Raw genomic sequence first — 72,089 nt, forward strand, 5'->3', positions numbered from 1 at the left:
TCAAGGTGCTCAAGATCACATAATGTATTCCTCCATAAGATGTTTATTTCCAAAATGTTCCGTTCTCCAGATATTGCAAATATTGATTCCACTTTGCCTTAAACAGGAGAGGAGGTCAGCGCTTGCATACTTCTTGCATCTTAATGTGATGACCTTGATCTCAGGGCATACATACATGCTTTCGGCCCAGACACCCGCTACCATTGTGTTCTTTTTCTTTCCATGGAAGAGGCTGTCCATTTTCCTAGCAATGAGCAGAAAACAACTAGAGGAATCAATTTCTGCAATATTTGGAGAATAGAGCATTTAGGAAATTAACATCTTATGGGTAAATGTATGTTTTTGCAATTTCAAACATAATGAAATAAGATTTCAGAGATGGGAATATCCTTTTAAAGGCTACTGTTAGACAGGACAAGCACTTAAAGGGGTTCTTTGAGATAAAGAAATCCCTGTCAACCCCCGTTGAAATAACAAATCAGCAGTTACTCACCTCTCTCCGCTGCCAGCTCCGGTCGGTTATCTTTATTTACAGGTTGCTGAGACGTCCTGTAAACCTGCTGTAGCAACCAATGGCAGCGCTCAGCCATAATGGCTGAGCGCTGTCATTAACTGCTGCAGCTTGTTTGCAGATAGGCTCAGCCTGTAAACGGCTGTCAGAAGGAGACCCGAGCCGTCTGCGGGGAACAAGCCGGGGAGCAGGGAGAGGTAGGTAATTGTTGACTTGGCTTTTTAACACATGGGGGATCCAGTGATAGGGGTTTCCTTAACTTGAACACCACCTTCCAGCATCCAACATTCATCCCAACGAGATGAGGGCTCTCTCACACGTTTTGAACACTGCGGTAATCACGGTATAATGCTCCTACTGATTTCAACGGGGCCTCGCAGACATGCGCTTGAACACTGCGCTTTCTAGTGGCGTAATTTTCAAGCACAGTCTGCTCTAATTTGCTGCATTTAGCGCACCTCATCACCCATCACAGTGATGGGGTGCGCCAAAACCTGCTGTCAGAGGCAGTAATCTGCGTCCAAAAACTAAAGTAAAATTGAGGCAAAACACCATGATTGAAATCGCGATGTTTTGCCAAAAGCATGCGTGAGAGCAGCCTTATGGTTTCCCACCAGTTTGAATCATATGGCAGATTATGATAATGTAAAGTAATACACAAAACTAAGATCCATAATAGAAGATGATACCAATACCACCAGCATAATTAATTGCCTTCATGTTCGGAGTCAATAAATATTGCTGACATCCACAGAAACACAAAGGAAGACTCTGATGGCTTTTTGGCTTTGCATGGGTGACAAGAACAGCCCATGAATAGTGAACATACAATTCATCAGACAACTAGTATTAATCTTCTCCAGTTCAGTACCTACATTTGGATAATGGAGACAATTGGTTTCAAATGAGATGGAAGAAAAAGTACCATATGGCCAGATATGGAAATGGGGAAGTTAAATACAGTTCAATTTCTCAGGCTGTGTTTCCACTTATGACGAAAACTCCCTCTTTGACCTGGGGCGTTGCTGATAGTCAACTCTTCCTACTTGGAAACTCACCTTTAGTCAGACAAAGAACAATAATTGTGTGATTAGATTTAAAGGGTTATATGAGATTAAAAAAAAAGAACTTCCTTACCTAAACTGCACAACTCTTGTCCATGGGTTGTGTCTGCTAGTGGAACTCTGCAATGCCAGACATAACTTCTGTGCAAGAGTAACACCGTTTCAGGAAAAGGTCAGACATTGTGTTCAGTGAACCGAAACCATAGAATCCGGTTTTGGGTCAAACTTGGCTGAACACACTAAAATAAGAAATGTTTGGAATATCAAACATATCAACTTCAGAATGAATGCATAAAATTCCATCACTTCCTAAAGCTTTAATTGTGTGTTGTGATTACTAGTAGCATGAAGAATAGTCTTATCTGTAATTTCCTTATGATAAGGTGCAGTCCTCACTTTCCCCAGTGTCACATCTCCAATCAGAGTGTCATCTAGGAAACTAATCATGGTTTTGTCGAAATTACCAGTAAATTTCAAATTACCATAAAAGTATTATGATTAAGACATGCAACAAAGTCTGGTATGACTGCAGTATCTCCATCCCACACAATTTATATGTCGTCTATGGAACAGCCATACCAGAATTTGTTGTATCTCTTAATGATAAGATGTGCATTGTTAGGATGCCATGACTAATGCTAGAAACACGTCGAGTCCACCGTGAAAACTGTATTAATGGATTGAGAAATAAAAGCTATATTTTTAAGGAAGTGCATGCATTCTGGAGTAACACAATAACCAGCAGTCCACCGGGTTTTGCTTGCACTCCTGTGAACTGAACCGGCTGAAATGAATTAAGAAGAATGGGTGAGCGGACTTCTTTCTATTTGATATATTGACTAACTTATACAACTTACAATGGAAAATAGTTGCTACATTCTTGATAAAGGCAGTTTATTTACAGACTGATATGTTGCAGCAGCAATTATTTTATGAGCTAAATCACTTCCAACCATAAGACAGTAGATGGTATTTGTGTAACCATTTTTAGTTCGTATAACCAAACATAGAAAAGGATATTTCCAATATCACAAGTGAAAATTTGCTGCTTTAAAACGTATATGCTTTTAATGAGACTTTGAATCGATCAAAACTACCCCTTTTCCCTGAAAATAAGACCTACCCTGAAAATAGGGCCTAGCATTATTTTTAAATGGTGTCCAGGCAGCTATACATGTAAAAAAAAAGAATTACTTTGGAACAAAAATTAATATAAGACCCCGTCTTATTTTCAGGGAAACAGGGTATTGACTGTTTCACAAAGAGAATACAAACATCACTGGTGCCGATCACATGACCTGAGTAGAGGCATGGTTGGCTATCCACCCACTCCGATAAATTAATTGTGCGCACTTGTATTGACACTGTACAAACTATATATTTTATATAAATGTTCATTTTGTATTAATATTTATTAACCCCTTAAAGACCAGGCTGTTTTGTACCTAAAAAAGGTACAAACACTTTTTAGGGATTTTACCCATGTGAAGGTTTTACTGTCCTATTTTTTTCCTTCAGCTACCAAAATTGATTAGGCTGCGTTTTTTCCCCCGTGACATATAGGGGTATATTTTTACATCTTTCTTCACTGACCTTTTTTCCCATTTTTTAGTTTTATTGGGAGTAAGGGCTCAGCCAAACAGGCAATTCTTTGCTGCACATGTTTTTCACGTTTGCGATTCGCATCTATTGCAACCAATGCTTTTTAATGACAGTGGTCCCATATCTGATTTACATGCGCAAAAAATTCTGTGCCGCAAATTATAGGATACCGTATTTTAAAATTTGGCTATCTGCGTTCGCAAAGATTTTTCTCAAAAACGCAGGACTTGCCATTGCCTGCTATTGTGTTCTTTGGAACACCAGCACTGTACTCTGATCGTGTGAACGAGTGCATAGGCTTCTATGTGAAAGTGAAATCGATTGCAAATGCTTTTTTTTTTACATTTAAAGTTTTCTTCAAATCAGCAAATTTACGCTAAAATAAAGGGGTGACTTAAGACTGCGGTTGACGAAGACAGAACCAGATACCGCAAAATTGGTGTTTGCTCATCAGGCCCAAGGCAGCAATTAATGACACAGATTGATTAGTCTTCTGACCATTAAGGATTCAGGTGTATCTTGCATTTTTTTTTTATACATTGTATGTTTCTATCGAATGATAATTAAAGATGGTATTATTGCTTTCTTTCCCCCCAAAATGTATCTTCTACAATAAAACCCATTTATTATTGCATCCACAATTAACCTGTTTTTACATATTTAGCACCTACATTTTAGCTGATTAAAATAGTTCTTTTGGTAATTTTTAGAGACTTCTTTTCACAATTAATGCTAATCTGTTAAACACTATCAAACTTTCCAAAAAGAGTATTTGGTATTTTAATTTGGACTTTTAACTTTGTAAACACGGTAAACTTTGGCTGGGTTTAAACTAGTAAGGCTTGGGGGGCGCTGGCCACCATCCCAATACCTAAAGGGGGCGCTGGGCTGAAAAGGTTGAGAACCACCGGTTTAGACAATAAGCAATACCTGTAGTCCTCAAGTCAAGGTATTAAACAAATAAACTATGTATTTATAGCAAGAAAACCCCATTATGTTCATTGGGTTCACTCCAAATCAATAAATTTTCATTGATGCTTCAAACAACTTTGAAAGGTCTTCTTCAGAGTGTGGTCGGGGGGACAACTTGGTTACTCTTTCCTAAAATGTAAGAAAAAATGTATTATAGAGTTTTGTCTTATATTACAAATCATGTGATAAAAACAGAAAGAAAACTTGGCACAAAAGAATAGGCATAACGTAAACCTATCATGGTAGTGCTCCCCAATCAGCCGCTTGGGAGTGACATTTGCACCCTTGCAGTGCGGCTCACCACAAGATTTCTGACTGATGGTCAACTGGACTTGCAACTGACATCACCAGTAATTTCCTGATCATAAACTGTGCCAATCTGATCGTTGCATGTGAAAGCAGCACTCCAGACAGCAGAATAATGTAGTCAACAGACCTTTATTTCAGCCATGGCATGCGCCCAGCAGCGACGTTTCGACCACAAGGGTCTTTGTCAAGCGTTTGGAACTTGGGATTTAGTTCCTTGAGGTGTGCACCCACTATATATATTCCCAATATTTCTACCGATTATATCGGGTTTGGTGAGTGCTGCTGACCATACCTTATCGACTGTGCCAATCTGAATGGTACATTGCCATTGTCAAATTTATCTTGAAACATCTATCTGCAAATGCTGCTAAAAGTTTGCCATATTTAACCCCTTCAGTGGCAGGTTTAGGTAGTCTTCAGCGCATATCAACACTGATTTTTAGGAGATTTTCCGGGTGTGCCACTAAAGGGGGTCAATAGGTCTATCCTTCATTTTTGTGTTCACTGTGGCTCTTGATCATCATTCCAAGTAGAATATGGCTCAAAAAGGTACAAAAAGTTGAGGACCTCTGTATTATGGTAAGAACTAGAGATGAGCGAGCATACTCGCTAAAGGGCAATTACTCGAGCGAGCATTGTCCTTAGCGAGTACCTGCCCGCTCGGAAGAAAAGATTCGTGTGGCGGCGGGGGGGTGGGGGTGGGGGGCGGGGAGCAGCGGGGAAATCTCTCTCTCCCTCTCTTCCCCCCCGCTCCCCTCTGCTCACTCCCGCAACTCACCGCTCACCCGCACTGGCACCCGAATCTTTTCTTCCGAGCGGGCAGGTACTCGCTAAGGACAATGCTAGCTCGAGTAATTGCCCTTAGCGAGTATGCTCGCTCATCTCTAGTAAGAACGTAATTGTTAAAGTGAATCTCTACATTTAACTAACTTGGCCTTAGAGCAGGTACATCATCTTTGTGCGATAAATATATATATATATATATATATATATATATATATATACACACACACACACATACATACATACACACACACACACAGCTACCTCATAACTATCAATACGGTTGGTATAGTCTTTTTTTTAATCATTTTGTCTGTCTCACAAGCAATAGTCTGATCAAGGCTGGTTTCACTCATCTGGTTTCGCTGCATTTTTGCATCCTTATTACTGTTGGAACAACAGGTTTCCCCGATTCTGCTGAACCAATTTAGAGATCCCCATATGGTTCCATAGGGCCTTCTGGTTGTTGCAGCACAAATAGAAATTATAAAATTTGGCTGCATTTTGGCAATGTAAAACATATGAATATCAAACAGCTGTAATCAGTGTTCATATATTAATATACGAACCCCATGCTGGCCCTATGCGTGTGCTCTCTCCCGTAGAGATTAATGGGAGAGTGCGCAGGAACAAAGTTTAATGAGAAGAGGCATGCTGTGTGTGTGCAGCAACTTTGTGGGGACACAGCCTGGAAAGGGAGACTCAGTAAGTTCCCTCACGTTTCAGCCCCATGACAGTTTATAGGGCTCAAACAAGATGACAGTTTCCCTTTAAATTTGGACCATGCAGTTACACCTGTCCATGCAGTCTGTAGACTCGCTCTTCTTGTCACATTGTGGTTTCATGAGCGGTTTCCCACTGGGGTTCATTCTTTTTTACAAATAGTAATTTCTGTCCACAAATTGCATATTTTAAATTGTGAAATCAAAAACTTGTTCTCATTTAGCAGCAATGTTTTCAAGGAGGAACACCGCCGTAATACGATATGCAATATACACAGGTGCTTTATGTTAAAAGTTGAATAAAAGTTGTTGCTAAACTTATTTTGTAAAGTGTAATGAAAAGTAGAGGTGTACTTCAGATATCATGCCGTATGCTGGTATGTTATGTAACCCACGATGCCTACAATATGATCCACTCTCCAGGTTACTGACTGGTAATGCTAACAATAAAGGTGTAATATGGCTGCAGTGAAAGAAGTATAATATTTATTGTACTTGTACCATGTTAAAAGGTATTACCATCAGTTCCTTGGTAAATAGTGACAGATGTGGAGTATTTTCAAACTTCTCAGAACAAATGCAAATGATCATATATGTACGGCAAACTATAGCCAAGCGCATTGACAGCTGTTTCCTTCCTTTAAAAAAAAGCACCAGTCAAGCACAGAGCCCATGGGAAGCTATGTGTCATGAATAATAAAATTATATTACCAGTAATACAACACACAAACCACACAAATTGGAAGATAAAAGACCACTGCATTTATTTAAAGGGTCAAACACCTTTAATTAGTAATTCTATCTCTATCTCTATGACTCAAGTCTGAATTTAAACTATTGAAACAATGTCCACCCACGTGATGCGGGTGACAACCCACCACTAGCCTTGACATCAGCGAGGACATGAGTCCCCGCCCAACACCGCAGCCTTCTCAATTATAGTTTGAAGATTGACCTTAAATGTATCTAACACAATGTCCAATAAATGGACACAGTTCTGTAAGGCCCCCTGTCCACCGCAGTTTATTCGCCAACGGTTAACCGCCGGTGAATCACGCTGGCCGACGCTTCCCATAGCATTGCTATGGAAAGTGCCGGCACCTGTCCACGAGCGGAGAATCATTGCGATTCTCCGCTCGCGGCGGGCAATTCGCAGCATGCTGCGAATTGCCCCGATTCTCCACGATCAGCCCATCTATTAGATAGGGCTGACCGGCGGAGATTCGCCGACGCGGCTCCTGCTCCCGAGTGGCGGCTCCTGCAGCAGAGCTTCGCCGGGAGATACCGCATCGCCTGTGGACAGCCGGCATAATAATCAGGAAAAAATCCCTCTAACTCAACGTGTCTAGAACTAAAGCCTCCACAAAATGGCAAAAATTTTTCAATCACCTTAATTCTAACCACACTGCTAAGCCCTCCTTCAAAAAAATGAGACAAATGCACACGTGAAGAAGATTTAAGGCCCTTAGTGGCACTAAACAATCTTTGAGAGAAAAAAAGCAACCAATTGGAATCCCCCATTGTGGCAAAGGCCAGTTGCCCTAAGAAAGATCGTAGTTCTTTTAATGTAATCTTATGACGTAGTGCTATACTCAATATATTACTTAGTCGCTGAAAATTGTGTGGTGGTAAAAGAATTTCCATAGTATGACTATGAACAGTAATGCCTAAAAATTCCAAACAAGCACATGGGAAAACTGTTCTCTCGTGTGCCAGAGGGATATGAAAAAAATTAGCAGTTTTATAGAATTTTACTTCGCAATGTTCCTGCTTTTTCCCGCGTCGGCTCTGGTGCTTTCCTGCAGGAAGAGGGGTGGGTGCTGCTTGCTTCTTCAGTGCGGATGATCAGCTGTCTGAGGAGGTCCTCCATCGCAGTGTGAGACATCCAGTCTTCAATCAACATCTGGATACCAGGGTCCGACTTCTCTTCCTATGGGCTCCAGGTCTTCCTGCCAGCCAATTCAGTGCTGTCAACAAGCCGCCAAATTCTTCAGGCAGAGGTAATGGGAAGTGCTCAAGGATTCCTCAGCTAACCCTGAAATGAGCTCTCAGCATAGGATGCATACAAAAGCACCCTCTTAAGGCCTCATGTCCACGGGGAAAATCAGGCCCGCCGCGGATTCTTCATGGAGAATCTGTAGCGGGTCCCTCCTGCCCATCGGGCATGAGGCCTAAAAATAAGAATAAACTCACCTCTCTGGACGCTGCGGATCTTCCTTCCTTCGCGGACGGATCTTCTTTCTTCGGCCCGGCGGATGTGCTCGGCAATGGGAGACCCGCACTAAAATGGAGCATGTTGTGTTTTTTTTTCCCGCACGCGGATCCGCGCCTGACGGGAAAAATGACATCCGCAGGTATTTAACTACCTGCGGGTGTCCAATGTGTCCCTATGGGGCGTGGATCCACGTGCGGGAAAAACGCTGCGGATTTTAAATTAGAATTATGCCGTGGACATGAGGCCTAATAGAGGGAAAAAAACAACCACATTAACCAAATAACGTCTGGATCCCATGTGGCCTCTACTCCAAAAGGTCCTATTAGCCTTACATCCGGTGCACTCCTCCTACCCTTGTATATTGATGGTTACTGAGCCCCCCCACATTCGTTATAGCTCCAGCGTACAATTAATAAAGGTTTTGAGACCACCCAAGTTTACTTTAGCTATACATTCTACTATTCTGTATTTCACTCAAAGGCTGAATTCCGGAGATGCTCAACAGTTTTTCTATTTTTGTAGAACACACTGGATCTTATTTACTAATACTATCTAAAAGTTAGTGCAAACTTAGGCTGTACATTCTTAAAATGCGCAACGTATTACAGCAGCTTTACTAAATGATAAAGCTGACGACTTTTAAGACCGTTTAGTCTACATTTAGACCACTTGTTAGTTGGCTAAGTTTGCTCCAAAAATTGCACCAAAATGCGTTTACGCCAATGTTTTTGCGTTTTGAGCATTGCAGATTTGCGCAAGCAACCGCATTTTTTTACTGTACTTTTTGCGTGTGCAAATCATGCGCATTTGTGAGCGCAAAGAAACACGTAGCCAGAGTTCTGTACATTGAAATGGCTAATTAGCCTAATTAGTTTCATATGTTCTTTTCCTGTGCAAGTGCACAAGAAAATAGGACCTGCTGCATATTTTTTATGCAAAGGAATTGCTCACACAAAATACATGCTTGTGAACAAACCTATTGAAATCCATGGGTTCTACTTACTGCATATTACGTGCGTAAATTTTGCGCAAATATGGTTGTATGGATCTGGCCTAAAAGTGTCAGGAAGAATGCAGCAAAACTATGTGATCTTTCCTAAAAACGCCATGCATGAATGTACGTTAAGGCAATTACAATATGACTCTACTGGTGAAATGACCAATATAAATGAATGTCAGTGCCAAAGCACGTCAGAATATACATGAATATCAATGGTGCAGAGCTAATTCCTGCGGAATACAGGGTGGGCCATGGTAGAAGTAGCTCAGCACCGCACTCTTCTGAAAGCCTTCTAAAAGAAAACCTCTTTGTTGCTCATAGCAACCAATCACAGCACAGCTTTCATTTCTTATCCTGCTAAGATAAAATGAAAGCTGCACTGTTATTGGTTGCTATGGGCAACAAACATTTTCTTACAGAAGCTTTTATAAGAGTGCGGTGCTGGGCTAATTTTCCATGGCCCACCCTGCATATGGACGGGCCGGGACCTCTAGAGGGAAAGATGTCAGTGTCTCTTTGCTCTGGCTAATAGACATGTCCTCAGCAGAGAACCATCAAAATACTAACGACTACTTGTCCGTCCGAGAGTTACATGTCCCCCCCCCCCCCCCGATCAAATGACAGTAGCGTCATCAAAGGTCCTAAAACATAAAACGTGCAGAGCCTGACAGCAGTCGTGTGCTCACAGGACCTGTGATTATGTCACCGTCATATGATCAGTCACTTGGGCTCTGTGTCCGTGAGTTACATGCTTCGCCCCTGATCACATGATGGTGACATCATCACAGGTCCATCATCCCTGTGCAGCTGTGTGTGTGTGACATGCATGTAGCAGAGCTGTGTGGTGCATTGCTCCACCAGAAACACTGATGCTATAATTTACTAATAATTACTAGTATGTCTTAATAGCTCATATGGTGTATATTTATGAGTTTTATTCACGGGACAACCTCTATAATATTATATTGACCATTACTCTTTCATTGACCCAGGACCCCATCATAAGGGCTAGCAGCCCAGGAGGTCTTCAGAGGTCTGTGCCAACAAGGTAGACGTGTTTGATTTTAAAGTACAACATTAGCATATCATACCTGAGGTAAAGTTCCTTTCACTAATGCAGGAATATCTGCTGTACTGTATCCCACAGCTGCCAAACCATCATCTACATTCAGGTCAAAGAGAAGTTTCCGTAGAGTGTCTGCCAAGATAAGCCCGGCGTCTTTGATTTTGGCAGTTCGGACGTCAGCCCCTAAATGAAAACATAAAGCTTTAACTGTAGGCTACGTACCACGCAGAAGGCACTGAATCATATCACAGGCTGAATATACCCGATATTCATTTGCTAATTTGATTAGAACACATCCTAAACGTTAGATGTTACTTATGTATACGACCCACGTCACAGGCCTCTCACTAGCCAAGCCAGAAACCTTCTGCACACTGATGAGGGGCAAAACAGCCACAACAGCTGTCTGTGTATGAGAGATGCCATGACAGCCACAGAATATGCAGTATGTTATGGTGGAGAAAATGTTTGATGACGGGACATTGGGGCAAGATTTACCAAAATCAGCATTAGAAAACTGGATATGAAGACTGTTGCTGGTGGTTATCAAACGGTTGTGCTAACTGCTTGTGACTAAGGTTCCCACCAAGTCATAGAAGTGTAACTACAGGAATCACAGCAGTCGTAATTGTGACCGGGCCCCCTTGGCATGTTAGGCCCTTTCAGAGTCTGCCACAGAAGTCCTACCATTGTATGCCATGGCTCAAACAAGGCCCTAGTTCTGGCTAGGTATTTTTGTACGCACCACAGCACAGGAACTTGTGTGTCAGGTATGCTTTCTTCTGCCATTCCACCATTCAGCCATGGTGAGGCTCGGCCAGGGGATCCTAGCTGGAGCAACAGGGTGCAAGAGACCCTGCAGTGGGGCAGAAAGTTAAAGTCTGATGAGGTTAGAGGCGAGTAGTGCATGCTCTGGGGAGGGAGCACAGGACTGCTTATGAAAAGGGACACAGACAGAGTGTAAGTAGTTATCATGTTCATAGCTTTACATTATATCAGTTGGATGACAGGATAGGAGACCCTGAATATTCACAAAGGGAATCCTAGTTGGTTGGGGGCTGCATCTTCAGGGTGAAGTTATAGGACCCTCAAGAAGTTTGGAAACACTCCATGTTTTAAACAGCAAATCATCAGTCTGAAATATCTCTAGAACGCTTTCCACCAAGAATGGAAATGCATCCTGACTGACAAACTGACAGTCAAATGATTGAGCGGTTTTTGCTATATGTTTTAGTTCAATAAACACGTACATCCCAAAATTTTGAGATTTTAGACTATTTCTTCTCAATGTTACATTTCTTACCGGTGGTTTTCAAACTTCTAGAGAGAACGGTATGTGGCACTGTGACTGGTTCTCTTTAGGGTTATGTTCACATGGGACAGATATGCTGCGTAATGTTTTTCGCGAAAAAGTCTGCGGCAAATCCCACAGCATTTACGCATCCAAAACAGTCAAAATCTGCAGCATCAGTGAGGCTTTTGACTTAAATAAGCTGCGTATCCGCAACAGATTTCAGCAAATACAGTGCTCCGCTCACCCACCAATTCTTCGTGCGATCAGCACAGCCCTTCACCTGGTACTCCGCAAACCCTCGCGAAACCAAGTGGTAGGAAACATCGGTAGAGGGGGAAGGAGGATCCCAGCTGCACACTGACATCATGGTGTGCGCCAGGATCAGCGATGCTAGTAGCGCTGGTTAGTGAATACCGGCAGGGGAGCTGCGGCCCCTGCCAGTATTCACTAACGGGGTGAACATCTGACAGCGGCCGCGTGTCAGCGACTATCGCTACGCATGTCATAGGTTCGCCATCACGGCCCTAGACCATACCCAAATTTTAATCCTCAGGGTCTGTTAACGTGTCAGTTTCATGTTATTTCTTTGCTTGACCTGCGCAAAATAAAAAAAAGCCACAAAACCAGCAAATAAAACTGCAGCATAAACCTGACTGGTGTTTGTGGGTGAAAAAGTGATAACCCTACTTCTGAGGCCGAGGATACTAAGAAAAGAGTAGCAGCAGCGGGTGTCTTAAGTTCAGCTGTGCACCATATCCATCAAAGTCTAATTGCAGAAGTTTGCTTACAGTTGAGTAACTGTATAGACTAGATTGTGTAGAGCTTGAGCCTGCTTCAGAATATTCATCAGTATTCGAGACATTCATCAGAAGCTAAGCAACATTTTATACACATGTCCCATAAACTGCCTGAGTTATTATCTTGTCCCCATGACAGCATTAATAAATCGGTCGCCTTTTCTTATTTACTGATATATTTGACTCTGAATTTCAAGAACAATGTGAATATTCAGCGACACCTAGTGGTGATGTAAGGGAATGACTGCAACCACATTCTAATCTGTCTATAATGTCTTCCACACAGCAGTCTGGTCAGTATTTTGCTGCAGTATGTGTGAGCAGAAAACCAAGAATGGAACCTACAGAGAAAAGTTTAATGAAAAGGCTTACGTGTCTTCTGTATTTTGGATGCACTTCTGGTTTTGGCTTACAAATACTAAGTAAAGTACTGTACAGGAGATCATGGCCCTCTTCTATGCCAAGTAGTGCAAAGCTGGTTGCACTGTCCATAATATAAAGATGTTAAACTTGGCGATAATCGCTTCAACAAAAAAACTCTGTAGTATAGTGAATAACGCAGGCATACACTGTGTGATGTTTAGACCAGTGTTTCTTAACTCCAGTCCTCAGGGACCCCCAACAGGTCATGTTTTCAGGACCTGGGTGTGCTGGATGCCTGGGGAACGCCTTTTTCCCCATGTATGTTGTGCCAACAGATGTGTACGGCAGAGGCTCTGTTATGGTCTGGGGATGTTTTACGTGGCATGGTCTCGGTCTGTTGGTTGTGGTGGCAAGAACCATGAACATGGAGATGTACCTTGACATTCCAGACAATAATGTGCTGCCGACAATGTGGCAATACTCTGGGAATAGTCAGCAATGCTTCCAACAAGACAACCCGACTTGTCACAGATCCAACATTGTTTTATCTTGGTTTGAGAATATGGATGTCCCACGATTGGACTGGCTGCACAGAGTCCCAACCTGAACCCTACTGAAGATCCTTGGATGAACTGTAATGCCGGGTCAGGGAATATGAACAGCATCTAAATTCTCAAAGAACTCGCCAGACATTTGCAGGATGAATGGAGGGAAATACCACTTGAAGTGTATCAGATTAGTAAAAAGTATGCCATGAAGAGTATCTGAAGTCATTAGGGCATTAGCATTGTGGGTTCTGTTTTCCTGCTCAGTTATGGGAGCAAAAGAATAGAATCCATTTGTTGAATAGATTTCTCTTCTGACGGAACCAAATGGCACAAAAAGGACCCCGTTGACTTGGGACTTTAACAGTACCTCTTCGCTGCATGTGAAAGTTGTCTAAAATACCCCATTCACTTGCATAAGCTGCAGAATATCGGTGAATTCCTGGTGTAAACATGGTCTTATATTTCTTCAGTGGAAAAGTGAGAAATTCTTACCAAGTATCTCTGCTGCCTCCAGGTGGCGCTCCGGGCACATGGCTGCAGTAAAGGAAAATACTGCTGGTGACGTGAGCACTACTGAAAGTCCATGAGGCTGTTGATAAACAAACCATTAATTAGAACTAGATTGGCAATACGTCTAGCACATAATTCAATGTTCTTTTAACTCACTAACCCAGAAAAGTCCAGGAGAAATATCACAAATATTATTTTCTCAAAACAATCGTATTTCTTTAAAAGACAAACCACAAGCTCCATAGCCAACACTGCAATACATAGTAAAAGATGCTCCTCCAGATGGGTGCTGCTGCCTGCTTCTTCCAGAGGAAGAGCAAGGACTCCCAATTTAAATGCCAAATGGCTTAAGAGTGGTTTCACATAGGTTTTTTTTGTTGTTGTATTGACACTGTGGCATTCCCCCCCCGCAAAATACGTCACATCTGGATGTTTGTTATAAGAACAATAGTAAATTATGAAGAGCCCAAAAAACATTCTTTGTATTGGCTTTTTTCCCCATTTTTGCTGGTTTTCTTAGGCTCATGACATTTTTTTTTGCAAATCACATGGGATTCTCTATAGGAAAAGAATGACTAAATGGACTAGAAAATCGTGAATGAAAAAGCCAGTAAAAAAATGTAGGCATTAGTTTAAAAAAAAAAAAACTAAACAAAAAACACCTGCTATTTCCGTGAGGTTTGTTTCGTCCAGAAAATGACAGGAAAAAAAAAAAAAAAGACTATGGGCCCGATTTACTAATACCATCTAATAGTTAGAAAGACTATAAATGTGCCAGATTTTGCTTGTATATCACAAGATTGTCTAGTCTTCATGCCACCAAAATTTGGCCCAATTTTTGGCGCAGTATGCCCCATTTGGACCACTTCCCTTTTCACTAAGCCTCGCCACTTTTTTGAACAAGTTGTAAAAACTAAAGAGTAAATGCAAAGAAACCATGAGGAAAGACGTGATGCACAACTAAATAGCAAAAAGTATAACAAAGTATTGAAAATATACAAAAACAGAGGAAAAAAAAAAAAGTATGTCAGAATGGTTAAAGACATTTAAAAACAACAAAAATAGCACAAATATCCCACACAACTATCCCACACAACAAGAAGAGGGGAAGCAGGGAACTCTGAACTAATGATCCATCTGGAAGGTGACAAAGATTATAAGAAGAATGCTAATGAGAGAATATTGGAGACCCATATGATGAACATGGACCACAGCTAAATCCAAAGACAAGAAAAGATGCTTGTAGCTCCATAGAGAGGTTCTCCAGCATAGACGCTGGCCTGTACGGAGGGAATTAAACATTCTTTCAGGTAAGCCCAGTTGTTAAATTTGTCACATTATGTAAGGAAGGAGAATTGTCTTTTTCTACAATATCTGTATCATTTGTATTCACTGTACCATAAAACGGTATTCTGATTGTTGCCTTTTGCTCTCAAATATTACCACACCACCCTCAGCCGTGCCCTGGATGAAGTGGCACCGCCTGTGACGCGAGCCGTCAAATGCAGACCACGGCAACCCTGGCTCACGTCCCAAATGCGCTTCATCCGGCGGTGCTCTTGGTGCGCCAAGCGGCTGTGGAGAAAGTCAAAGCTGCCAGCAGACTTCCTCCACTTCAAATTCATGCTTAAAACGTATAACCTAGCCCTTCACCATGCCAAACAAGTTTATTTCACCTCCCTTGTCTCCTCACTATCCCACAACCCCAAACAACTCTTTGAGACCTTTCACTCCCTCCTCAGCCCCAAGGAACAGGCCCCTGCGACAGACCTGACTGCTGGAGAACTAGCTGCCTATTTCAAAGAGAAAATTGACAACATTCGAAAAGAAATCTCTGAAAGCTGCATGGTTAGCCCCGATAGCAGTTTCATTAGCACTGCACCCAGCACCTACTCACTATCTACGCTAGAACCAACGACAGAGGAAGAAGTCTCCAGGCTTCTTTCTGCTGCCCGCCCCACCACCTGCGCTAGCGACCCTCTCCCCTCTCACCTCCTCCGCTCCCTTTCCCCAGCTCTCATTACTCACCTTACCACAATCTGCAACCTCTCCCTAACCTCTGGCACTTTTCCCTCCTCATTCAAACACTCCATTATATCCCCTCTGCTTAAAAAACCAACCCTGGACCCAACTAATGCTGCCAACTACCGACCCGTCTCAAACCTCCCCTTTATCTCCAAATTACTGGAACGCCTGGTCTACTCCCGCCTTACTCGCTTTCTCTCTGACAACTCGCTCCTTGATCCCCTCCAGTCTGGTTTCCGCTCTCTACACTCGACCGAAACTGCCCTTACAAAAGTAACAAATGACCTGATGACGGCAAAGTCGAGAGGTGATTACTCCCTACTAATCCTCCTTGACCTGTCTGCTGCATTTGACTGTCGACCATAATCTCCTTCTCACTATGCTCCGCTCTATTGGTCTAAAGGACACTGCTCTCTCCTGGTTCTCTTCCTACCTCTCTGACCGCTCTTTCAGTGTCTCCTTTGCTGGTTCTATCTCTGCTCCACTTCCTCTTGCTGTTGGGGTACCCCAGGGCTCGGTCCTTGGTCCCCTTCTTTTCTCTATCTATACTGCCCCAATTGGACAAACCATCCACAGATTTGGCCTCCAATACCATCTCTATGCTGATGACACCCAACTATACACCTCCTCTCGTGAGATCTCTGGACCATTCCTCCAAAATATCACCGACTGTCTGTCCTCTGTCTCTAACACTATGTCCTCCCTTTTTCTCAAACTAAACCTCTCTAAAACTGACCTCCTTGTCTTTCCACCTTCTAACCGACCTCCCCTCAACATCTCCATTCCAGTGGCACCATCATAACCCCCAGACGGCATGCCCGATGCCTTGGGGTCACACTGGACTCTGACCTCTCCTTTGTCCCCCATATCCAATCTCTGGCCCAAACATGCCACATGCACCTCAGAAATATTGCTAAAATACGTCCGTTCCTAACCACGGACACGCTAAAGACGCTCGTGGTTGCTCTCATCCACTCCCGGCTTGACTACTGCAACTCGCTACTCATTGGCCTCCCCCCGCACTAGACTCGCTCTACTCCACTCCATACTAAATGCAGCAGCTAGACTCATTTTTCTATCCAGTCGTTATTCAGACGCCTCTGCATTATGCCAGTCGCTGCATTGGCTGCCCATCCACTGCAGAACTAAATTTAAACTCCTCTACCTCACTCACAAAGCTCTGCATGGCGCTGCGCCACCATACATCGCCTCCCTACTGTCAGAACACCACCCAGCCCGCTCACTCCGATCGGCTAACACCCTCAGACTAAACACCCCTGTAATACGAACCTCTCATGCTCGCCTACAGGACTTCACTAGAGCAGCACCCATCCTCTGGAATGCTCTACCCCAAGGCATCCGGACAATTCCCTATGCACGAAATTTCAGACGTGCCTTAAAAACGCACCTCTTCAGGGAAGCATACCAAATCTCCTGACCTAGTCCCTCGCCCCTCCCTATGGTGCCCCACCCTGTTTGCCTTCATATAAATGATCTGTACATAAAATTTCCTATTGCCTGTGTTCCCCACCCCTGCACCTCCTGTACCACCCCCAACCTATTTGTGTCTAACCCAATGTATCTCGCATTGTAATTGTTGCAATTGTTGTATTGTTTTGCATTTATCCATGCCTGAAAGCGCTGCGGAATAAGTTGGTGCTATACAAATAAAGATTATTATTATTATTATTATTATTATTAACTATTCGAGACCTGTCAGTAAGTTTTAGCAACGTCCCCTTTGTGAGCCTTTTTGGATGTCACATTACTTAATAATGCTTTCTTTAATGCCGATTCTCATTATAAGACATTAAGCTGTTATTCTTGACCATGAGAGTCGGTGATATCATCATCACATTAGTGTTGGTTTTAGAATCTTTGTTACCTTCCAGGTGGATCATTCATTTATTGTGTTTCCCCTCCTTAAATTGTGTGGGGGATTTGGGCTACTTTCGTAGTTTTTAACCTTTTTGACATAGTTTTTTCCTATGTGTTTTTGTATATTCCTAATAAAGTTTTCTATACCTTTTTGCTATTTGGGTGTGCAGCACATCTTTCTTTGCCTTTGCTCTTCATCTTCATGCTTTCTGCCAGAAGATGGTTGCGCGCGCACACACACAAACACACTTGTGGTGTCCTTCCTTTTGCCTGAAAGTCATACAAGTGTCTAAAAACACATGATAAATGTGACACAAACCATGTAAACACAGTTTTCTGGTGCAATTTGAATTTCCGTAGTAAATTTGCCCCTATGTCTGAAGGAAGAATAAAGGACTTTTCTGGCAGTACAATACTAGTGAGCCATCCCATAATATCCTCAGTCCCATTGAAGTGAAGGACATAACACTGAAGACATATTTACCACTATTGGATGATCCACTTTGTAATCCTTTGCTCTGTACTTCTTCACCAGCCCTGCAATTGGGTATGACATCCCATGGCTGGAAACATAAGATATAATCATGTGACTCCAGGTGGGATGACGACTTCATATTCAGTGGGGATGTACATGCAGCAGATGCTTATATAGTTTAATTTATTTATTACATGGACGGAGAATTGGCTCATAGCGATTGCTGTGTATATGCCTTTCTTACATCCAGGTGTCATCTGTTTTTCATGCGTGCAAAAAAAATGTAAGGCGGCCCAAGTGACGTCACTTTTTTTGACCCGAGTAACCAATGCAAATCAAGTGAAATGCAAAGAGAACCGCAGCAAACATGGATGTAATTTGTTGCACAGAGTTTTTTTTTACATTCCCATAGATTTTCATGGGTGTTTTTGGTCTGTGATTATGGACTAAAATAGGACATGGTAGTTTTTTTTTTTTTTTAACAGACCATCATTCTGTGTGACCACCCCAATTTTCTTTAATGAGTTGTATGCTGTCTGTATTTAATCAGTCAGGAACAAGGACACACAGCACATAGACGGGTAAAATGCCTATGTCATTGAGCCCTAAGTCTCAATAGGTGATCCATCAGTGAGGCTGGACTGATCCCTCCTCTCCTGCACGTTTTATCAGCAAATTTATGATCAGAAACAAACTTTTTTGTGGTCATAAATTATCTGAAAAAGAGCAGAAGAAAATGGCCCTTTTACACGAGACGACAGACGGCTAAATGACTACAAGAGCGCCGAGCTCACCACTAAGGTCGTTAGCATACGCACAGAGCGTGTACACAGGCAGAGTTTGCCGCTGGATCGTAGGCTTTTCGCTCAGCGCTTCACCTTCTATGTGACGTACTGAGTGGGGAGCGTTTACATGGAACGAGAAGCCAGCAATAGTTTTTATGCTGACTGAAAGTCAGTGATAACCAACTGCGAACGGACAGTGAGCGATTTTTTTTTGCATTTACACTGAACGATTATCGGTCAAAAGTAATGCCCCATTCACACAGGAGTGAGTATCACTGGCATCGCTGAAAGCACTGCTGGCATGGCGGCAGAGCAAGTTGGGGAGTGCTCTCCTCCCCCCACTTCAAACAGACAGTTGTTCAGAAGTGAGCGACTGCTCTTTACACTGAACGGCACGTCACTCAGTTTCTGTATGAACTCTCATTCAGTTGCTGCATATTTACACGGGATGACTATCATTTAAATTTCTGTGAATTTGAACAATTTTGAAAATGTACAAAATGTTTAATTAAGCCCCATTGCAAAACTGATTATAGGCCCAAAATACAGGCATTTAAGTGAAAAAAAAAATTGTCTCCAAAAGGTTTCCCTCGCCTTCAATCCTCGCTTCTGGTCATTGAGTGCAAGTATAGAAATGCACCTTTCTCTTTCACTTTAGTAAATGGATATCACATTGAACTTTTATTAAGATCGCCCCACAGCCATCCCAATGACTATGGCTTCATGCTTTCACATAGGCGTGAGAGTTGTTCAGTAAATTAAGGAGGAGCGCACTGAAGATCTCTTCCGGCCGCCCACCTCCATTCACTGCAAACAGGCAGCCCTTCATAGCTTGAGCGACTCCTGTTTACAATGAGAGTGTGAAGTCACTCGCTAGTCTGAAACAAAGCAACCAGCGACTACTGAGCGATTTATTGCCCAGTGTCCCGTCAGTGGCTGCATGTACACGGGATGAAAATTGCTGTTTCAAGTGATTACTTGGGCGATAATCACCCCTGTAAAGTTAGCTTTAGTTTGCCAGATTACAGAGCACCCATAGTTTAGTTGTGTTTTTTAAATCTAAATAAAAATATAATTTTGGGCTGATTAATTTAAATTATAGTTTTTAAAATTAATTGTTTGAGCTCTGTTTTCATTATAAAAGCATTCCAAGTAACCCTTCATACAGCCTTAGAGGTAAAGGGGGTTAGACCAGATCATAAAGTGATAGTATATCATATATCCGACAATGGTCTGGGACCCCACCTGTTCTGGAAATAAAGGGGACGCAGCGCTGATTCAGAACTGAGGCCCATACACTGATTTTCTATGCACAGCGGTTGGACCTACTCGGTTGAATATTGAATATATTAGATATTACTGATAACTAGATGATTCATTGGAAGTATAGAAAATGACAGGATATTGTATGTGTGTACTAGAACTCACCAGAGATGTACCCCCGCATTCCCAAAGCCTATTCCAGCAAATGAACTTGCCAAATGCATAGAGAATCGAGCTTCACGGTCATCTGGATTTTTAACAGCTCTGTTAACAGTAAAGTATGTTACTAGAATCTTACTGTATAAAAATAATCTCTTTTAAAAAAAATCAGTTCCTGGCATCTATAATACCGGTAAGGCCGCTTCCACATGGCGATTTTCTTGCACGATTTTGTAGTGATGCGTAAACGCTACAAATCACATGTATGCAGAACCCATGCTTTTCTATTGGGTTCTTCCACACCGGCGAAGTTTTATAGCCGGCTGCATTGCGAGACTACAAAATCGCAGCATGCTCTATACAGCCGCAATTAGAGTTTTTTTGTAGCTCATGTTTCCCTAAGGAGCCTCCTTGTTTATCGCATAGCACAAATTTATGATTTTCATGCAATGTGATTTTTTTTTTAACATTAGAAAGTCCTATTAACTCTCTCGCTACAAAATCACATGCAAAAAAAAAAAAATCGCTGGTAGCAGCGACGCAATGCAACATTTTTTCCAAGGAAGAAGCAACACTGACGCTATAAAATCGTGTGTACATGGCAGCGATTTTGTAGCACCGATATCGCTGGCGACCGCGTGGAAGCGACCTAACATTCAATGATTTCTGCTTTAACTGAAGGTCAAGCAAAGACAGAAGCTTTTGTAAACATTAGGAAAAGTGAACCCACCGTTTCAAGTACTTCGCAACAATCCTCAATGCATGTTTGGCCCACACGTCACTAATGGGGTTACTCCCTTGGTAGGCTGGACGGTTGATTGGATTAGTAGGACGAGGGCTGCGCATATTATATGGTATTGCAGTATAAGATTCCAATGAGTGGCTGTTAAAGATAGTAAATGTTTTACTGTTCATTATATCACACCATTATAATAAAGCTAAGGGTCACACAGGCATATGCGAGTTCTGCCCAAGATTCTTGCATCCAACTTGCATCGGACAGAACACAGACACGTCCATGCACTGCCCAACATCCTCGGGAAGTGGGCATTACACATCCAATTCTCATCCATGATACATGCTGCAATTTTTTTCACACGCCCATGTGAGTAGCCTAATTGGCTACAATAGGTCTGTGTTCTCCTTCGTAAAATACATGGACAGCACAAGAATGGGAAGTAGGCCCTTGTGACTGGGCCTTAATAGAAATATAAAGATGCCCACCATAATACATCGAATCCACTATTGGCAGCTACTCTCTCTGGCATGTATAACGTGTGCTCTGGGTCAATCAGTCCTAGAGTTGGCTTAATGGCTCTTGATGCAATTCCTACAAGAAAAAAAATATCACAAAAACTTTACGTATGTTCCGGTAGAAGGTGAAGGCATACAATTACATTTTTCCAATACTGACGGTCCATGGTGGATCCCATTGGATACTAGATCAGAATCTCTATGCAGGAATGTTCGTGGGTCTCTTGGTGGTCTCTGTTTATAGTGCTGAAGCGATGACATTCTGTATTAATACCTGACCATTGTAGTACTCACTAGCTGCAATGTGTACGACTTGTGAGTGGTGTGGCCAGTTATTGGGTGCAGTAGGGACATGATATTAGGGCACGCAATTGTAAACAGATTAGAGATGAGCGAGCATACTCGCTAAGGTAAACTACTTGAGCGAGTAGTGCCTTATGTGAGTACCTGCCCGCTCGTCTCAAAAGATTTGGGTGCCGGCGGGGGGGCGGGGAGGAACGAGATCTCGCTCTTACTCTCCCCCTCGCTCCCTCCCGCAACTCACCGCTCTCCCCCGCCGGCACCCGAATCTTTTGAGACGAGCAGGCAGGTACTCGCATAAGGCACTACTCGCTCTAAAAGCTCATCTCTAAAACAGATGCTTGCAGGAGACCACGGGACTACTAGTACTGCATGAGCATGGAATTGGGATGAGTAGAAGCTTTCTCCTTATTTTTTACAATTTTCAGCTGCCAGCATTTATTTACCCCCCTCTACAGTTTAGGACGAGCTTTATTCCTTCCGCAGGATAGAGCTTGCTCAATTTCCGACAGCTGTAGCTCCTGTTCTATCAGTACTGGTGTCATTTTGAAACTAAGATTTTTATCTTTAACAGTTACGTCCTGCAGCGTCAGGGTATGTATGAAGAGAAATAGCGGGGTGACCTCTCTTCATACAGCACGGGTACAGGCTGTTTATTACAGCCGACACCCGCCGGCAACAGCTGTGATGAGCCACGCAGCTGATTGGCGCTATTAACCCTTTAAATTTCGCTGTCAGTTCTGACAGCGGCAGTTAAATTCCCTGAACATTGTTCAGGGGTCCCATACGCCCCTCTGCGGTGAGATCACAGCGAGCCGTGCAGGTGTTATGGCAGCCGGGGTCCTTCTGAAAGGCCTCAGGGCTGTGCTAGCATACTGCCTATCAAGTCATCCCCATGGGGTGGCTTGATAGACTGACTGCCCGATCGCTATGGCATTACATCATACTGCAGGAGCAGTAACATTCGTCATGCCCTTCAGTATTTTCCTGGATGAAGTAGCGCAGCACTTTATATTTTGTTGACTGGGATCTTTGGATGCATTGGCACTGGAGGCCTTAGACATAGATTCTGACACAGATGTGAATATAGCCTAAGACATACATCTTCTGGTTATGAAGAGCTTGTAAACCACTTTGCCTCATCTGTTAATCATTGTCATGAGTCCCTAGTCTTCAAATATTTCAGAAATGATTAAAGGGCTTGTCCTATCCATACAGCTCCTTTCCGTATACCATATTGAGACATATGGATGTTGTACACCTGAAGTGATAATGTATTACATCATCACCCACATATTTGGAATGTCACGATGTAAGGCTGTGTTCACATCTGCATTCAGCCATTCCATTTTCCTGCTCTGTCATCAAACGATGGAAACGAACTGTGCTTGGACTCCATTAACACGAGGGGCTGCTGCTAATCTTTGGTTTTGTGTTCTTTTTTTGCTTCTATGGTAACGAATGTTACATCACATGAAAGCCTTATGTGTCTAATATATGTTTTCAAAATTTTGTGTTTGTAGCTTATGGCAACAGTGATCTCGGCACGCGGGAAAATAAAATGGCGGAGTCTAAGGCGATATTCACAGCAAATGAGAGCAGAGGAGGGATAAAATTCTTGTTTCTGCAAGGAAAGTCCGCGAAGGATAATCATGGTGATATGTCGCAGACATTGGGGGATCAATGTCCTTCATATTCTACAGTTAAGAACTGGGTTGCCAAATTTAAAACGGGCCACTTCAGCACCAATGATGAGGAACGTCCTGGACGACCGAGAGAGGTTGTTGTTCCGGAGATCGTCGATGCTTTGCACAACCTCACACTGGAGAATCGGCAAATTTTAGCTAAAGGAATAGCAGACATCATGGGGATTTCTGGTGAACGTGTTTGTGTCATTATCCATGAACATTTGAACATGAAGAAGCTATCTGCAAAGTGGGTCCCCAAATGTTTGACAACATATCAGAAAAGCATGCATTTGTAAGAGTTTCCGGACTGACAAGAACTTCCTGGATCGACTGGTCACTATGGATGAGACCTGGATTTATTTGTATGACCCTGAAACCAGTCAAAAGAGTGGAGGCACAGTGGTTCTCCTCGTCCAAAGAAGTTCAGGGTGCAAAAATCAACCACTAAGGTGATGGCATCTGTGTTCTGAGATAAGGAGGGCGTGCTGCTAGTGGACTACCTTCAAAATGGTTCCACCATCAATGCAAGGTATTACATTGAACTTTTGGACCAATTGAAGGCAGCTCTGAAGGCCAAAAGACGCGGCAAGCTGTCCAAAGGAATCTTGTTCCTGCAAGACAACGCCTCCGCTCACACTGCACAAGCGACCATGGCAAAACTGGTGGAGCTAGGCTTCCAGCTGGTTGACCACCCACCTTATTCACCAGATCTAGCTCCCTCTGACTATCATCTGTTTCCAAACCTGAAGAAACACCTCAAGTGTACCAAATTTCACACCATTTCTGGTGCCATGGCTGCTACGGATGACTGGTTTGAGGCAGAACCGAAATCCTTCTTTTTGCAAGGCTTACAGAACTTGGAATACCGATGTAAGAAGTGTGCTGACATCAGTGGAGAGTATGTGGAATAAATGTAAAGTTTCATCTTCCTATCTCGTTTCTTTCTGGGTAAAGCCAAAGACTTATCAGCACCCCCTCGTATAATAGAGTCTGTCAGGTTTCATCTGAAGGCTATTTTCCAACAAAATAGCACAGCACGCTGCACTATATTGTCCTGGATTTTGTGCCGGATCTGCATGAAGTCTCTGATGCAGATGTGAACAGAGCGTATACACTACTTTATTCTCTTCAGTAGCTGAAAAGAAAAAGAGCGTTCAATTCAAAAATGGTTGTCCTGATTGCACAAAGTCCAGATGAAAGAGCTACGCCTACATGTTAGGAGAGACATCAAGGGAAAGGAAACATTGATGTAGAATATATACATATTCCTCTTACCAGTTTTAGCTTTAAGTTTTTCATAGTCAAAGACTGCAATCCCCGTGGTTTCACTTCCAGTCCCAGAGGTTGTTGGTACTTTTATGAAAAATAGTAAAAAAGTTAACAAAAGAACCAAATCCTTCCTGTTACACCTCCAGGGGTATCATAGTTTAACATGACTTTCCATGTGTTATATCTTTCTGTGCCACAGTTTGTTTACATTTTTTATTTCTTTACATTGGGTTTTGTTGTGTTGAGATAGGAGAACAATATTTTTTTACTGGCTTAGTGTCACTAAAAAGGTAGCCATTACACGGAGCGATTATCGCACAAATAATTGTTGGAAATAGTAAATTCAGGTGATGGTTGTACCGTGCACATGCGGCTGCTGAAAGGCACTGAGAAGAAAATCACTCATTTCGACTCTTTCGGCCCATGTAAACATTTGCTCAATCTTAGCCTGGGTTCACAAGGGATGGCTTTGCCGTGGAAATTCAGTGCGGCAAATCCACCTGCGGCTTCTAATTCCGGGACTAGCCAGTCATGTGGACGAAATTTTGCAAAAATCTCGTCCACACGGGGTGGCCAATCCGTTGTGGTAAAGCTGGGCAGAAATAGGGATGCGGTGCGGAATTGACAGCCGCAGCATGTCAATTCTTTTTCTTTACCCGTTGCGGCCTCACTCCTCTCTATGGGGAAAGAAAGCCGCAACGGAATGCCGGCGGCTGAACTGCTCCAAAACATGCGGCGAAATGCGGGGGGTTTTAACCCCTTCCCACTGCAGGGCGTAAGTTTACGTCCTGGCAGCCTGGTACTTCCCGCAACAGGACGTAAACTTACGTCCTGGAGATAGCGCGGGATCACATATGATCCCGCGCTATCCCGCAGCGGGAGCCGGCTGTCAGTCACATCCGGCGTCCCGCTGCAACAGCGGGGGGCATCGGAGATGCGCCCCCCGATGTTAACCCCTTCCCTGCCGCGATCTAAGTAGATCGCAGCAGGGAAAGAGTTCATAGAGGGAGCGTGCTTCCTCTGTGTCTCTGGCTGTAACTCGCGATGTCATCGCGAGAGCCCGGCCTGTCACCATGGCGTCCTGTATTGCCTATGCCTATGATCGCTGTATAAGTGATAAGGCATGGCAGAGCAGTTAGCTCTGCCATGTCTTATGACAGCGATCATCAGGGCAGTGGTTAAAGTCCCTCAGAGGGACACAAACAGTGTAAAAAAAAACAAGGATTAAAAAAATAAATTAAAAAAATGTAAAAAAAAGAGTAAAAAAAACATTTTTTATGCTTTTTCTCAGATTAGCATAAAAAAAAGGTAAAAAAAAAAATAAAACCCCACATATTTGGTATTGTCGCGTCCGTAACGACACGTACAATAAGTTGCACATGCTTTTGACTGTGCACGGAAAAAAACGCTAAGAAAAACGCTAAAAAACTGAGGCAAAATGCTCATTTTTAGCATTTTGCCTCACTAAAAACGCAATAAAAGTGATCAAAAAAGCCGTATGTACCCCAAAATGGTACCAGTAAAAACTACAGCTCGTCTCGCAAAAAATAAGCCCTCATAGAGCGCCGTACATCAAAAAATAAAAAAGTTACAGGACTTTGAATGCAGCAATTTAGAATAGAAAAAAGATTTCCAAAAAAAAGGTTTTTTATTGCAGAAAAGTGGGAAAACCTAAAAAAAATGTAAGATTTTGGTATCGTTGTAACCGTACCGGTCCGCAGAAAAAATGGAATGTCTCATTTATGCTGCATGATTAACGGTGTAAAAAAAAAAAAAAAAATCTATGGCAGAATTGATGCGTTTTCTCTCCCTGCTATCATAAAAAAAAAAAAAAAGTTTTACAATATAGTCTATGTACCCAAAAGTGGCACCAATAAAAACTACAGTTCACCACGCAGAAAACAAGCCCTCATACGGCCACGTCGACGGAAAAATAAAAAAGTTATGACTTTTGATAAACGGAGAAGAAAATCCGCCAAAAATTGTTGCGTCCTTAAACCCAAAATAGGCCATGTCATGAAGGGGTTAAAGCTGCAGCTCTCCTGCAGAAATATTGCGGCTTTTCGGTGCGGCCAAGCAACAATATTTCCATTCCGTGGGAACCCAGCCTCAGAGTACCTGCCTGTTTACTGTAAATAGAGATGGGGGTGGGGGGGTCTGGCTGCTCAGAAGGCATTCACAGAATGACTATCACTCCTGTGTATAGGAGCAACAGTCGCCCCGTGTGCAGGTACCTTAACTTTGGCTCATATGATAGCCAGTGTGATACTTAGCAAAACTGCCATGTAGTTTATTTACCTAAGATGACATTTATGTGCTGAAATATCCCTGTGAACTGCTGCCTGCCTTCCTCCTATCTTGTGGTCTTCTGTCTGGTACCTCTTGATTGACAAGGGGAAGCTAGGATGGCAGAGCAGGAGATGAGTCATCCTGCTCATTGACCTGCATGCAGGGAGGAGGGACTGGGATAGACACTCACACACTGGGAATTGCAGGTAGAGCTAATGGTGAAATCTTCGGTTGTTAATAGGGCTAGGTTGACATCTACATTCAGGGCTTCAGTTTTCCTGCTCGTTAGTGGGAGCAGAAAAGGAGAATTCCCCGCCAGAACAGATCTGTCTTATGATTGAACTGAACAGCAACGAATGGACCTCAGTAACTATAATAGATCCACTCCGTTTCTATTTAGCTATCCGGAATTTTACCAGACAAAAATGTCCTTCATGCAGGACTTTCTCCCCCCCGCCCCAACATTTTATGCTGGATCTGTGACAGAACTTCCAAACAGAGGTTCCTAAAACAGGTGTGAACATAGCCTAAGGCCTCATGTCCACAGGCTAATTATATTTACAAAATCCGCGCGGGTGTCCCACATGCGTGATCCGCGCCCCATAGAGATGCATTGGACATCTGCAGGTAAGTAAATACCTGCGGATGTCATTTTCCCCTGCCGTGCGGATCACACATGCGGGAAATCACCCACAGCATGCTTTATTTTCTGCGGGTTTCCTGCACGGACGGCTCCCGCAGGCTTTCATTGAAGCCTATGGAAGCCGTCCGTATTTGCGGCACACCCGCAGCTTTCCACTCTGCCCCGGGAAAGCAGGGATTAAAAAGAAAAAGGGAGTGCACGGCGCATGTACGCGGCCGGGCATGCCGAGCACATCCGCCGGGCAGAAGGAAAGAAGATCCGGCCGCGACGGACGGGAACCCGCAGCTTCCGGACAGGTGAGTATTATCAATTTATAGGCCTCATGTCTGCGGGAATGGAGGGACCCGCTGCGGGATTCTGCATGGAGAATCCGCGAGGCCCGAATTTCCTAGTGGACATGAGGCCTAAATCTTTCTGTACTTCCTCCTCATGGGATCATGTCTGTGCGTGTAATTGGCATTCAGACAGCAAGATCTCTGTAGTTATCTGTACAGTCTATAGAACACAGCATACACAGTACAGCAGCAGCTGCTCCCACTAGTCCTGAGAGGATGATAAATCAGATATACACCCTACGCAGGGAAAAATGGAGTACAATGCAAGATACAAGTCATATAATGGCCAGAAAGAGGGTTATTCCTCAAGTACACACAAGGCAGCTTATTCTGAAAACTTTTTGCGACAAGTTACCACAATCAACTTAAAAGCTTTGCTGCATCTGTAGTATCATACAGTTTGATCAACAGGAAGCAAAACAACCCATAAGAGACCAAAAAACAGTTGTCCTCATCTAATGGTACTTTCCAATAACCATTTTAAAGACTATTTCCTAAATATGGATTTAGATGTCATATACTAAGTAACACCTACTTATAAGCAATACACATATGCACTAAATGGAAGCGTATACAATTATACACTAAAGCTGTTCATGTACATTATGCTCACAGTGGCAGAAAAAAGTCTAATTTTCAATATATATCAAAGCCCTTCACAGTTTAGACATAGTTTAAACTACTTCCTTTATTAAATAATTTTTAAAAAAATAAAACACAAAACGGGGCACTACAAAAAACCTCCTTGTTATAGAGGTATATTGACCTTAGTCACGTAGTAAACGACTATAGCTGCTTACTTATTTTTTCACACCCTCATTAATGTTCAAGAGGGGCTGTAAATTTGTATAATAGTGCAGCAGCTGTCGTTATATCAAAAACCTTGGATATGGGTAAGAACAGATTTATATCTTACGCATTACTTCCCATATTTCGGGTCTTATGATAGAAATTAATCAAGACTTGAGATGAATGCTGTTATGGCAGCGATTAGTCTTGTTTTTTTCAATATCACAAGACAGGAAGGTTAGCGGATATTGGAGGTGTGTGCCTTTAGACTTGATGATGCGATTATATATTTCATAATTCAAGTGAATAAAGGCTCATCTCCTATTCATATCTTTTCAATTTTAATATCATAATCTCCAATTTTTTATATGTATTTTCTTTGTGTTTTTGGTTAAAATCTCAACGCGTTTCTCCGCTTATTGTAGCGGGTCATCAGGAGATTTTTCACTGGGATTATGGCTTTAGTTCTAGATTAATGCCTGTTCCAGAGTTTTAATAGCTCTCTTTAAAGAGGACCATTTTCGCTCTGTCAGACAGAGTAGGCAGTGCAGATGAATCAACTGAAATAAGAGATGAGTGGTTACTAATAGAAGGACACCTCTATTATAGAGGTAGTTTCTATATTTGTAAACGATATAGATCTGTCTCTTTTTCAGAGAATGCAGTATTGTAATAGACAATCTGCTCTTCTATATAGCACAGTATTGCATCGTTATGAGGTGATAGTCTTTGGTATAGGCTATCACTCCCTATACTGCAAGTCTGTGATCTATATATTTCCTATTATTCTTCATGTATCTATATATAGGGAAAGCAGCTTGTGGTAAGCACGCTGCGTCCCTATATAGTTTAGATACTAGTCAGCCGCAACCATATATATAAAGATAAGGAGTATCGATTAGAGGTGTTCCCAGATCTATGGTTAAAGCAGGTTGGCTATTATCTCTTCCTTCATAGCACTGCCTAATGCTGGTACATGTTTCTGACAGAGAGTAAGAGAGGTAGCGCCTCTGGCCTGGATGGTAGGTCAGGGCTATGACTACCACTACATAGGCTAAACTATATAGAGACGCAGCGTGCTTACCACAAGCTGCTTTCCCTATATATAGATACATGAAGAATAATAGGAAATATATAGATCACAGACTTGCAGTATAGGGAGTGATAGCCTATACTAAAGGCTATCACCTCAGAACGATGCAACACTGTGCTATATAGAAGAGCAGATTGTCTATTACAATACTGCATTCTCTGAAAAAGAGACAGATCTATATCGTTTACAAATATAGAAACTACCTCTATAATAGAGGTGTCCTTCTATTAGTAACCACTCATCTCTTATTTCAGTTGATTCATCTGCACTGCCTACTCTATGTCTGACAGAGCGAAAATGGTCCTCTTTAAAGAGAGCTATTAAAACTCTGGAACAGGCATTAATCTATAACTAAAGCCATAATCTCAGTGAAAAATCTCCTGATGACCCGCTACAATAAGCGGAGAAACGCGTTGAGATTTTAACCAAAAACACAAAGAAAATACATATAAAAAATTGGAGATTATGATATTAAAATTGAAAAGATATGAATAGGAGATGAGCCTTTATTCACTTGAATTATGAAATATATAATCGCATCATCAAGTCTAAAGGCACACACCTCCAATATCCGCTAACCTTCCTGTCTTGTGATATTGAAAAAAACAAGACTAATCGCTGCCATAACAGCATTCATCTCAAGTCTTGATTAATTTCTATCATAAGACCCGAAATATGGGAAGTAATGCGTAAGATATAAATCTGTTCTTACCCATATCCAAGGTTTTTGATATAACGACAGCTGCTGCACTATTATACAAATTTACAGCCCCTCTTGAACATTAATGAGGGTGTGAAAAAATAAGTAAGCAGCTATAGTCGTTTACTACGTGACTAAGGTCAATATACCTCTATAACAAGGAGGTTTTTTCTAGTGCCCCGTTTTGTGTTTTATTTTTTTTTAAATTATTTAATAAAGGAAGTATTTTAAACTATGTCTAAACTGTGAAGGGCTTTGTTCATGTACATTAAGTTGATATTGGTTGAAAAAGGTTCTGAGCAGCTGAAATGCTGCACTTTTTATATGCGGTTTTGGGACCGATAGGCTGGGTTCCCACGGGATGGAAATCTTGCAGTTTGGCTGCACTGAAAAAACGAGAGATTTCTGGGGGTAAGCGCAGTTTTAAAACCTGCAGCCACGGGTTTTGAAGCGGCTTCGCCGCCTGCATCTCCCCTGCAGCCGTCTCTTCCCATAGAGAGGAGAGAGGCTGCAATGGGGAAAAATAAAAAAAGAAATTTTGACATACTACGGCTGTCAATTCCGCGCCACATCTCCGGTTCTGCCCAGCCTTGCCGCAACGGATTGGCCACCCCGTGTTGAGGAAATTTTGCTAAATCTCGTCCACATGGCTTAACCCAGGTTAAAAAGTCGCGGGCGGAATTGCCACACAAATGCTATGGCAATTCCATCCCGTGTGAACCCAGCCATAAAGTTCCCATTGGACATGCTGACATCTTTTCTATTCTTTTTAAGTACAGCAAACTGTCATTTAGATTTAGTGATGTTACCAGAGGAACATGGTAGATAAAGCCAGCATGTATAAATTAACCTGCTATACCGCTGCCTAAAATATTCTCCCACTAGTAATCTTATCAAATGTTGTAAACATATGATGGGTCGGTACCTAAAATTTCCACCAGTCTCACATATTTCTCATTCTCTAGTGTTAGGCCTCATGCCCACGGGCAAAATAAGATTTTAAATCCGCAGCGGATCACCCGCATGCGGTTCCGCATCCCATAGGGATGCATTGACCACCCGCGGGTAGATAAATACCCGCGGATGGTCAATAAAAGTGAATTTTAAAAACATGGAGCATGAAAAAAAACGTGACATGCTCCATTTTCGTGCGGGTCTCCCGCGGAGACCTAAAATAAGAATAACTTACCCGCCTCGGACCGGGCAGGTCTTCTCTTCTTCAGGGCCGGATCTTCTTGCTTTGGCCCGGCGGATGTGCCCGGCGCATGCGTGCAGCACGCTGCCGGCGTGCCGAGTACATCCGCCGGCCGAAGAAAGAAGATCTGGCCGTGAAGAAGAGAAGACCTTCCCGGCCCGCTGCGGGTAAGTTTATTCTTATTTACTCTTATTTTCAGCCCTCATGTCCGCGGGGCAGGAGGGACCCGCTACGGATTCTCCATGGAGAATCCGTAGCGGGCCTGATTTTCCCCGTGGACATGAGGCCTTACTCTCATTCAAAACTAACAGCACCCTCCAATTCCATGAAAGTTTCCTCTAACACAAAAGTAACAAATGAACAATAAATGGTAAAGTAAAATAGTTCTTTTTACCTGCAATGAGGGGCTTAAGAGTTGCAGTCACTGGTTCTCCTTTTCCAATAGGGGCATTGACAAAGTCCAGAAAGTCAGAGTCAGGATTACATGCATAGAGGTTAGCAACCTTACAGGTATCCATTGCAGAGCCACCTCCAACACCGACATAGGCATCAAATGACCTACTTCTTGTGAACTGTATTGCATCCATGAAGCTGCACACAAGTAAGAACAGCAATTCTAAGCAGATTTCTCATGTGATTTTTTCCTGTATATTACCGGTTTTTAACTCAAAGTATTATTATTTCCATTGAACTCCACTAACTGCTGTTACTGTTCAAGCCAATATCTAACCAAAACTCAGTTATGCTTAAAATTCAACATAGTCAATAGGGTGTTTCAGTGCTGAATAGACAGTGTCAGAGTGTGTAGGAACACCCCCTTTAACAAAGAGCAACAGTAAAAGCCTATTTACACTCAACGATTATCGTTCAAAATTCGTTCAAATGACTGCAAACGAGTAATAGTTACATGTAAACGCTGCCATTGTGCACTTTTCATCTGAATGATGATTTTAAGATAAACTTAAAATCCATCATTCAGCCGCAAAGAGATAAAGTATCTCTCAACAAGCTGTGATAACAGCGGGAGTCGGAGATTACATTGTATTCAGCCGGCAGCCCCGACGAGAATAATGTAGCTGTGTGCAGAGCCCAGCGTTTGTTTAATTGCATGCTGGGCTCTGCAAACAGCTCCTGGAGACCCTTTTTACATGCAAACGAAGATGATAAAGTGTTAATGGAAATTAGTGTCCATTAACACTTTATGCAAAAAGATCATTAAAACGTTCAATCTTTCAATCATTTGAAATAGTGCATAATATGCGAATTGTAATCTTTATATATTTTATCATTATGTATAATATTTACTATATACCATGCAAGTAAAATATACTGCACTGTGGTCCTTACCTGGCATCTGTGGGCTCCACTCTAACCTTGTCATACAAGCAGAATTTTATACCACTCTTAGTCAGTGAATCGATCACAGCTTGAACTGGGGGGAGAGATGCAAGGTTCTTGTCTGTCATCACACAAACATTTCTTGCACCCATATTCTGTAAATCCTTTTTAAAATATAATACAAAGAAATTAAAAGGCTCTCTAGGACAAAATGTAAAAAAAAAAAAAAAAAGAAATCAGCATTATACAAGTACATGACAATATCTTTCTTAACAAGGCCAGAACCAGCTTGGATCTGGAGAGCCTACCTTTCATTGCTCCCAGGCTGGCACCTCACGGGGCATGCCATTCCCAAGTCAGCTCTGTCCCCCTTCCTGTCATTGCTTGTAGAGGTAGATGCTTCTTTGCCTCCTCTCTAGGCGAAGCTTCATAAATGCCCTAAACTGCAGATCTTTTTAAAGGGTGAGTACAGCCCTGTATGGGTACCTTCACACGGAGCAAAATCACCGCGGGCATTCTGCAACAGAATACCTGCAGCAATTCTTTGTAAATTCGCAGTGGCCATATCTGCACCATTTAGGTGCAGATTTGGACATATTCTTTATTGGGGATCAGCTGCAGGACCCCCCCTTGCATTTCAAGGGTTGAATTCCACAGCATAAATAGACATGTTGCAGATTTAGAATCCACAGCGCTTTTCAAAAAACACTGCGGACTCGTAACGGAAAATTGTGCTGCAGATTCATTGTATTTTTTATTGTCTGTCAAGAATATCAATCCCCCTTCAGGAAGATGATCCAGTGCTGAAGAATGGAGCTGAGCATGCATGGTCACCCTCCTTGAGGTCAGCGTGTAGACATGCACTTTAATTATACAGTGTGAACACTGGCCATTGGGCGCCATTACAAAGAACTAAAAGGGAATATATTGCAATTGGAATATTTTTGCAAACTTCAGTCAATTCCACAACAAAGCTGAGCATTGTAAAGCTATTGCTGTATCCGGTAATGCTGGGATAACCTCCTTAATAAAAGTTTCTCCTAACATAAAAATGAATAAAACACCCCACAAACATTTCTGTATAAGCGAATGTATTAATACTTTATAGTTAACCACTAAAACAGATTTTCATAGCACTACATTTTTTGGAAGCTTTTACTCCACACGGTTACGTTTTAGGTTTCTTTTGATATGGTGCATGATCACAGACATAAGACAGCCAAGTAATTGTCCGGCCAGCAACCATTAGTCCTGACTCCTTTATTAACATGTAATTTTGAATTAATCTACATGTTATTGGAATATCGTGCAGAGAGACAAGCAGCTGCCAGACACCTCTGGCTTCACTTATCACTTTCTGCATCCACTTACTGAAAGCCAATGTCTTTTGCCAGCGCAAATACTTTTTTTCACAATGCTATGTGTTCACATAATTATAAACAGAATCGGTCTACAGACAAAGGAAAGGTAACTGTATTCCATTTCCCTCTGTGGGGTACAGAAAAATAGCTTTGAATTAAAGGTTATGTTTTAAATAAAGATTTTCCGTCATGCTGTGATTTGTACAATTTAAAGAGTAATTGTACTTTTTAAAAAAAATAAGCTTTTGACATGTCAGAACGATTTGTCAAAAGCTTTGATCAGTGGGGGTCTGGGTGCCGAGACCCCCGATAATGGCTGAAATGAGGGGACTGCAGCAATGTGCCCTTTTTTCTTTGTTGCTTGCGGTCTCCTCTCGGCAGGTGAAGATAGATGCATAGGGATTAGACATCTTCTATAAATCTCTTCAGCTGCCAAAAGTAGGCAGCAAAAACAGCCGAAGAGGCACAGCCCTCAGATGAGCGATGCAGCCTCTTCAGTTCAGCAATCAGAGGGCGTCTCAGCAGCAGGAACCCACTGATCAAAACTTTTGACGTCTCTGACATGTCAAAAGTTCGTAAAAAGTGAAGTTACTCTTTAAAAACAAAAAATACCAGAACTATTGGTAGGTGTCTCGGAAATTAGAACACAGAGATAATGAAATATCCAACAATGTCCCATTTTTATTAACCGGGAGTATGTTCAAAGTTATGGCATGCTTATTTAATTTTAGGGAATGTGCCCCATTGAGTTCAATGTTGATTTAAAAACTACATATTTTGCAGGTTCTTTGTTTCTGCTTTATGTATTTTTCCTTACCATTCCAACTTCTTTTGTAACACCTTCTCCATATCTGATACTGGAAACAGCCATCTGAGAGAAAGAAACAAATGCCTGTGAATGTAATATACCTAATTGACAAGGTCATTGTCAAATGTGAACATACAAGCGGCTATATCAACTACAATCTGGTCACCTTACATTACCTTGATTAGTCTATGTAAAAAACAGAGGGTGACCACATGCACCAACAGTGACTGATATATTTTTGGATGTAAAGGGGTTAAGCGAGTGGGTTCAGAAATATTGTTTGTTCTCTTATATCCTTGCTTTCTCCTACAGATGAGAATCAAGTTTGCCCATAAATTATTTGCACGAAATTGCCTTAAAAATGCACCTCTTCAGGGAGGCATAGCAAATCTCCTGACCTAGTCCCCCTGCCTCTCCCTATGGCTTCCCACACCTTCCGCCCCCTGCCTATTGCATACGACCTCTACCCCTGCACCTCCTTACCGCCTCCACACTGTTTGCGTCCTAATAACTGTTTTCCATATGTAATTCCCGCACCGCCTGTGTTCCCCATGCCTCATCTCCCCCCCCCCCTACTTCCTGTATCACCCCCACCCCATTTCTTTCAAACTGATGGTATATCACATGTAATTGTTGTATTGTCTGTGTTCTTCTGTGCTTGAAAGCGCTGCGGAATAAGTTGGCGCTTTACAAATAAAGATTATTATTTGCGTATATTGTGGGCTCATACAGAAGCTAAGCCCTATGGAGGTCCATACTGTGCATGGGATATTTGGAGGAGGCAAAAATTAGACAGGCCCAATTTTCATTGTTCATCTAGTAAGCTACCTTTCTCAACTACAATGAATAGCCACAGAGACGCCCATCCAGTTGCATGTTGGACCTCCATCGAACTTGAAAACAGCAGCAATTCATTGAGACATAGATCTTACAAGGAGATGACATCAATCTGCAGAAATATTGGACAATGCGTACAGGATAGCTTTGTGTAGTTAACGCAAATTAGATGGAGGTACTTTGAACAGCTGGCGGGAAGGATTTATCGATTCATGCTGCTTGCGCTAAATTCTGCCCTTCGAAATCAGCACAGTGCAACAGAAACCTGGATTCATCTGACCAGCTGATATTTTTCCACTGCTCAGCAATCCAATTTTTGTGTCTTTTTGGCCATTTGAGTCTTGTTAAACTACTAACAATGACCTGTCCGTCCGTGTGTGAGTGGGTTTGTGAGTGACTTACACGCTTCACCTCATATCACATGATGATGACATCATCAAAGGTCCTTCATCCTCAGTGAGGGAGTTACATGCTCCACCCCTGATTACATGACCATAACATCATCACAGGTCCTGTAAGCACACGGCTGTTGTCCGGCTAGGTGTTCGTTAGTATTCCATAGCAACTGAGACCGCACGAGATTTGTAGTCAGCTCGTAATCTGCATAAGAATGCTGGACCTTTGATTATGTCACCATCATGTGATCAAGGGCGAAACATGTAACTCCCTCGCTGGCGATGAAGGACCATTGATGACCGAGCGAGAAGTCCCTCACTAGTTATTCTGCTTCAGTGAGCTGAAACCGAAAAACAAGTGACTACTAATTGACCTCTCACTCAGTATCCTGTCAGGTGCTGTGTTTACATGGTCTGACAGCCGCCCATAGTCACTTGTTTGACAATTATTCAGGCGACTATTGGCCTGTGTAAAAGTAACCTAAAGCTCCATGCTCGCGTCTGTTTTTAATCGATCTTAGAAAAAGGCCAATTTCGTTGAGAGATTTTCATGCAATTTTCATGCACGTTATACATCAGTCTTCCATTCGTGTAAAAAAACAAAACAAAACAAAAAAAACACACAAATGTACAGGATCTGTACTTTCTGGTTATCTTAATTTCTTTAACCCCATAACGACCAGCCCATAGTGTTTTTACGTCCTGCCCAAGTGGGCTTTACTCACTGAGGATGTAAAAACATGCGTCCTACAGAGAATAAAGCCCCGTGGGCTATGGATGTGACAGCTCCATGCTGTCGGTGCCCTCAGGTAGCCGACAGCATGGAGCTGTCATCCCGGGCTGCAGGGATCCCCCCCGGCAATGCGATCGGCGCTATCCAATCGATAGCGCCGATCGCACAAAAGTTACAAAAAGTGCAAAAAAAGTTAAAGATTCAGCTGCCCTGATGGATCGGATCCATCAGGGCAGCTGAAATTACTCACCCCCGTCCGCCGCACTGCTCCCCGCTGTCCTGGTCCTCCGGGCCCCGAAGTCGGCGTCCTGCGCATGCACGCCAGGCGGCATTACGTCAGCCGCATGCGCAGAGGACCTGGCAGCCCGGGAAATTTAAAATCTCCTGGCTCTCGGCTCCAGTAGGCAGCCGGGAGGCAGGAGATGTCCCCAGCATCGCGATCGCCTTTATCCATTGGATAACGGCGATTGCGGAAAAGTGAAGAAAAAAAATGAAAAAAAAACAAAAAGCTTCACCTCCCCTCATGGATCGGATCCATGAGGGAAGGTGAAAATACTCACCCCCCTTCCTCCATGTCCTCCGGCCGGTTTTGGGACCCTCCGCTGGCTTCTGCGCATGCGCCGATGTGGTGCGCATGCGCAGAAGGCCGGCGAGCCCAGCGAATTCAAAATCTCCCTGAACCCGGCTGTCACAGATAGCTGAGTGCAGGGAGATATGACTGGGGAGCGCTGTATGAGGTTTCCAGTCATATGATCACCGTTAAAAAAAAAGTTAAAAGTTAAAAAAGTTTATAAAGTTAAAGTTTCATCTTCCCTTACGGATCGTATCCGTAAGGGGGGATGAAATTACGTACCCAAGGTCCCGGATTTGCTCCCTGGTGGCATGTTGATCCGTGGACCTTACCCCAGCTTCGGCGCATGCGCCCGTCAGCATGATGGTGGACGCATGCGCAAAAGTGAAAGATTGCCCAAGAAATTTAAAATCTCCCTGCTGCTGGCTACCAAAGGTAGCCAAGATCCTGGAGATGTCACGGGGAGCCGCGGTATGCGGTTACTGGTCACGTGATCGCCGTTATCCAATGCATAATGGCGATCACGTAAAAGTTCTTTAAAAAGTGGAAGTTTCATCTCCCCTCACCGATGCGATCGGTGAGAGGAGATGAAACATCTTCTCGGAGGCTTCCGCATTTGAATCCAGATGCGATTATCCTCCATGGATCCTGCCGGCTACTGGGTATGCGCCCGCCGGCAAAATGCTGGACACATTCGCAGAAGCCGGGGAGCCCAGGAAATTTTAAATCTCCTTGTTCCTAGGGACCAACGGTCGCTGAGTGTTGGAGCAGTGACCGGTGGCCTCGCTGAGCGGTCCCCAGTACCATGATAAATTAGTGATATAACATTAGGCCGGTCACGCATGACCGGAGAGGAATTATGGGTTCTGCATGCGCTTGATCAGCGGTAATCCACGGATCAATCACATGCATTGGATTACAGAATTCCCCCCAATTAGCGGGTCAGAATTACGTAATCCACTCGCAGAAACAGAACATGGCATGTTATATTTCACCGCGGATATCCGCGACCTAGAGCCCATTGTGCTCTATGACCGCAGATATACTCGCAGCCCATATGCAAATACATTGTGTACAGGCTGCGGGTACCCGTGTCATCTCTAAGCGACGGCGCGGGAAATATAAACAAAAACCGGTGTACTGCGCATGACCCCCTGTGTGAGTAGGCAGTTATGCGCAGTAGATTACGTGGCCGAACGCAGGGTCACAGCTGGAATCCGCTGCGGGCCTCTGCAAGCGGATTCTGCATACGGCCATGAGAGCCCGGTGTTATTTAGATCGCTACCTGTAATCCGTAATTTACAAGAAGCCCCGGGAACGTTCGTCTTCCTGCAGTTCCAGGAGCAGCTTGTTGAGCGCCTTCTATGTGAGACCTCTGCACTGCAGCAAGATTACAAAGCCTCACAGCGCCACGTTTTACACCCCATACCTGCCGCTGAGGTTACGAAATACCCCAAAAAAAGTGAGAGGGGGGGGGGGGGGGGGGATACCCGGTTTTCTTGCCCCATGTGCCCATCCCAACCAGCCTCCGTAATTACCCCTGTCTTTGGACATAAAACACAGTTTATATTATTACTTTTATCTAATATTTAGGAAATGCCAAAAAATGGGGATGGCGGGCAATGGGGCCTGGAATTTATTCAGTTGAACCCTGAAATCCAGCGGGCATTCCCTCCATTATGGGCCTAGCCATGTGTCCTGTAAGTAGATTAGGGCCACAATGCGTATGTTTCTGAACTCGGGACAAACGGGGGTATCCATTTTGGGGTGAACATCTTCATTCCTATGTACACTGTACAAAAAAAACTGTTTTTAAATTGACACAATTGCCAAAAAAAATGAAAATCGTAATTCTTTCCTTCTGCTTTGCTTAGATTCATTCAAATACTGTGGGGTCAAAATACGCAGTACACCCCTAGATGAATTCGTTAAGGGGTCTAGTTTTCAAAATGGGGTCATTTGTGGGGGTTCTCTATCGTTTTGGGCGCTCAATGGCTCTACAAGTGGGCAATGGGGCCTGGAATTTATTCCGTTGTGCCCTGAAATCCAACGGGTGCTCCTTCTATTATAGGCCTAGTCATGTGTCCTTTAAGTAGATTAGGGCCACAATGGGTATGTTTCTGAACACGGGACAAACGGGGGTATCCATTTTGGGGTGAACGTCTTCATTCCTATGTACACTGTACAAAAAAAAACAGCTTTTAAAATGACAGAATTACCAAAAAAATGAAAATCGTAATTTTTTTCCTTCGGCTTAGCTTAGATTCATTCAAAAACTGTGAAGTAAAAAAAGTCATCGTACCCCTAGATACATTCATTAAGGGGTCTACTTTTCAAAATGGGGTCACTTGTGGGGGTTCTCCATCGTTTTGGCCACTCAATGGCTCTACAAGTGTGCAATAGGGCCTAAATCTCCTTCAAGCAAAATTTCTGTTCCGAAAGCCACCGGTTGCTCCTTTCATTTTGGGCCCCATTGTGTTTACAGACGTAATACGAGGGCCACAATGGGTATGTTTCTGAGCACGGGACAAACAGGGGTATCCATTCTGGGGTGCAAATCCTCATTTTCATGTGTACTATAGAAAAAAGTCCTGTCTTTAAAATGACATATTTGCAAAAATATGAAATTTTAGTTTTTCTCTTCTAAATTGCATTGACTCCTGAAAAAAAACTGTGGGGTTAAAATACTCATGACACCCCTCAGTGTTAAGGGGTGTAGTTTTTAAAATGGGGTCACTTGTGGGGTTATCATTTTGACTCCTATGAGCCTTTCCAATCTTGGCTTGGTGTAGGAAAACAAAGTGTTCCTCAAAATGCTGAAAAGTAATGTTAAATTTGTACGTCTCCTAAATGGTTAAAAAAAAACAAAAAACGAAAGTTTTTCCAATATGCGCCCAAAATAAAGTCAACAAATGGAAATATATATCTTAGCAAAATTTTCTATATTATGTTTGCACATATTTGAGATATTGCAGTTGGAAATGTGAAAAAAATGACGATTTTTTCAAAATTTTCCCAATTTTGGCGCTTTTAATAAATAAACACAAATTCTATCGGTCTTTTTTTTCCGCCTAAATGAAGTACCGTATTTTTCGCTTTATAAGGCGCACTTTTTCCGCCTCCAAAGCGGAGGGGAAAAGTTCCTGCGTCTTATAAAGCAAATGTGCCGAAAATTTGTTCCGATTGCCATTTTTAGCTCGATTGCGAATTTAACGCGCGGACGCGATTTATTTAGCGCGATTGCGCGTTAAATTCGCGATCGCACAAACAAATGTGGGATCAGTTAGAAGATTTCTCTCCTCCTGTCAAAAAAAAAATATCATTACTCACCTCCCCCGGCATTCTGCGGCGCTGCTGCAGGCTGTCGCTCCCTCCTGGTCCCCGGCAGAGCATTGCTTTCTGTCCGCGGGGCTTGAAATCCCCGCCTCATGACATCATTGAATGGCTGTGATTGGCTAACACACGTGCGCCTTCAGCCAATCACAGCCATTCAATGATGTCATTGAATGGCTGTGATTGGCTGACGGCGTGTTTTAGCCAATCACAGTATTAGCTTTCTGGAGGTGGGGATTTCAAGCCCTGCATCCAAAAGGAATGCTCTGCCGGGGACCAGGAGGGAGCGACAGCCTGCAGCAGCGCCGCAGAACGCCGGGGGAGGTGAGTACTGCTTTTTTTCCCCCTATTTTCCCGCTTTAAAACGGGGGTGCGTCTTATAGACCAGTACGTCTTATAAGGCGAAAAATACGGTACAACATGTGGCGAAAAAACAATGTCGGAATCGCTTGGATATGCAAAACCTTTCTGCTGTTTTTCCATGTTAAAGTGACACATGTCAGATTTGCAAAATTTGGCCTGGTCATTAAGGCGCAAACAGGCTTGGTCACTAAGGGGTTAATGGTCCCTATGCATTGAAAATGAATCAAAAATCACATCAAGCGAGTGCAATCAATTTTTTTAGTGCACCCATTGACTTGAATGGGCGATTTTTATCAGAAAATCAGACGAAAATAGGACATGGTGTGATTTATTTTTTTTTTTAACTCAAACTGTCCATACTAGTAAAAAAAAAACCATGTGAATATTCCCATTCGAACTAATGTGTTCCTTTTCCGTGTGATTTTGTTCAGATTTCTTAATTTCAAAAATTACATGGAAAAAAAAACAAAAAACGCCTGTGTGTATACAACCTTAGGCCAGTTTCAGATGAGCCTATGGAAACTAGTCCGTATTACGGATGGATTTCAGATGACATTATAACCTTGTGTCATACAGATTGTCATCAGTATTTGCCAGCTGCATATTTTATTGTCAACGAGGCAAATAGGCAAATACTGATCCGCATGTGACCAATTGAAAATAATAGCAATACGGAGGCAAATATGCAAAAAAATAGGTCATGCTGCGTTTAAAAAAAAAAAAAAAAAGCCATGTGAATAGATACATAGATTTACATTAACTCCTAATTGCAATCCGCAAACAACTGACCAAATATGGAGCTAATGTACTGAAATTGTCTGAAAACGGCCTTAGAGAGAATATGGCCACCCACATTGACTCTTATTTCAGACATACCAGGGCTAACTTGTTTCCACTAACCTACAATTTCATTATGAAAGGAGGTGCCAAGAGGATGCTTATACAAACATGGGGTGAGCGTTCGGGCACTGGAGGGCAATGGTGCTGTCTATTGTGGCATCAGGTACGGGCACCCAGCCGGAAATCTCGTATTACCCACAGAAAGTTACCTATGTCATAACATTGATTAGAGTTTGACCTTTTTCTGCAGAACTACCACAACTTACAACAAGTAGTAATTAATTTCCATAAAGCACACTTACCTCAAATGCATAATCTGTCGTTATTTGAGATGACGGCGCTAAAAGTAAAGAATTTTAAATAAATCAATGTATTTAAATGTCGAACCCATACATAACAGAGGCTTACAGAACAGAGAAGAGCATCTTAAAAATGGAGGGCAGAATTAAATAATGTCTATTTATACACAAAGATTGTATGAAATTAGAAAACACATCTGTTTCTCTCCACAAACAGCACCACACTTGTCCATAGGCAGTGTTTGGTATTACAACTTGGTCCCATTCATGTTTTTGTTAAGATCCCTTACCAAGCAGTCGATATAGGCTTTCAAATGGATATGTTTATATTCACTTTGCCTGCAAGATTATGAGTTTCAAGTCTATCTAATGAATGATGGAGTTCAGTCCCTACCTTGGGAGTAAGTGTGCGAATGGGCTGGACATCTGCATCTAAAATGTAAAAAAAAAAGACAGGATAGTAAAATACAAAATGTACAATTATAGCACAGAATTTCAATTGGGAATATTTATTTCCGGGATGCTTGTACTTGTGATCGTGGGGATCTACTTCTCCTGTGGATAGGTAATATTTATTGTGAAGAATCCATTAAAGATTAGTTCAAAGGATAAGTGGAAGAGTTCTCAATGGCGAACAAAATCATGCTACAGTGGTCATTTAAATCCAATCCAATCTGTATCCTGGTTTTCCTAGGGGGCTTACTCTTTTTCTGCTGTTATACAACAGCGCTATATGCTGGCTAAAGCCGGTACTGCATGAGGTGACACGTTGGCTAGGCTCTGACAGCAGAGAGGCTGGCAATATACAGTAAGAGAACCCCGACTGACGTCTTCCAACATCGGAGCTGTACAGCCTTAAATCATAATGTCTTCAGAGGTCAGACAGTGGATTGGAAAGGGTTAAGAATAAAAGCTGGAATGCGACAATTCCTCTATATTTCCCTTGCACAAGTTTTGATAAATGTTTTGCAAAGTTTTTCTAAGTTTTAGTCTCTGTTCACAAACCCTTCATGGTTTCCATAACACCCAGGAACTACAATGCAGTCTTGGATCTGTCGCACGATAAAACATATTAGTGGCCGATGGACCCCTCTTACTTATAATATCGTCCGTTTGGTACTGCTGTTTTGATGTGAAGAATAGCGCATCACGATGCACCATTCCTACAGTCAAATATGACAGAACGTACAACTGAGGTGTGAACAGTGCCTTACTGATCAGAATACTGAGTACATGGTATTCAACAGATCTGATTAATGTAAGTTATAAGGCAGACAATTTAGGCCGGTGGCACACGAATGGTCTTGCATTGCGGAATCCGGAGTCGGCGTCCACACCGCAGATCTGCAGCAAATACCATTTGGAGAATGCTATGTAAAATAACTTTTTCCTACACACTCGCAGAAACAAGTTGCGATTTCTGCGAGCAGAGTAAGAAATCGCAGCATGTTCTATTTTCATGCGAATTCCGCGTGGAGGGCTTCCATTAAAGTCAATGAAAATGGTCAGACCCTGAGCCCATCTGCAATTGACATTGCGGATAGGTCGCGGGTACCTGTGTCATCACTTGGCGACAGCATGGGAAAAACAGAGTTTTGAAAAAAAAAATCTGTACTGCGCAGGTCCAACGGCGGCTCGCCACAGCCATCCGCAGTACAGATTTAAACAGTTATGCAGGGTCACCAGCTGGGGACAGGGCCGGATTTTGCAGCGGGCTCCCGAATGCGGATTTCGTTTGCCTGCCGCTGACATTAGACAAAAATTACACAAAATTAATGACATGAAATATAAAAAAGCATTTTTTTTTATACATCCTTAAAGCTAAAAATAAATATTTGAAGTAAAACTCTTACGATGCTCTGTGCAGCTGTCTCAGGAGGTGGATCACTCTATCCCGACCAGCAGCCATTGTATGTACAGGACAGGGTATCTGGGTGTAGAGAAGAATACAGAAGGGCCATTAAAAGCAAAAACAAAACATAAGAAAAAAACATTTTTATGACCCAACGGACTAAAGAGGCTGCAAGGGGAGGTTACATCAACAAGATGAAGAAGATGACTCTCCATTCCCCCTTTCTCTGTTGTAGAAGTTGCATGGTTCATGCTGGATTATTAAAGCCAATGGTATGACCCCCATAGTGGTCCCAATGTCCCCTAAATTGACCCAAGCTCTACAAAAAGAATGATGAACGCCGGTTGTTACAACAACACTAATCATTAGTGTGCAGCAACAGCTTCGTGTGCACAGGGACAAAGATCTGGACAGACTTGCTGAGCTTACAAGTGTGTATGGTCACATTCAGGGTGGTCATGCCCATTATACAGCTTATACAAGTGATAGTTTACAAGGGACTGTCGGGCAAACGATGCCCGACAGCGCGTCCCAGTGAAGCTTGTCCTGTGCTGTTACACAGATGCGAGTATCACTGGCATTGCTCAGAGAACAGCCAGCATGGGGTCGGGGCAACCGGGAGCGCTCCCCCCCTGCCCACCTCCATTCTTCATAAGCAGGCAATGATTCAGAACTGGTTGTCTGCTCTTTACACTGAGCGGCTTGTCATCCATGGCATGACGGGTATATGAACAACTCTGATCGATAATCGTCCTGTGTGAAAGAGCCTTGGCTAGTCACAATCAAACAATGAGTTTGATCTGAACATGCTTATTTGCTGCATATGTTAAATTTCCATTGCCTATATGGCTGCGAATTACATGTGTAAGGCCTCTGTCACACGAGCATATGGTCATTGCACGACGCACGTACAACATGTGATGCCAATAGCCCATTGATTTCTATTCGACCAATCATACTTGCATTTGAAAACAAAATCATGGCATGCAGCCCCATAGCATACAATACAATAGTTCTGATCAGTGCCCATACACTTATGCCAGCATGAGTAGAGACCCTATGACACTACCAATAGCGTACTTATCAGCCCCAGCCAAGCAGTCAGAGATCAGCCCTGGAGAATACAGGTTGTGTTGACTTACAGGTGTCCTGCATTCTGGGACAGTAGCGGGAATACAGGACTGTTACTGAATACTGGACTCTTGTATGCCATGGGGGGAGCAGTCAGGAGCCACATGACAGCTGTGAAACCACACTGCCACCCTCGTACCACAATATACTATGCGGCAACACCAATATGTCAGGCAAAGAGAGAAAAATTGCTAATCAAAGAAATTAATTCACTCTATTCCATAGCTGGAAACTCTGGCTAGTGATCCGTGCCCAAACAGCGTACTACTGAGCCGTCCTCGCTGTAAGTCATACTTGGGATTGTGCAAACATCAGGTTATTATATTACACTGCGGTATATTACATTGTATCAGAGCAGACTAAACACCCATGGGAATACCTGGAAGAGAGATTGTGTGTATGTGGTTAGAAGACAGGACGGCGAATCTTGTTTTCTCCTCTCTGTGCTTCGCTGGAGCGAAGTGCCTTTCCCAGGATTCAGTGCAGTAATGTGATCTCGCTCCTCCCTCCTCCCTCCCTCAGCCCCTACACAGAGGATACAGCAGCTTCCCCTTGTACGGTATACTGGCCAGAGTGAGCAGGAGTCTGCAAGGTGCTGCAGATGACATGTATTAGTTGTATGTACCCGAGGCTCTGTTTACAGGAAGGGTAAAGATTCAGCTACGGAAATAAGCTAAAAATCCATCTCTAAATCAGCCTGCGGTACACTGCTGCGCAGAATGAACAGTGGCAGATGGAATTAGCCCTATTCAATGGGGCAAATCAACACACAGCCGCCCGCCATGTGGAAACCATGAACAAATCACCAAATAGAGGGACAAATCTAGTTAAAAAAAAACATCCAAGAAGGCGGCCATACTAATGGTATACTGATACAGAGGTACAGGACAAGTACAAACAGCACTCCCCAGCAGCATGCACACAGGCATACTGCTATACGGAGGAGTTTGCACAGGGGGTGAACAATTACACACTCACCATATATTGGGGGTGGCTTAAATCCTGTTCACATCAGCCCATTACCATTATTTAGCTTCATCCTAGGAGCCGAACAAAAAAAATTCTAGGACCACCAGATGAGGTACATGTCAGAACTGCATGGCACCTGAACTGACTATAATAAGGTCCATCCTGCTTCCAGCTTTCAGACTGGCGTTTCACTAGACGATATAGCGCTGCATGCTGTGCTGCTTCATTTGGGATCTGCATCAGAGGCTCCGAAAAGAACCTCCAATGCAGATGTGAACGGAGCCCGAGGCCGGCTTCACACCAGCGTAAGCGTATTTGCGTGCACCCAAGAGCTGCATTTTTGCAGAAGGAACGATGTTTTTTTGTGCACATATCAGTGTATTCTACTGTACTTTTTGTCTCTGAAGGGCAAAATACAGAGATATGAATGAATTCTTGGCATTTCATCTGTCTGAGCAATGCTGTAAGGTGCTGTGGTCCAAGTAGCAGAGCGAACAACAATTAACGCTTATGGTATCAACATCTGTATGCCTTCCATAGTGAACTGTGGTGTTAGGCCATGAAAATCTGAATATGAACCCCATTCTTTTGAATGAATGAATGATGCATGAATAAGCAGCGCGGAAAAAATTGCAGTATGTCCCATCTTTGGGCGTTCCCTTTGAACGCCTTGCAAATTGTTCTCAACGGGGCCAGAAAACACATAACACGGCGTGTGATGCACACGCAAGTGCGAAGTTCCCCACTGTAAACAATAGGAAATACTTGCCGATCCTGTCCCCTGCCGCCCCCTGAGCCTGTGACTGCCTTATCCGAGCGTGCTCGCTCATCTCTAATCGGTACCTTACCAAAGTGATGGGAGGGGTTTCTGGCACAAAAATGCCTCCCATCCATGGGTACATCGCACGAACGCAATATCGGGCCGAGTTTCACCTGCCGATATAGCGCTCAGCCGTGTGTAGGAAGCCTTAGTTGTCAACTACTTATCCAGGATGCGCCTGCGTCAAAAAAATAAAGCCTGTGCATACAGTCATTTTCAAATGAAAGGGTGCTGCTTCCGTCCCATTTTTGATCTGAAGGTCTATGAAGAAATTAAGATCTGCAAAACATGAAAGATGCTGCGGAAAATATTTCTGAAGCTGAAAACTTCCGTGCATAGATTTACATAAAGTATCTGCGGCAGAATGGTTTCCCACGAAAAGGGATCCATGGTACAAATTCCCACAGATCATTTTCCTTACTACAAAAAAGCGCAGCTATGGGTTCTTTCAGATGAACGATTTCTTGAGGCACCAAAAAAAAAATTGCGCGTCAAAAGATAGCACAAAAGGCGTGTTTTTTACGCCAAGATTTCTCTCTGTCAAAAGAAAGGACATAGACTGCTATGACTCAGCGCGCCCGCACACATCCGCAGCGAAGAGGAAATATGATCCGGATCGGGATGCAGAAGACTCGGACAGGTAAATAATTGTCCTTGGCCGCGGGCAGGGTGGGGTTCTGCTGCAGGCGGAATCCGACCCACTCATGGACATTTATCCTTAGGGCTCATTCACACCAGCGTAGCGATTTTCAGCCAGCTGTGTCACAGCCACACCGTAATCGAAAATTGCGTGAACGAGCACACAAATCTGTCGTTTGTGCGACCATTCAGACGGCCCAGATACATCGAGCCTGGATTGCCGTTGGGGAGGGGACAGGTGAGCTTTGCTAAACTGCCTTCCCCTCCTCGCCGTCTCTTGGCATGAGAAGGGGGCGGGACAGGAGCTAGTGTGCTAAGCTCCCACCCCCTTTCCGCTGCCAGCAATGGGGGGGGGGGCAAGAGCTTAGCACCTAGCTCATGCTCCCCCCCATTGCAAACAGCCAGCAAGGGAAGGAAAGGAGGGAAGGGGTGAGAGTTTAGCAGACACGCTGCTAAACTCCCTCCCACCTCCTCCAGCCGCCATATTCCAGCCAGGAAGATAGTTCCTGAACTATCTTTCCTGGCTGACGTAAAAGGCGCGGTAATACGCCCATCTGAACTGATGCATTGTAAACCAATGCATCAGATGGGCAGCGTATATCGGCCATGCAGGATAGCATGGCCGATATACGCTCGTGTGAATAAAGCCTTAGACTGAGTTCAAGATGTGTTCTTTTTTCCTCTGCAATTAGTGTTTTATGCATCTCCTAGAGTATTTTACACACATTGCCTTCTATGGGATCTTTTGGTTTGTAAATGCGCAGGAAAACAGGAGGACGCTCCAGTTTTTTTTGCGCATGTGAGTGAATCGATTGAAATCAGTTCTGTTTACTGCATATTGTGCATGCACAAATATGCCCATGTGAAGTTGGCCTTAGCACATATCCTAATTCTCTTGTGTTACGGACAACAATGCAATTTAATTTTTTTCACGCGGATCACTGGCAAAGATGAAAAAGCGGTAGTGTGCACAGCCCCGTACGCTATAATGGGTCCGTGCGCGATCTGTGAATTAACACAGAACGCACACGGAACAAATATGCTATTGTGCAGAGGCCATAACCCTTTCCAATCCAGTGTTGGCACTCGTCCGCCATTAAAATACCCCTGCATAGCTCCGCTGTCAGACAAAGGCCGACACGTATCTAACACTATGCAGAACAGCCTGCCTCTATCTATCTATCTATCTATCTATCTATCTATCTATCTATCTATCTATCTATCTATCTATCTATCTATCTATCTATCTATCTATATATATATACACACACACACACACACACACACACACTCTAACTGAAGCTGGTTGAACCAGACAATTTTGATAACATCTAGGGCCCTCTTACACGGGGATATGTTGCCCACATACTACGTACATATTTTTTACACAAGTAATACATGGTGCTAAAAGCCCATTGAATCTATTGGGCTACTCACACCTACAGTTTTTTTCCACACACATGAAAAAAAAAAAGTGAAGAATGGCCTATTTTGGTGCGTATTACATGGATAATATGCCCCAATATAGGCAACAGCAATTTAACATATGCAGCAAATAGGCATGTTGCGTTTGTATTTGCTGCGTACTGCGTATTTTATGCACATGAAAGATGCAGGTAACATACACCCATGTCAGTGCGCCTTAAGGCCAACCCATGTATGGAGCAGGTGGGTGTCTGTCTCCTGCAGATATGGCATTTAGTGAGTTGGCAGCCCGTCCATCACACCAGAGAACGTGGGCAGACCTTCAGAGACAAAGTCCAACCTAGCGTTTTTTCACCGTGAGCAGATTGGTCCTGGGAAGACAGTGCCATGACATAAGTGCTAATAGATCTGTCCAATGTTCTCCATCTTCACCCACTCATGCACGACTGACGACTCTTCTCCATACAGCATAAAGTAATGGTCATCCATATACTAAAAAAAATGGTGCAGGCCTCTAAAAAGATTGTCGCCCAACGGCTTGCTTGGTCAACATCCAATCCTCCTGAATCCCCTCCCCATGAATCCTCAGTCCTGGCTGAGGGGATCAATAGTTTTATATCCACCCGCTCCTCATGCCGCCCGCTGGTAAAGGCTGCATGCAATCTTACTTTTCAGACTGCTGTGTGAACGCTGTCCCATAGACTTCAATGGAGGAGCATGCAAACAGTAGTCTGAAAAGAGTCACCAATGAACTTCACCAGTGGACAGCAGGGATGGGGAAGAGTATTAAAAAAAAAATGTTGCTGTTGGTGGAGGCATGTTCCTTTAAAACACTTTTTATACACAAGTTTGACCTTTTTTGTTAGCAAATCTCCTCAAATAGTTCAATTAAAACACACATTTAGGCCGCCTGCAGACGGCCGGGTCGGCTCCGAGAATTCTCAGAGCGGGACCCGACCCGAGTGTCTGCAGAAGGCAGAGCGGGCACTCACCTCTCCCGCGGCCCCGGCTCTTTCATGTGCCGGCGCATGCGCAGAGCGGGGCCGGTGAGTGACGTCTCTGTGCGGGGCTCTGCGAGCCCCACACAGAAATAGAGCATGCCACAATTTGTTTGCCGCGCGAGACTTCTCGCGGCCGTCTGCATAGGATTGAATTTGCTAACGCAATCCTATGGCAGCTTCCAGGGGCGGAAATTACGCGGGAAATCCCGGCGCGGAATTTCTGCCTGTCTGCAGGTGGCCTTAAAAGTTCCAGTGTGGATGGGCTCTTACATATGCGAGAAACCTACATGTAAAAATGCATGCATTTTAAGCATACATGTTTTTAAAATGGTACGCATGATATACATTTTGATCTGCTTATTACAAAAACCACACGTTTTTCCTACAGTAACATTTCTTAATAAAGTTTTGCAGTTCAAAAATACATGCCGAGATTTGTTTTACGCGTGTGATTTCATGCAGACAAATCGCGGCCGTCTGCCTAGGATTGCGTTTTTTTAATGCAATCCTATGGCAGCTTCCACGGGCGGGAAATCCCACCGCAGAATTTCCGCCCGTGTGCAGGGCGCCATACGGTGGTGCCTTGGGTTAAGAGTTTAATTCGTTCCATGACGGAGCTCTTAACCCAAAGCACTCGTAAGTCAAATCAATTTTCCCCTATTGAAATGAATGGAAAAGTCATTAATCCGTTCCGGATTGTGAAGCTCTCCTACTGATTTCAATGGGGATGGCGTTGCTTCATTGAAAGCAATAGAATGCTAGCACCCCCACAGTGATTTTCGGGGAAGGGCTTTAAATATAAGCCCTTTCCTGCAAATTATCCTTAGCTGTAGTAAAAAGATTTAAAAAAAAATAATTATATATATAAAAAAAAATGTGTGTGTATATATATATTTTCATACATTCACCTGTCTTCCGGGGCTCAGGTGCGTCTAGCCGCCGCTTGTTCTCCCTGCACTGCTCTGAAGCTTTTCAGTAGGTGGGAATTAAAAATGCAGGGAGAATAAAAATTCGGGAGTCTGCTCTCAAGTCAAAAAGCTTGTAAGCTGAGGCACTCTTAACCCAAGGTATCACTATGTTAAAAGTATAGAAACGTAAGGTTTCCAACTGCAATGTAAAAAAAAATATATATATATTTTTATATTGTAGTCAGTGGGAAATGCAAGACTATACATTCTACACAACGTATGTGGTTTGTATACATATTATCTCACTTTTTTTGTGGGACAGAAAAGCATAATCGGCTATGCTTCTTTATGCCACAAAAAAGAAAAAAAAAAACCAAAAACAACATGCCTTGCTAAATGCCGTCAGACCTGTGCATTGTTTGACTACATTTAACCAACTGTATCCTATAGATCCGTTTAAGGCTACGTTTTCATATTTTTTGGTATTTCACGTATGACAGTGCAGCAGGCCCTTACATAAACACGATGCTACAACTTATAGAAAACGTCTCCATGCACACACTGAGAACTGCAATATATTTTAGTGGAGCTCTAGGAAGGCACAGAATGACATCAGAGAAGCTTTATTGCCCCAACGCCTGCCCTTACTGCAGGGGGGGCTAATATTTATCGCATTACCCTTAACTCTCAAGTTACAAAAATAATTTGTAAATGCAAAACTTAGATAATGGACAGAATTTCAGAGGCGAAGGTGCAACATCCTCAATCAATAACCAGTCCTCACAAGTAGAGATCAGTCCTGCAGCTGGGGGGGCACAAGGGTCTCTTCAGTGGGCACCAGTCCCCAAAAGGTATAAGCATTTATCTGTCCACAAGTCTCTCCTACTTTCTTTTACCCTTCCCCTTGCCCTTGCCTCCCCTTACTGGGGCCTTCCCCTTGCCCTTCTTGGGGCCACCCCGGCCTTTGCCCCCTCCTCCTCTGCCCTTCTTGGAGGACTTCCTCCTCTTGGCAGCCTCCTCGGCATCTTCCTCCCTCATCTGTCTGTTGACAGCTCTGGTGATGTCCATCTTGGGCTTCTTACTGTCCAGGATCTTCAGGATCTCCAGCTGTTTACTCTTCTCTGCTTTGAAGTCTCCGACCAGTGGCTGGAACTTCCTCTTCTTGCCCATGTTTTTAGGATCCTTCTCCTTGGGTAACTTGTCTTGGAACCTCCCTACAGAGGCGGTGGAACGCTTGGCAACCTGCATGGCTTTGCCCAGCTGATCCTTGGAGGGCTGACTGGTTGGGGTAAGCCCCACGCCTGGAACTTTACCCTTGTCCGCCCGGGCCAGATTTCTCAAGCGGTTCAGTTCGTTCTTAGCCACACGCTCCTTCTTGGCATTCACCCTCTTGGCGAACTGGTCCTGGTTGGGGTCAGCGGTGTGGGGCACCTCGATCACCCAGTCCTTGGTGTCATCTTTGGCTCTCTTATAGCCCCAGCGCCGCCGCCATTCCTTGTGCACTTCATCCCAGACCAGATTGGTCTTCTTCTTCTTCTGGATCCCCTTGAGTTTAGCAAACTCCTCCCAGCGAGTGGGTGCTCGGGGCTTGGGCACAGGCTTCTCCCTTGGCATGCGGGTGGTGGGCTCTGGTAATGTGGCCACCACACACTCTTGCACCCGCTGTGTGGGCAGTGTCCATAGCTGGTTAATGAGCAGCTGTGTGTTATCCCGGGCGAGAGAGCACAGGAACTGAGCTCTATTCTGCTGCCGGAAGGCTTTACCGTCCGGAGGATTGGGGTCTATCGCCAGCAGGTTCCCCAGATCAAACTGCAGCTCCAGCTCCTTGCGCACGGTGATTAGCTTCAGCTTCTCCGCCTCATCTTTCTCCACTTGGGCCAGCGCCTCCTCTGCGGTGGGAGCCGCCATGTCTACAGCAGATGCAATTGCGAGCGGAAGCACGTGTAGCAATCAAGGAAGAGCACGTGACTTACCTCAGGTCAAAGGTTTACTTCCGGGTGGATAGGCGAGCGGATTGGCTGCTGTTGACACGTGCCGCACTGAGCTGGAGATGGGAGGTAACAAGACACAGTAAATTCTCTCCGTAGCCACTGGGGGTCGTACTACACTCGGCAATGTGCCCACTAGTCGTGCTGCTTGTCCTCACAGGGACTGCTGGGATTTGTAGTTCTACATTCAGTCACTAGTTGCCGTTATTCATGTAGGACTTTGGCTGTCATTACCGGCAGTAGTACGGGAATAGCAGACTGTAAGCCTCGCAGATATTAACCCCTTCACTCCTATGCCAGTTTTTGCACCATAGCCGTACCGGGTTTATTCTTTGTGGGACGAGTTGTATTCTTAGGCCGCCTTCACACGAGCGTACGCGTTTTTTTTGCGCTACACAGTTGTTCAGCCAAATACACGCTTGTGAACAAACCTATTAAAATAAATGGCTTCTATTTTCTGCTTATTGCGTTTGCAAAAATCTCATGCGCAAATACATTCATGTGAATCCGGGCTCCAGCCGCCTGCACACGGCCTGGTCGGATTCCGCATGCGCAGCAGCTGCATTCGCCCGTACCTGCTTCCTCCTTTCTGCATCTGTACTGCGGATGGTCCGCTCGGACGTGCACAGTACGGATTTTTCTTTAACTCCTTTTCCGTGACCTTTCTGCAGTGTCATTGTGGTCGGGCCGCGGATCGTCCGTTGTTTACTATTGGAACCACCTATGATGTTTCTGATGCACGTGAAAATTTCATGCAAATCTAAAGCAAAACGCATGTGTTTATCACGAAACGCATCGTACATGCAGAAAAAAACGCGTGGAAAATCGTCAAATTCTCACTCACCTGCATCACATTTGTGAATACAGCCGGAGATAAAATAATAAACCCAATGGGCTTACCCGTCCTCGGTCCCAGCGCTGCAGCCCCGCCATCCTCCCGATCCTTGTTGTGGAACGGACACCATGTGACCGCTGCAGCCAATCAGAGGATGCAGCATCACCGTTCCGAGCTCCTGGCATGATGGTGCCCAGATATGAGCGCTGATGCCAGAAGCACGGGCGGTGACGCTGCGGCCCCTGGCTGACAGCAGCGGTCACCTGATCACCACAGGAGCTGCTGTACTGTTTCCCAGGTGGAAGAAGAGAGGGGAGTAGTGTTGTTTTTGTTATTGTTTGTGAAACCCGTGTTTTTGAATGGTTTCCTTCCCATTTGCGACGTTTTCACTGATGCAAGAAGAAAAATCGTGGCGTGCTCTGTCTGTGATGTGTGTGCCTTTAATCTCCCATGTTTCCCTATGGAGCCTCCTTGTTTATCGCATCGCGAACTTGCGATTTTCATGCGATGCGTTAAAAACTGCTATTGACTTTCGCAATAAAAAAACATGCCGTGTTTTTGAATGATGATTGACTAATAAGTTATTCTGGTTCCGCTATAAATGTGTATAAAGTTGTTCAGTGGCCGCATGATAAAGGCTCCTAGTAACCACTAGTAGTAGGCAGCTCTTCCGGAGTTTGGTACTGGGGTGGATGACCCAGCTTTGATGATTTGCTGCATTCCTTCGGTGACAAGGGACATCTGCTGCTGTCTGGACAACCTCATTACTGGGACCCATAGCCCATTTTAACGTGTTCCTCCATGAAGTCGGGCTCACACCAATGTATTTGCATTACATATTGCGCGTGCGATATACGTGCCTATAATACGCAGTGAATGGTGTCAACAGTACATTGATTTTCATTGGCCCACTGCCCCTGGCGTACATTTATTGTTTGTTATGCATGTACAATAGAACGTGGCATGTTTTATTCTTCCGTGTATTATGCGCATAAGAGCCCTATTGTTCTCTACGGGGGTTTTCGGAACGCAGTGCATGCACAATTACATTGCGTGTGTGCGACGTTTTTTACGCATGTTGCTAGGAGACATGAGAAGGACGTTTAAAAAAAAGAAACCAGGAAATTGTAGGCAGTCCATGCAGGACAGCGTCCAGGGACCACCGGCCCATCCAACCTGCCGTCTGTGGAAATTGGAGGCCACTACACACAAGCCATGGCTACTTTTGATATGAGCAGACTCATTGCTCTAGTGCAGGGCTCAGCTTCATATGAGCGAGGTGAAGGTGGGCTTCATTCTATAAGAGGATGCACAGAACTAGTGATTGCTCAGTGAGGAGGATCCCGCGGCTCAGTGGCATAAAGAGCAGCTCACACACTCAGGCCCTTTGATGCTAATGTCTTTTTTAATAAATTATCTGTTACAGTGAGTCAGTTTGTACCGGTCTTCCCAATCAAGTACCAACAGCCGTCGCTGCGACTTGGAGGAGGTAATTGCATTCAGCACTTAAAATGATGTGAAGCAGACTGGATTGATACCCTCCTACCTCTCAACCACGAGATCTCCATCACGATTATGATATTCAGGCATTTTGTTAGAATTTCTGTGACTTACACTGATTTACTTATTTCTCCTTTTTTCCCCTCTTATAGACACAATGATGTTCTGCTTTGTCTGCAATTCTCCATGATGTCTTCCTTTCCTATCAAGTAATGATATTATGTACTTTTAGAGCCATTTGCTCTGTTACTAAAGGCCCTTTTAGACAGAATGACTGTCGGGCAAATAATGCCCGATGCTCATCCCCGCACATACTGGCTCTCGTTGTGCTGCACGGGAGCTAGTATCGCTGTCTCACAGCGGTGCGGCTGCAGGAGATTTCTCTCCTCGCGCTCCCCCGCCCCTCTCCATTGACATAACACAGCGGCTGTTCAGTACTGAACAGGTGCTATTTACACTGAAGGATGAGCGATCAGCTCATCGTTTATGCTGCATAACCGATGGACGATGAGCGGATCACTGTAAATAGCAGCCGTTCAGTACTGAACGGCCGCTGTGTTATGTCAATGGAGAGGGGTGGAGGAGCGTGAGGAGTGAAATCTCCTGCAGCTGCCCCCACCCCTGCTGGTCGCTCTGTGAGCGAACCAGCACTACTAGCTCCTGTGAGAAGAGCTGAAACTTTAACTTTATTTGACTTTTTAAAAACTTTTCAGTGATCGCCGTTATCCCTTGGATAACAGCGATCACGGGCCCCATGACATCTTCAGCCAGGAGATTTCAAATTTCCTGGGCCCTCCGGCCTTCTGTGCGTGACGTTTTACGTCTGGCGCACATGCGCAGAAGGTGGCGTCAGGTCCTGGAAGGGCCAGAATGCCACGGGACATTGAGGAGGACGGAGGTGAGTAGTTTTAGCTCTCCTCATGGAGTGGATCCATGAGGGAAGCTGAAACTTTAACTTTTATTGACTTTTTATTTACTTTCATGCAATCGCCGTTATCCATTGGATCACAGTGATCGTGTGACCGTTGGTTGCATATTGCAGCCCTCCATGACAGCTCCAGGTTGTCGGCTACCTCCGGCAGCTGACAACAGGGAGCTGTCACGTCCACAGCCCATGTGGCATGTGGGATTAAAGCCCACTTAGGCAGGATGTAAAAACACTATGGGGTGGTCACTAAGGGATTAAATGGGTATTCCCAAGATTGGCTTTTATAACCTATCCATAGGATAAGTGGTAAAAGTCTCATCGGTAGGGGTCTCACTGCTTAGACCCCCACTGATCCAGAGAATGGTTGTTCTGGGTCCCACACTTCTCCTTAGTGTGGGCTCACTGCACTCCCTGCAGTGATGTGGAAACCAGTGCTGCCGCATGTACGGTGCTATTTCATTCATTTCAATGGGGCTGATGGACATTACCGAGTACAAGTGTTCGGCTGTCTCTGGCACTCCCTTTAAAGATGAATGGAGGGTCACTGCGCATGCTGGGTCTCTGTTCATTCAAGCTCCTCCTCACTGCCAGGGATGCAGTAAGCCTGCAGTGAGGAGGAGAGGATTCGTGGGGGTCACAGCTGTAAGACCCCCCACTAACCAGACTTTTATTACTTATCACTGTTGATCAGTCTAATGCTCTTTTTAGATGAGCCGATTCTCGTTTGAACAAGCGAGTCACCGCTAACTCATTCATGTGTTTAAATAGGCAAATCCATCGTTGGCTCATTCAAACGAGAATTGTCAGTCCCTGTATTATTGAATACTGAACAAGCGCTGTTTAAATTGAATGATAAGTGAATGAGCCAACAATGATTTTTATGCCTGTAGTAATTGAACGACAAACGAGAAGTTAATGATTGTCGTTCGTCATTAGTATAGCAGTGTTTGTGGATGCAGCACACTAACACTTCACCTTCTGCTCACAAGGGAGCATTTACGGGCATTGATGCACACTTTCTGGATGAGGACCCATCATCCATTATCCATGTAGTATCACTCAATGGGCTTGATAAAGACTGACTGCGTTCAGTCGAAACGTTGCTGTTCTGTATGCAAGGCTGTGGCAATAAAAGGAATATTTTATGAGAATATCACGCTGTTTCTGGAGTCTTGTTCGTCATTATCGTTCACTTTTGCTCAAAGGATTTTTTGAACAATTATCGTTCTGTTTAGATGCAGCATAAGGCTTCTTTTCCACGAGCGCATATCCACCGGCTGTTTTCACGGCCGTCCGATATGCGCTGTGATCTGATGCATTGGATTCCAATGCATCAGATCACATGGGCGTATTCGTGAGACCTAAAAACGCCTGACCTGCCAATATAGTGCCGGGCGTTTTTACATCGGGCCCAAAACATAGTTCTGGAACTATGTTAGGGCCGGAATATGTCCAGCCGCTACACGGGCTCCTATGGTAGCCCATGGCAGCGGCCGTAGGCGAGAGGGAGTTTACCAGCGTGGCTGCTAATCTCTCTCCCTCTGTTCTCCCCCCCACCCGTGCAGGCTCACCTGTCTTCCTCCCGTCTCATTCTGTGCAATGGGAGGGGACGGGGTTTGGTTGGGTGGACTAAGCGCCGATCTGCCCCATCTCCTCCCATTGATCGCTATAGACAAGAGCCGGGACATGGGCGAAGCTAAGCGCCCACCCTCTCCCCGCCCCTTGTCAATAGCCATCAATAGAAGGAGACGAGGTGCTTAGCTCCGCCTCCGTACCACCTCCTCCCATTGCACAGACCGAGCTAAGGCCTTTTTCTCACGGGCGGATTTCCGCCGCATATCACGCGGCGGAAATCCGCAGCGTTGCCCCGCAGCTATTAGGTTCTATTGAACTTAGTAGCACAATGCTCGCGGTGGAAATCACCCGTAATCATCCGCGGCATGTTCTTTTTTCCGCGGGTGTACGCGCGGACGGCTTCCATTGCAGTCAATGGAAGCCATCCGTCATGCTATCTTCCACTGTAGCACAGTGGAAGATAGCGTGAAAACGCTTCCCCGCCCACCGACGCCCACATCATGTGAAGTTGTGGGCGTGTCATATGACACTGCTGGCACGTCACATGACACTGCCGGCATGCCATGCGCTGTACTGCGCATGCGCGCCGGCACGGGATGTGGGACATCGGGCAGCGGATCCGGAGGTGAGTATGGGGTCTTTGGGGGGGGCGCTGTGATGGACTCCACTGCGGAATTCCGCTTGCGGAGTCCGTCACGGCCGTGGGCACTAGGCCTAAGGGTATTCAATAAATATTCAAAGCCCCTAGAGAGGATTGACACTTGTGAGTGGGCTGATTCTTCTTCTACTAGCTGTATGCCAATGTCATCAAGATTTCTTTTTTTTTTTTTCACCTCATTTGAAGAAAAATGTATTACCTGTGAGTATATATCCATGAAGCATGTTGAGGATGCCTAAACTGTAGTTGCTAACATAAGTGTTTTCATGCAGTTTTCACAGCTATTACTGAGAAAACAGAGATGTATCATATATATATAAATCCTGTTTACTTCCATTAACTTACATCTAAATGTGGAACTTTAGAGAAATGCAGCTTGACAGCAGAAATAGTTCAGGATGATTCAGATTCAGCACACACCAGCTGTAAGAATAGGAGTATTGTGCTTGGAAATCTACATGCCACTGCTGTCGTGTAGAGTAGCTGGGAAGAGCCCTTATAGTACATATCATTCTCTTCACTTTACAATTTACCATTTTAATCCTTAAAAGGCCCCCTGCACACGGGCAGAAATTCTGCGGCAGGATTTCCCACAGAATTTCCGCCCGTGCCCGCCTGCATAGGATTGCATTGCAAAACACAATCCTAGGCAGACGGACGTGATTTGTCCGCGTAAAAATCCATGCGGAAAACAAATCGCGGCATGTTCTATTTCTGTGCGGGTCTCGCAGAGCCCCGAACAGAAATGTCAGTAGTGCCGGGCCAACTCTGCTCTGCACATGCGTCGGCTGGCCGGCAGCCGGAACATCACAGAGCCGGAGCCGCGGGAGCAGGTGAGACCCGCACTGGTCCCTGCAGGGGTGCGGGTCGGGTCCTGCTGCGAGAATTCTCGCAGGGGATCTGACCCGGCCGTCTGCAGGCGGCCTAGCAGTTTGCTTGAATAATCCTTAGAGATATGTTATTATATGACTAATGCACATCTGATATCGTCTCCTTTAGTTAATACTTTGACGACCCTTGCTTTTGTTTGGCAAGAATCTTAAGCACATATCTGTCCTTCTAAGCAGTTTTCTAGCACTAATAGTGTCCATATTTGTTTCATCCAAATCAGTAGATTGCATATGGAACAAGCAGGGTGGGTTGGTCCAGGGAAAATGTGCCCTCTGGGCAGATCCCAGTAGTTGCTGAGGGACAATCAGTACATACACTACTTCTATGAAACTGTAGGGCTCATTGGCTGGGGAGGTTCCAGTCCCCACCAGTGATGTGCAGTGGCACTAAGCTCAAACTCCAGATCAACATCACGGATCTACGTTGAAGCCACCAGCCATGACCTGATGAAGGAATTAATCCTGAAACTGTGCTGTTACGGCTACGGTATATACTATACACGGATACAATGTCTGGAAGTGCAGTGACCGGGAACCAGGCCTTCAGCTGAGGGGATGGCGTGGTACAATACGGCAACAGTTCACGGTGGCTCTACCGTCTTCTTTTCCAAAATGTCCGAAGAGTAACCTAGCCCAGCCACCAACAGGGGATATAAGGGTGTGTAACTCTGTTACAACGGAGTAGTTCCTGAATGTCGTCGTGACGCCAGTGCCCCTGGGCAAGTGACGAATCACCTGCTCTGAATAAAGGTCAGTCCACAAACAAAATACTTTTCAAAACCGGGCACACACTGTTTCTTTATACTCAGGATCAACTCGGTTATTTGCAATTGCAAACAGTTACTTGCGTTTTGTAAAGTACGGCATTCAGTGCATCATAATTTCCTTTAGATTTACATTCCTTGACTCATTCAAATTAAAGAACAATTCAGTTTCCCAAAGCACACACATCCTCAGTCATTGTTATCTGATGGACGTTTCTCTTGGGGCAAACACTCTTAAACTTCATGGTCTTTCAAACACGTTCACATTCTGTGGCTAACAGCAAATAGTTTCTCACTAGTTTCTTTAAGTTGCGGTTCAGCGGGGGAATGGGCGGTACTTGCACCCTTGCACCAACTCCTTCCCTGCATTTCTTGCAATCTTATCCCCGGAGGGGATAACCTTCCCACAAGGAGAGACATCGTCCTGGCTCAGCCCCGACAGGAGCAGCCCTTCTCCCCTCCATCTCCATTCTCTTGACCCCTCTCTCTCTCAACTACCGACTCTCCTCCCTCCCCCTAACACCTCACATACTACATAACACGAGCACACAGAAGTTAGGACAGACAATACACATACCGTAACTAGACTAGACTGATACAATTCCCAGACATTAGACGTTAACCCTTTCATGCCCTGTTGGCATTAATACAGATAACACTGCACCATACACCACTCTCCACAGTGACATGGGACAAACATAAAGACAAACAGACTCAGTGCTGGAGGGGTCCCAACTCTGGCCCTATAGATGAATGATAGTTAATTGTGCATGTATGAAATGATGAAATCCTCACATGCAAAGTACCTTTTATTATATGGATTGAAGCATCAATTAACAAACTTAAAATTAAAAAAAATTGGAGTATGGAGGGCTGCTTCCCTTCTATGGATCTGGATGATAGAAGCCACTAGGTAGTAGAGGTCAAGAATTGGCACCTAGAAAACTCTGTTACACATATACAAGGAGTGCAACCACAAATTTGACATTGGGAAGTGAAATTCAGCAGGGGCTGGGCACTGATGAAATGGAAGCAGCAAGGGGGGTGAGTATGGCTTTTTATGTTATTCCACCACTCAGAGCCTGTTGGAAAACTTTTTTCCTTTCTGAATAACCCCTTTAAGCCCTTCCCGACAACAATACAGCTAAATATGGCCTAACTGCATATGACACGTGCAGTTGGAACACATAAAGATAGGCATAGAATATGCAGACAGCTGACACCTGGCCACAACAGCTGTAATCACAGATAACGCAGATCATGGCTGTTACCCCTTTTAATGCAGCTGCCTCTTCACATATTAGGTGCATTGTTTTCAGGTGGATATTATATTAACCATATAATTAATCCGATAAATATACGACACTTGGTCCTGGGCTTTAATCCCAGACAATAGCAGAAGTATGGCACGGGATTAAAGCTTCTGCTACTGCAATCAAGCAGGAGCACGTTGGGTCCTTGACTGTCAGACACAGCTGAGAACCCGGAGGAGAAGGGTGAAGTGTTTTTAACCACTTCTGCTTTCTCCTTTCCAGGCTACATAGTGCTCAATGAACGCTATGTACTAAAGAGTGAAATCGGAAGTGACCACCGGATGCCCCCTGTCACAGCAGAGCTGCAGGATCCTAGCAATCCTACTGTCACACTAAGTGGATGTTTTCCCCTGTAACTGGAGCTCCTATAGATACCCCAGCTACAGTCGAAAAGTGTGAAATAAAATAAAAAAGACTATGTGAATGACCCCAAGAGGTCTTATATGACATCATGGGGGACATAGATGTTAAAAAAATAGTTATAAAAATAAGTACCAAAAAAATTACCAAATAAAATAAAAATATATACATAAAATCCGAGATTATACAAAGTTATCACAATGTCTGAAACAAAATGAGGAACCTATTCCTGTATTGTATTTTAGCGTAAATATACTAATTAAAAAAAAAAAACAACTGTCAATTTTAAAGTCTTTTTACAACTAAAAAAGTCAGTAAAAATAGCCCAATGTGTCATGAAAAAAAAATGAAGCATAAATAATTTTGGTAGCTGAAGAAAAAAAATTGGGCAGTAAAACCACATGGGTAAAATCTAGTGATGAGCGAACATACTCATCCGAGCTTGATGCTCGGGCGAATATTAGGGTGTTCGGGATGCTCGTTACTCTTAACGAGCACCACGCGGTGTTCGGGTTACTTTCACTTTCCTCTGTGAGACGTTAGCGCGCTTTTCTGGCCAATTGAAAGACAGGGAAGGCATTACAACTTCCCCCTGTGACGTTCAAGCCCTATACCACCCCCCTGCTGTGAGTGGCTGGGGAGATCAGATGTCACCCGAGTATAAAAGTCGGCCCCTCCCGCGGCTCGCCTCAGATGCCTTGTGAGTTAGCTGAGGGAAAGTGCTGCTGCTGGTGCTGCTGTAGGGAGAGTGTTAGGAGTGAGTGTAGGCTTCAAGAACCCCAACGGTCCTTCTCAGGGCCACATCTATCCGTGTGCAGTACTGTGGAGGGTGCTGTTAGCAGTGTTGCACAATTTTTTTTTTAAAATCGGCTGTCTGCAGAGCATTGCGCCCTGCAGTAATAGTCCAGGGACAGAAGTGGTGGTTAGGCAGGGAGAGTGTTAGGAGTGAGTGTAGGCTTCAAGAACCCCAACGGTCCTTCTTAGGGCCACATTTAACCGTGTGCAGTACTGTGCAGGCTGCTGTTAGCAGTGTTGCATTTTTTTTTCAAAATCGGCTGTGCAGAGCATTGCGCCCTGCAGTAATACTACAGGGAGAGAATTGTGTAGGCAGGGCCAGAAGACATATATTATTGATTGAATATAGTCAGTGGGCCTTTTCTTTAAAAAAAAAGGGAAAAATTCTATTTGGCCTGCCTCTGACAGTCCTCAGCGTTCTGTGTAAGTGTGTGGTGGGTGGAGATAGTAAAAAAATCATACGCAGCCAGCTACGTTTAACAGCAGTCTTGCGCCAATTTATTTCCTTCCTGCCTGGGGAAAATCACCGCTCTGCTGCACTTCATATAACTGCATTTCTGTGGAACAGATTTCTTATCTGATTGAATATAGTCAGTGGGCCTTTTCTTTAAAAAAAAAGGGAAAAATTCTATGTGGCCTGCCTCTGTCAGTCCTCAGCGTTCTGGGTACGTGTGTGGTGGGTGGAGATAGTAAAAAAATCATACGCAGCCAGCTACGTTTAACAGCAGTCTTGCACCAATTTATTTCCTTCCTGCCTGGGGAAAATCACCGCTCTGCTGCACTTCATATAACTGCATTTCTGTGGAACAGATTTCTTATCTGATTGAATATAGTCAGTGGGCCTTTTCTTTTAAAAAAAAGGGAAAAATTCTATGTGGCCTGCCTCTGTCAGTCCTCAGCGTTCTGGGTACGTGTGTGGTGGGTGGAGATAGTAAAAAAATCATACGCAGCCAGCTACGTTTAACAGCAGTCTTGCGCCAATTTATTTCCTTCCTGCCTGGGGAAAATCACCGCTCTGCTGCACTTCATATAACTGCATTTCTGTGGAACACATTTCTTATCTGATTGAATATAGTCAGTGGGCCGGCCTTCCCTTAAAAAAAAAAGGGAAAAATTCTATGTGGCCTGCCTCTGTCAGTCCTCAGCGTTCTGTGTACGTGTGTGGTTGGTGGAGATAGTAAAAAAAATCATACGCAGCCAGCTACGTTTAACAGCAGTCTTGCGCCAATTTATTTCCTGCCTTCCTGGGAAAAATCACCGCTCTGCTGCACTTCATATAACTGCATTTCTGTGGAACACATTTCTTATCTGATTGAATATAGTCAGTGGGCCTTTTCTTTAAAAAAAAGGGAAAAATTCTATTTGTCCTGCAGGCTTGCGCCAATTTATTTCCTGCCTGGGAAATCACTGGTAATACAGCATGCTGAGGGGTAGGGGTAGGCCTAGAGGACGTGGACGTGGCCGAGGACGCGTAGGCCCAAGTGAGGGTGTGGGCACAGGCCGAGCTCCTGATCCAGGTGTATCGCAGCCGACTGCTGCGCGATTAGGAGAGAGGCACGTTTCTGGTGTCCCCACATTCATCGCCCAATTAATGGGTCCACGCGGGAGACCTTTATTAGAAAATGAGCAGTGTGAGCAGGTCCTGTCGTGGATGGCAGAAAGTGCTTCGAGCAAGCTATCATCCACCCACAGTTCTGCGCCGTCCAGTGCTGCAAATCCGAATCCTCTGGCTGCTGCTCCTCTTTCCTCCCAGCCTCCTCACTCCACTACAATGACACATGCTCAGGAGCGGGAAGACTCCCAGGAACTGTTCTCGGGCCCCTGCTCAGATTGGGCAGCAGTGGTTCCTCTCCCACCAGAGGACTTTATCGTCACTGATGTCCAACCATTGGAAAGTTCCCGGGGTCCGGGGGATGAGGCTGGGGACTTCCGGCAACTGTCTCAAGACCTTTCAGTGGGTGAGGAGGATGATGACGATGAGACACAGTTGTCTATCGGTGAGGTAGTAGTAAGGGCAGTAAGTCCGAGGGAGGAGCACACAGAGGATTCGGAGGAAGAGCAGCAGGACGATGAGGTGACTGACCCCACCTGGTGTGCAACGCCTACTCAGGACAGGTCTTCAGAGGGGGAGGCAAGGGCAGCAGCAGGGCAGGTTGCAAGAGGCAGTGCGGTGTCCAGGGGTAGAGGCAGGGCCAGACCGAATAATCCACCAACTGTTTCCCAAAGCGCACCCTCGCGCCATGCCACCCTGCAGAGGCCAAGGTGCTCTAAGGTCTGGCAGTTTTTCACAGAGACGCCTGACGACCGACGAACAGTGGTGTGCAACCTTTGTCGCGCCAAGATCAGCCGGGGAGCCACCACCAACAGCCTCACCACCACCAGCATGCGCAGACATATGATGGCCAAGCACCCCACAAGGTGGGACGAAGGCCGTTCACCGCCTCCGGTTTGCACCGCTGCCTCTCCCCCTGTGCCCCAACCTGCCACTGAGATCCAACCCCGCTCTGAGGACACAGGCACTACCGTCTCCTGGCCTGCACCCACACCCTCACCTCCGCTGTCCTCGGCCCAATCCAGCAATGTCTCGCACCGCACCGTCCAGCCGTCGCTAGCGCAAGTGTTTGAGCGCAAGCGCAAGTACGCCGCCACGCACCCGCACGCTCAAGCGTTAACCGTCCACATAGCCAAATTTATCAGCCTTGAGATGCTGCCGTATAGGGTTGTGGAAACGGAGTCCTTCAAAAGTATGATGGCGGCAGCGGCCCCGCGCTACTCAGTTCCCAGTCGCCACTACTTTTCCCGATGTGCCGTCCCAGCCCTGCACGACCACGTCTCCCGCAACATTGTACGCGCCCTCACCAACGCGGTTACTGCCAAGGTCCACTTAACAACAGACACGTGGACAAGCACAGGCGGGCAGGGCCACTATATCTCCCTGACGGCACATTGGGTGAATTTAGTGGAGGCTGGGACAGAGTCAGAGCCTGGGACCGCTCACGTCCTACCCACCCCCAGAATTGCGGGCCCCAGCTCGGTGGTGGTATCTGCGGCGGTGTATGCTTCCTCCACTAAACCACCCTCCTCCTCCTCCTCCTCCAACGCAACCTCTGTCTCGCAATCAAGATGTGTCAGCAGCAGCAGCGCGTCGCCAGCAGTCAGTGTCGCGCGTCGTGGCAGCACAGCGGTGGGCAAGCGTCAGCAGGCCGTGCTGAAACTACTCAGCTTAGGAGATAAGAGGCACACGGCCCACGAACTGCTGCAGGGTCTGACAGAGCAGACCGACCGCTGGCTTGCGCCGCTGAGCCTCCAACCGGGCATGGTCGTGTGTGACAACGGCCGTAACCTGGTGGCGGCTCTGCAGCTCGGCAGCCTCACGCACGTGCCATGCCTGGCCCACGTCTTTAATTTGGTGGTTCAGCGCTTTCTGAAAAGCTACCCACGCTTGTCAGACCTGCTCGTAAAGGTGCGCCGGCTCTGCGCACATTTCCGCAAGTCCCACACGGATGCTGCCACCCTGCGGACCCTGCAACATCGGTTTAATCTGCCAGTGCACCGACTGCTGTGCGACATGCCCACACGGTGGAACTCTACGCTCCACATGTTGGCCAGGCTCTATGAGCAGCGTAGAGCTATAGTGGAATACCAACTCCAACATGGGCGGCGCAGTGGGAGTCAGCCTCCTCAATTATTTTCAGAAGAGTGGGCCTGGTTGGCAGACATCTGCCAGGTCCTTCGAAACTTTGAGCAGTCTACCCAGGTTGTGAGCGGCGATGCTGCAATCATTAGCGTCACCATTCCTCTGCTATGCATCTTGAGAAGTTCCCTGCAAAGCATAAAGGCAGACGCTTTGCGCTCGGAAACAGAGGCGGGGGAAGACAGTATGTCGCTGGATAGTCAGAGCACCCTCCTGTCTATATCTCAGCGCGTTCAGGAGGAGGAGGAGGAGCATGAGGAGGATGAGGAGGAGGGGGAAGAGACAGCTTGGCCCACTGCTGACGGTACCCATGCTGCTTGCCTGTCATCCTTTCAGCGTGTATGGCCTGAGGAGGAGGAGGAGGAGGATCCTGAAAGTGATCTTCCTAGTGAAGACAGCCATGTGTTGCGTACAGGTACCCTGGCACACATGGCTGACTTCATGTTAGGATGCCTTTCTCGTGACCCTCGCGTTGCATGCATTCTGGCCACTACGGATTACTGGGTGTACACACTGCTCGACCCACGGTATAAGGAGAACCTTTCCACTCTCATTCCCGAAGAGGAAAGGGGTTCGAGAGTGTTGCTATACCACAGGACCCTGGCGGACAAGCTGATGGTAAAATTCCCATCCGACAGCGCTAGTGGCAGAAGGCGCACTTCCGAGGGCCAGGTAGCAGGGGAGGTGCGGAGATCGAGCAGCATGTACAGCACAGGCAATACAACAGTCTTTAAGGCCCTGGACAGCTTTATGGCTCCCCAGCAAGACTGTGTCACTGCTCCCCAGTCAAGGCTGAGTCGGCGGGAGCACTGTAAAAGGATGGTGAGGGAGTACGTAGCCGATCGCACGACCGTCCTCCCTGACGCCTCTGCCACCTACAACTACTGGGTGTCGAAGCTGGACACGTGGCCTGAACTCGCGCTGTATGCCCTGGAGGTGCTTGCTTGTCCTGCAGCTAGCGTCCTGTCAGAGAGGGTGTTTAGTGCGGCTGGGGGAATCATCACAGATAAGCGTACCCGCCTGTCAACCGACAGTGCCGACAGGCTAACACTCATCAAGATGAACAAAGCCTGGATTTCCCCAGACTTCTGTTCTCCACCAGCGGACAGCAGCGATACGTAAGCAATACGTAGGCTGCACCCGCGGATGGAAGCTACGTTCTCTCTCACCATCCAAAACGGGGACATTTCTGCTTCATCAATCTGTGTATAATATTCCTCCTCCTCCTCCTCCTGCTCCTCCTCCTGAAACCTCACGTAATGACGCTGAACGGGCAATTTTTCTTAGGGCCACAAGGCTCACTCATATAATTTTTCTTTAAAATTTTTATACGTTTCAATGCTCTTAAAAGCGTTGAAACTTTAACTTGAACCAATTTTTCGTTAAACTGGGCTGCCTCCAGGCCTAGTTACCACTTAAGCCACATTAACCAAAGCGATTAATGGGTTTGCCAGGGCCAATTTTTCTGATGTACATTAGTACTGTTGATACAGCAATTTTTGTGGGCCATCGCCTACAGTGTAATCAAATGAATTTTTAGCCCACCTGCATTACAGCTGACGTTACATCCGCTGTGTTGGGCAATGCAATGGGATATTTTTATGTACCGCCGGTGGGTTCCAGGGAGCCACCCATGCTGTGGGTCCACAGGGAATTATAAATGCATCTGTTTCCACTTCTAAAGAACCCCAGTCTGACTGGGGCATGCAGTGTGGGCCGAAGCCCACCTGCATTAAGCACGACATTACTACCTCAGCTGTGTTGGGCAATGCAATGGGATATTTTTATGTACCGCCGGTGGCTTCCTGGCACCCACCCATGCTGTGGGTCCACAGAGAATTATAAATGCATCTGTTTCCACTTCTAAAGAACCCCAGTCAGACTGGGGCATGCAGTGTGGGCCGAAGCCCACCTGCATTAAGCACGACATTACTACCTCAGCTGTGTTGGGCAATGCAATGGGATATTTTTATGTACCGCCGGTGGCTTCCTGGCACCCACCCATGCTGTAGGTCCACAGAGAATTATAAATGCATCTATTTCCACTTCTAAAGAACCCCAGTCAGACTGGGGCATGCAGTGTGGGCCGAAGCCCACCTGCATTAAGCACGACATTACTACCTCAGCTGTGTTGGACAATGCAATGGGATATTTTTATGTACCGCCGGTGGGTTCCAGGGAGCCACCCATGCTGTCGGTCCACAGGGACTTCACCATAGGGAGTTGTACCTGCCTGTGTCTATGAATTAAAAACCGCGGTCTGACTGGGGCATGCAGACACCTTGACAGAATGAATAGTGTGTGGCACATAGGTTCCCCATTGCTATGCCCACGTGTGCAGCTCCTGATGGCGGTGGCACAGGATTATATTTCTCATTGCTTCTGTACAGCATTGTGGGCTATTGCCCCGCCCCTTTTAAAGAGGGTCGCTGCCTAGCCGTGCCAACCCTCTGCAGTGTGTGCCTGCGGTTCCTCGTCATGGCAGACACACTTATAAATAGACATGAGGGTGGTGTGGCATGAGGGCAGCTGAAGGCTGCGCAGGGACACTTTTGTGTGCGCTGTGGACACTGGGTCGTGTGGGGAGGTTGGGCAGCATGTAACCCAGGAGAAGTGGCAGCGGAGTGTCATGCAGGCAGTGATTGTGCTTTGTTGGAGGTAGTGTGGTGCTTAGCTAAGGTATCCATTGCTAATGAGGGCTTTTCAGAAGTAAAAGTTGTTGGGAGTGGGGAGGGGGCACTCTTGCCGGTATTGTGGCTTAATAGTGGGACCTGTGAACTTGAGATGCAGCCCAACATGTAGCCCCTCGCCTGCCCTATCCGTTGCTGTGTCGTTCCCATCACTTTCTTGAATTGCCCAGATTTTCACACATGAAAACCTTAGCGAGCATCGGCGAAATACAAAAATGCTCGGGTCGCCCATTGACTTCAATGGGGTTCGTTATTCGAAACGAACCCTCGAGCATCGCGATAATTTCGTCCCGAGTAACGAGCACCCGAGCATTTTGGTGCTCGCTCATCTCTAGTAAAATCCCTAAAAAAATGTCTGTTCCTTTAGGACCAAAACACCCTGGTACTTAAGGTGTTAGAGGGAAGGTGTCATTAGAAAATCACAGTTTTTGTGTTAAACATATTTTTTAAGAGACTTTTTTTTAAATTTTATTCACAATCTGTATTTAAAAAATATCCTAAATATCCTACATTTTTCTGTCTGTCACTTCCAAATCTGTAGATAAGACTTATAAGGCCGTGCATCAGCCTCCTCACTCTTCTATTAGGTGTCTCCACACACCTTCTAGATACTCTCCCTAAGTAGTGATGATTAATAGGGGCGTAACTATAGGGGATGCAGAGGATGCAGTTGCACCCAGGCCCACGACCCTTAGGGGGCCCATAAGACTTCTCTTTTCCATATAGGGATATAACGACTGTGGATGTGGAACCACTGTGTCAACCTACCGGGTAGGTGATGATCCATTCCAGCATGGTTGACAGCCGACCCCAGCGTGGGTGGTAAGATACTGGATGTACGAACCCCATATGAAGATGGAACCTAGGGAAAGTATCTTGTCCTGAACTAAAAACCAGGAGAGGAAAACCCCTGCCTATAAGTGGAGGACTCGTCCCAATAAGGACAACCCCCACGGTCTTCTAGGCACTGACTGACCCTGACAGGACAAAACACCTATAAAACAAGCGACAGAACAATGTCGGGGTATACAGGGACAAATGAGGTACAGGCTGACAAGGATAAACAGAGAAGCAGGCTCACAAGGATAGCAGACAGCAGGATACACTAACAGAGGACACAGAACACGAGCAGAAAGCAAGGTAGCAGGGAAACTGCCAGAGCAGCAGCTAAACATGGAGTTATGGACACAAATCACACAACAACACTACAGAACTGACTGAAAGGCTCAGGGCAGCTATATAGGAAGGTGCATCAGCTGAGCAGAAGGCCCAGAAGCAATTAACCCTAGGAGTGCTGGAAGAGAATAAATGTAAGTTCAGTAAACAGGGAGGGCAGGACGACGCCCTCACCTGTCAGACACAGCTGAGGTAACCTCAGATGAAATGCAGGTGGGCTTCGGCCCACACTGCATGTCCCAGTCTGACCGGGGTTTTTAATACATAGACACAGGCAGGTACAACTCCCTAATGTGAAGTCCGTGTGGACCCAAAGCATGGGTGGCTCCCTGGAACCCACCGGCGGTACATAAACAAATCCCATTACAGTGCCCTGGACAGCAGAGCTAACGTCAGATTAAATACAGGTGGGCTTCGGCCCACACTGCATGCCCCAGTCAGACTGGGGTTCTTTATAAGTACACACAGGCAGGTAAAACTCCGTGTGGACCGACAGCATGGGTGGGTCCCAGGAAGCCACCGGCGTTACATAAATAAATCCCATTGCAGTGCCCTGGACAGCAGAGCTAACATCAGATTAAATGCAGGTGGGCTTCGGCCCACACTGCATGCCCCTGTCTGACCGGGGTTTTTAATACATAGACACTGGCAGGTACAAATCACTAATGTGAAGTACCTGTGGACCCACAGCATGGGTGGCTCCCTGGAACCCATCGGCGGTACATAAATGTATCCCATTGCAGTGCCCTGCTCAGCAGAGCTAACGTCACATACAATACAGGTGGGCTTCGGCCCACAGTGCATGCTCCAGTCAGACTGGTAATATGTACCTTAACAGTAACCGCGTTGGTGGGAAATGGCCTCGCCACGATCATGTCTTTGGGAAGCCTCCGTTTCCACACCACAGTGACATAGCATTAGCAGCGGTATAGTCAGAGCCCAGAATTAGTAACATTTCAGTGGTATCATTAGGGACAGGCCCCAGTAACATATCACTAGCAGCAGTATAGGGGGAGTACAGTCTTAGTTCCATTTCAGTAGCAGTAGCAGTCAAGACAGGCCACAGTAACATTCCCGTTGCAGCAGTTTAGGGAGATAACAGTCTCTTTCACATTTCTGTAGTTGCAGTATAGACAAGGCCCCAGTTACATTTATGTAGCAAAAGTGTAGGCCAACCCCACACACCTTGCTGTAGCATGAGTGCAGGCGAAGCCCATAAAAATTACTAGGATTAAACTGTAGGCGAGGGCCCAAAAAAATTGGTGTACCAACAGTTCTAATGTACCTCAGAAAAATTGCCCATGCCCAACCAAGAGGGCAGGTGAAACCCATTAATCGCTTTGGTTACTGTGGCTTAATTTGTAACTAGGCCTGGAGGCAGCCCAGTTAAAATAAAAATTGGTT

At 44.9% G+C, this 72,089-nt stretch overlaps 2 protein-coding genes across 2 annotated transcripts; both read right to left on the reverse strand.

Moving 5' to 3' along the window:
• Positions 1-2,452: 2,452 nt before the first annotated feature.
• Positions 2,453-46,232, reverse strand: ADHFE1 (alcohol dehydrogenase iron containing 1). Its single transcript, XM_066578267.1, has 15 exons — positions 46,137-46,232; positions 44,628-44,704; positions 43,169-43,206; positions 42,778-42,815; positions 35,413-35,466; positions 33,244-33,398; positions 32,291-32,487; positions 24,859-24,936; positions 21,566-21,671; positions 21,072-21,224; positions 20,348-20,446; positions 18,144-18,222; positions 13,739-13,835; positions 10,270-10,427; positions 2,453-4,278 (listed from the first exon to the last, which is right to left on the reverse strand). The coding sequence occupies exons 2-15, from the start codon at positions 44,681-44,683 to the stop codon at positions 4,195-4,197; spliced, it is 1,392 nt and encodes a 463-aa protein (XP_066434364.1). The 5' UTR covers positions 44,684-44,704; positions 46,137-46,232; the 3' UTR covers positions 2,453-4,194.
• Positions 46,233-52,126: 5,894 nt separating this feature from the next.
• Positions 52,127-53,482, reverse strand: RRS1 (ribosome biogenesis regulator 1 homolog). The gene has a single exon (XM_066578269.1). It carries the CDS (start codon positions 53,425-53,427, stop codon positions 52,402-52,404), a length of 1,026 nt encoding a protein of 341 aa, XP_066434366.1. The 5' UTR covers positions 53,428-53,482; the 3' UTR covers positions 52,127-52,401.
• Between the last annotated feature and the right edge of the window lie 18,607 nt (positions 53,483-72,089).

This window comes from Eleutherodactylus coqui, chromosome 9 (genome assembly GCF_035609145.1).
Source record: "Eleutherodactylus coqui strain aEleCoq1 chromosome 9, aEleCoq1.hap1, whole genome shotgun sequence".
Lineage (NCBI taxonomy): Eukaryota > Metazoa > Chordata > Amphibia > Anura > Eleutherodactylidae > Eleutherodactylus > Eleutherodactylus coqui.

Excerpts from the sequence above, each read along its gene's own strand:
- ADHFE1 (XM_066578267.1), bottom strand. The coding sequence starts at position 44,683 with ATGGCTGCTGGTCGGGATAGAGTGATCCACCTCCTGAGACAGCTGCAC. Across the intron at positions 33,399-35,412 it reads TTACAAAAGAAGTTGGAATG|GATTTACAGAATATGGGTGC; the intron begins GTAAGGAAAAAT and ends TATTTTAAAAAG. Across the intron at positions 21,672-24,858 it reads AAAACTTAAAGCTAAAACTG|GAATTGCATCAAGAGCCATT; the intron begins GTAAGAGGAATA and ends TTTTTCTTGTAG.
- RRS1 (XM_066578269.1), bottom strand. The coding sequence starts at position 53,427 with ATGGCGGCTCCCACCGCAGAGGAGGCGCTGGCCCAAGTGGAGAAAGAT.